The sequence below is a fragment of the Panthera leo genome, chromosome D2 (genome assembly GCF_018350215.1).
Source record: "Panthera leo isolate Ple1 chromosome D2, P.leo_Ple1_pat1.1, whole genome shotgun sequence".
Classification (NCBI taxonomy): Eukaryota; Metazoa; Chordata; class Mammalia; order Carnivora; family Felidae; genus Panthera; species Panthera leo.
Genome location: NC_056689.1, coordinates 39,704,135 through 39,776,223, shown reverse-complemented (window position 1 = coordinate 39,776,223; position 72,089 = coordinate 39,704,135). Strand labels below are relative to the sequence as shown.

At 38.2% G+C, this 72,089-nt stretch overlaps 1 long non-coding RNA gene across 1 annotated transcript; it reads right to left on the bottom strand.

The window, feature by feature from the left end:
- Positions 1 to 28,033: 28,033 nt before the first annotated feature.
- Positions 28,034 to 37,260, bottom strand: LOC122202682. Its single transcript, XR_006194792.1, has 3 exons — positions 37,061 to 37,260; positions 29,794 to 29,922; positions 28,034 to 28,335 (listed from the first exon to the last, which is right to left on the bottom strand). It is a non-coding gene; the product is annotated as an uncharacterized LOC122202682 (long non-coding RNA).
- Between the last annotated feature and the right edge of the window lie 34,829 nt (positions 37,261 to 72,089).

Here is a 72,089-nt window from a genome sequence, read left to right as displayed (position 1 = left end):
GTTTGAGTCAAATAGAACAAAAAGCTCTTACAAACATCTGATTAGTATCCCGAAGATCTCCTAGGTACTTAATGAAGGAGCTTAGAACTGACCCAAGGTATTTTCTTTACTTTATTTGATTTTTTGTTTTGTTTATTTTTAATTCTAGACTTACTATGCTTTCCTTTTCATAACACTGATGCTGATATAATATTTTATGCAGGTATAATATGTTTTGATTTGCTCCTTCAAAGCCTCAAAAATATTTTAATGTTTGTGTTAATTAGTCACGTAATCTAACATTTTAGATTACTGGTTGATATTTATGTCACTTCCCCTTAATTCTTCTTAATGCCCCTTAATATTATATTATATAACTACTTGCTTTGAATAAGGGATAAACACTTTTAATTTTTGTCTCCTACATCTTTAGAAAGAGCTGGAGAAATATGTCTGAGAATTCGGTTACAATCTCGCTATTTGGGCTTCCTCCATTTAAACATCTACATCTTTTTTTTCTGTCTTTTTATTTTGTTGCTGACATTTGGCAAACTTCAGCTCTTTCTTTCCTTCGTGAGACATGTAGTTAGAAATCTCTTTTCCCTTCCTGTGTTATATCCTCCACAATTCTGAGGATAAGATCACTCAAGATGTATTGTGAAATAAAATATAATTATGCCACGGTACGTAGCACTTGAAGTCAAGCTTATCTGCATTTGACCTCATAGAGCAGTTCTTTTGTTGTTCTTCTGACAATTGGATTGAGAAATAGATCCAAGACTTGAAGAGCTGCAGAAGTCTTGGGAAAAACAGAAAAATCCCTATCAAACAAAAACATCAACAAGCCCCATAATGTAAACATTATACCAAAAAAAAAAAAAAAAACAAAACAAAACAAAAAAAAACAATCGTGGAAAAAAAAGAAAAACAAAAAATGCACGCAATCATGTCCCAGAAACATTTTTGAGGTGTATCTTCCGTATCCTACAAGATGACTTCAGCTGCAAGCAAGGGGCTATAGTAACACAAATGGCTGAAACGGAAGGAAGAGTTAATATCCTATGTAATTAAGTTCCAGGAGAAGACAGCACTTCCCAAGCTGATTTATTCACTGATTCCAAGTGGATACTTTTTCTCTTCTACTGGCAATCTTCAACATGTTGGCTCAGCTCTCCTCAGAGTTGCAAGGTAGCTAGAACAATTTCTAATACAACATGCAAATGCAAAAGCACTGAATTGAAAAGAAGGGACTCTTTTGTTCTTTTAACAATAAGAAAACATTTTCCAAAACCCTCCAGCCCAGGTTCTTTCACCTCATTTGTCAGAATTATGTCACATATCAACCCCTGAAGAAATCACTAGAAAGGTGAGTGTGATTGCAGTGCTTAAGTTAGTGAAGCACATGGCTATGTGGTGGATGAATTTCCTGGGGAAAAAAGAAGGGCTCTGGCAAAAGAAGGAAGGAAGGATGGAATAGATATTGGGATTCCATCTGCTGTATTCTTCTAGGTGTCCTACATTCAAGCAAAATTTTGTTCCCTGTCCTTCTTTGAAGTCTTCGTTTTTGCTTCACTATAGCAAAAGCATATCTTCCATGTTTCTATAATGGCTGCATACAATTATATTATATGGAAGTTGCAACGTTTATTGAAGCGATGTCTTATTTGAGTTGATGTTCTATTGATGAGTATTTGAGATGACTTCCTATCATGACAGCTGTAAAACCCATAGACAAAAGAAGTAAAGAATGGCTCTGAATAGATAGATGATAGATAGATGACAGATTAGATAGATAGATAGACAGAATTAGAGTAATATTGGAACTTTCCTTCCAGAACAGCAGTGGACAAGAATTAAGTGTATAAAATAAGCATATTCTTATTTTCCCTCTGAGTTCAGGGCTAGCTGTATCCCGTACATTTTGCTATGTGTTGTTATCATTTTCTCTAATTAGTAAAGAGCCTATAATTGCAGTTTTGATTTCCTCTTTGACACATGATATTTAGAAGATTTTTTAATTGCTGTGTTATTGCTTTTCAGTGTTAGCGAAACATTTATTTTTTTCTATTTATTTTTAGTTTTATTACCAGAAGTTTAGAGGCAGAGAAAATGGCCCAGACAATTTATGCTTTGAAGATTTTATTGACATTTCCTTTGTGGCCTAACATATGTTAATCTTGAAATTATCAATTGACACAGGGAAAAATGTGCATTTTTCCTAGTGTGTAAACGTTTAATTAAATATATCAAGTTAAACTTCATTTGTATGGAATTTAAATCTTTTATATTTTTGAAACTTAATTTGTAAACTTAGAGAGGGAAAGTGTTCTGCATTATGTATTTTGATATAATTCTTTAGCAAGTAGAGATTCTCGATAGTTATAGCTTTATTGTCAATGGTACTCCTTAGTAAATAAAATAATCGACTTTATCCTGTTTAATGCTTCTAGCTCTGGATTCCATATGGTCTGTTTTTATGGAGGTTTAGAAAAGGTCTCAATGGGAAATGGAGTATACATCACTCCCTTTGCATCTTGATGGACTTACCACTGCTTCAATCAACAGAGTCTGAAAGAAATGAGATACTAAGTGACTTCTGAGCTACATCCTAAAAAGCCATGTAGTTTCTGTAAGGTTCTCAAAATGTTTCCTTTTGGTACTCTCCCTCTCATAACCCAACCATCGTATTGGGAGAAGCCTGAACCACATGGAGAGACCACACATTGGTCTATCAGTGACAGTCCCAGCTGAGTCTAGTCCTTCAGTTAGCCCAGCCTCTGCTCTGCAGGTTAAGTGAAGGAGCTTCCAGGTGATGCCTGCCCTAGGCATGTGAATGACCTTGAGCCATTCAGGTCTTCCCAGTGGAAGTCCCAGACATCATGGAGTGTAGACAGGCCATCCATCTTTGCTGTTTGTTGGGATTCCTCATCCCAGAATCTGCAGAAGTATCCAAAAACAGTTCTTGCTTTTATGCCACTGAGTTCGATAGTAAAGGCATAGACACTAATCTTGGAAACCTTACTTTATTATTGCTCACATGTACTTTTAAACTGTATTTCCCCAATTACAACTCATGTTTTATCATTTTAGGCATATCTTTAGAGAATTTCTTACAGCTGCTTGCCTTCTTAAAATTGTTATCAATTCTCTGTTTTAGGTTCAATAGGTCGGATTTTGTATTTGACAATGTATTTCAAAGCAGCTACATCATTTTTAACCGGCGTACATAATTTTGGGGGTCATGCTGTTTCTCATGTCTATTTAATTTTGCTTCTGTCCAAAACTCTTTGAAATATGTCCTGTTCACCTTTGTTTTATTCAGAATTTTGGCAGTAGTAACAAGACAATATGTGTCCACTTCACATTCAGTCGGTCCTCAACTATGATCTGTGTTTCCCAGACCCTGACAGTGGCTTCTATGTCTTTATTTTGACATGGTGATCTAGGTGGTCCCAAAGGCCCAGGTGGCCCTGCCAGAGCAGCCGGTCATGACTTTCTGCCACTTTCTAGTCCCAGAAAAGCTACAACTGGTGGGACTGAAAATACTTTCTTAAAATTTTTATTTAAATTCAAGTCAGTTAACATATAGTGTAGTATTGGTTTCAGGAGATGAAAATACTTTTAAATGCAGGAATTGTGAAACGTCATGGGAATTATTTGCTACCTGAAGGTTACAATAACTTTGTTTAAAACTACCTTGGGCCAAACAGGCACATGAAAAGATGTTCAACGTTGCTCCTTATCAGGGAAATACAAATCAAAACCACACTCAGATATCACCTCACGCCAGTCAGAGTGGCCAAAATGAACAAATCAGGAGACTATAGATGCTGGAGAGGATGTGGAGAAACGGGAACCCTCTTGCACTGTTGGTGGAAATGCAAATTGGTGCAGCCGCTCTGGAAAGCAGTGTGGAGGTTCCTCAGAAAATTAAAAATAGACCTACCCTATGACCCAGCAATAGCACTGCTAGGAATTTATCCAAGGGATACAGGAGTACTGATGCATAGGGGCACTTGTACCCCAATGTTTATAGCGGCACTCTCAACAATAGCCAAATTATGGAAAGAGCCTAAATGTCCATCAACTGATGAATGGATAAAGAAATTGTGGTTTATATACACAATGGAGTACTACGTGGCAATGAGAAAGAATGAAATATGGCCCTTTGTAGCAACGTGGATGGAACTGGAGAGTGTGATGCTAAGTGAAATAAGCCATACAGAGAAAGACAGATACCATATGGTTTCACTCTTATGTGGATCCTGAGAAACTTAACAGAAGAAACCCATGGGGGAGGGGAAGGAAAAAAAAAAAAGAGGTTAGAGTGGGAGAGAGCCAAAGCATAAGAGACTCTTAAAAACTGAGAACAAACTGAGGGTTGATGGGGGGTGGGAGGGAGGGGAGGGTGGGTGATGGGAATTGAGGAGGGCACCTTTTGGGATGAGCACTGGGTGTTGTATGGAAACCAATTTGACAATAAATTTCATATATTAAAAAAAAAAAACTACCTTGGGCCAAACTTTTATAAATATTTCTAATCCTTTTTTTTTTTTCAATTTATTTGATAGTTTGGTATCTATTAGCTTCCATTCTTTTTTTAGTCAGTGATAGCTATTTTTATGTCCTTTCAAGGCTGTTCATTTTACCAAGAAATTAAAACATAATTATCATAGAAGTTTATATAATATCCTCTTGTGAATTACAATAACTTTCTCATTCTCAATATTTTTTAATTAAATGTTTCTCTATTGTATTGATTTATTTAAAGAACTAATTCTTTTATGTATTCATCAATTCTATTCTCTGTGTTGTTTTTTAATTAGTTTGTTTCTCTTCTTATGTAATTCACACCTTTCGTTTCCTCAGTATTATTTTACTCTGCTTTATAATACCATGGTTTTTTTTTTCATTTGTTTACAAATTTCCTTTTTTTAACCCTTGTTTTGTACATGACTCTTCCCACTGTAACTCTTTTTTGTTCAAGATTAATTTTTAATGTTTCTGCTGAGACTTCATTTTTGTTTCCCATCAGTCTTGCTAGGTTTGTATAAATGGCTGGGAAAGAAATTCCTGAGCTTTAGCTTTGGTGCCACACCCGCTCTTTAGGTGGGCAAGTCCCAGCTGGATTCAGGACTTTGGGTCTTGCGTGCTGTGTGTGGGGTTCCTGGATGACTGGATGGAAATGTGTGTGTGTGGCCACGTACTATGAATGAAACACCTCCTGATATAGAGCTGTTTGTCCAAGTGTGACAGAACTTTGGAGAACAATGCTGCTTACTTGGAGCTATTTACCATTCACCTCTTATTGAGATGCTTTTGATGACCGCCTCCAATCTAGATGTCCATCTGGTGAGGCTTCCCTTGGAGGGGCAGAAGACTGGTAAAACTTGGTACAACTGTTTCCAGACCACCTACTGTTTCCACACCACCTTTCCTTCAAGAAACTCTTAAGCATTTTTTATGTATTTAATGCCCCTCTTTTCTGGAGATGCTAGCAGAGATCCAGATACTTTACTTAATCTAATATTAAACACAGAAGCACTCTCTTAGGAAGGGTTCATGCAGCCGTTTAATAGAACACATTGGCCTCAAACGATAGTTTAAGATGAGGCCAGAAGATAAGACTGCTTCTTTAGTTAAGATCCAGGGAGTGTTTGGAGAAGCACAAGTTCACAACACAGCCAACATCCCAGGACTAATACCCTAAATATCACAGACTTGATTTCTGAAGATTTGATCGTGGGGACAGCATTGTCCTAACAAAGAGGGCTGAAGACAACCTCGGGGAGTTGACAGAGAGGTAGCGAGGGTGGCAGTATCTAAAGCCAGTGACTAGATCAGGTCACATGGTTGGAGCCAGGGACAAGATCACATCCCAGCAGGGGCGGGGTGTACTGAGCAGGGGGAGGCAGAGTTCATTAAGCATCCTGGAATTCAGGAAGAAGCAAGTTAGAGACTGAATGAAGAAAGCATGTCATTATTTCAGATCAAACTGGGCTAAAGTTTAGGGTCTGGAAGTAAAATATATATTATAGGGCAAGGGCAAAGTTGCCTCAGATTCTCTATCCTTAGCAAAACTTTGCTTTCTCTGGAGCGACACTAACAGGCATCAGCCATTACGGCTATTTGCATTTTAAAGAAAATCGAAAATTTAGTTCCTCACTCTCACTAGACACATATTAAAGACTCAATCTGTGGACAGCCCAGAATGAAATTTCCAACATCACAGAAAGTTCTATGGGGTGGTGCTGCTATTCAACTATGGTTCACAAATAGAGATGTGAACTCATCCACTGGGAATTATATTGGAACTGCCATTGGTGTTTATTTTCACCTAATCTTTTTACTTTGATTTTTGTGTCCCATTCATGATGAGCATGATATATTCATACACAATACATGTAAATTCTAAAAACTCATGTCTTACATTTGACTTTATTGCTTTACTTTTCCTTCTTAGCATTTATCATAATTTAATATGTATTTTCCTCATTTATATTTTGTATTATTATTTACAATTTCCACAAAATCTAAGCTCCGTGAAGGATGCTTCAGACGTGAAGGATGGTCTCCTTTTATTTACTAAAATTATCACAGCACAAAGACACTCATTAAATTATTGCTGACTATTGGGAACCAGCCTTTCCGATAGTTTAGGTTGGTCACTGCACAAAAACAATGCATTTATATTATCGACAAGGGAGATTAGTATCTTTGCTTCAGTAAGCAGATAACAGAAAAGTGGATTGTCCTATCAAGACCATCACACTGTGACAAATTTCTGACACAGAAGTAAAGTCAAGAAAAGGCATCTCTTTCTAATTTGCACAAAAGATTAGTAAGGGCCAGCACTTACTGAGAGCACACACAGTAAATTTTTAAATAAGTACATGACACACAAATTTGGAAAACCTATTCCAGAGGATAGAAGTCTAATAAGGACAAAGGCCTTAAAAATTTTTACACTGAAGAGCAAGTGGGGCCTCTGGTCTATAAAGCAAGCCTTTGGAGTAGGACTTCATGTTGTGTTCTTGTAATCAAGGTCTTAAATTGGGAGCCGAGGATGGGGAGTTATCAGCACATCTCAGTGGATAAAAACAGGTTTGTTCTGATCCAGACATTATAAAAGCTGATGAGCTTGCCATTCAGCCAGCAGGTAGCAATAGTACCTGTTGGCTCAAAATCATCCCTCAGATGTACGTTTGATTGCCATGTTCTAAAACACACTGGAAGGTGACTCTAAGACTAATCACTCGCTGGTAGACAGCGGTGCATTCTATTGATTTTGGGTGCGATTTAAAGCGTATCAGGACAGGGGCGCCTGGGTGGCTCAGTCGGTTGGGCGTCCGACTTCAGCTCAGGTCACGATCTCGCGGTCCGTGACCTCGAGCCCCGCGTCGGGCTCTGGGCTGATGGCTCAGAGCCTGGAGCCTGCTTCCGATTCTGTGTCTCCCTCTCTCTCTGCCCCTCCCCTGTTCATGCTCTGTCTCTCTCTGTCTCAAAAATAAATAAAAGGTTAAAAAAAATTTAAAAAAATCATAAAGCGTATCGGGACAGCACAGGGAGTGGGACAATGAAATCTGGAATAAAAAAGAACAGGGTTATAATCTGGACTCTTCCTCTGTTGGAACATGAGGACATGGCTCTATGTTAACCTCTATCAGTTCCCATATTTGTGGACTGGTGTTGCTTATATGAAATTTTGCATCTCTCACAGGACCGTGGAGGACTGATTTGACCATGCATGTGAATCCTGTAGAACAGAATTCTCTGACCTAAGGAGGAGGCTCAGGGAAAGAGGATTCCTCTTCCCTTTCTCATCTCTTAAAGCTCCAGTTTGAACCCCAAGTCCTTCTTTTACATCTTCCACTCCCTTCAGAAAGATGATAATTATAAAAGTATAGCAGTTGATAAGCACTGAGATTTTACTATGTAAGAGGCCTGGCTTGAGCTTTACATATTCTTTAAACTAGAAGCACAATGGCATGTTCCGAGCATTTAGCTCCTCAGCCCTCCACTCCGCCCACACCTCATGGTGCCCCAAATCCCTCCCTCATGATGGGGTCAGCAACACCAAGAACAACAGTTCGCAGGAGGGAGTTTCAGTCTCCCCATGTGTATGAGAGAGCATCCATCACCTTATTCACATCTATTTCTTAATAGTACCCCCAAGCTTACTCTAATCTTTTTAGAGGATTTTTTTTTTTTTAAATTGAAGATTCCAGGGTCTAGCTAAGAGGAAGCGAGAAATGAGGAATGAGTGGCCAAGGACAATGAACTTCCCTCAGCCCAGCACCAAAGGTCAGTTCTGAAAGCCTACATGGAGAAGGTTACATTTCAAAAGACACACTTCACCAACTTGGTAATTCTGCTGTGAGCCAGAGCTGAACTTTCCATGCTTCTCTGACATGTTGACATGACCTAAATTCAGGAATGATAATTTCTCCCTATTTATAGAAAAAAAAAAATAACACTAAGAATTTTTCAAAACGTCACAAAGCATATTGGCAGAGCTCCTGGGATGCAGGTGCCTTGGAACTCCAAAAACAAAATCACCCCGTCCTTATTCTGTGGTGCAAATAGAATGCCAAATAGAGGAATAGCACATGCTTATAAAAGCTGTTCTTTCCAAGAATCAAATCTTCACTCTGACTCTGCTCTTATGTCTACTGCTCCGGGGCTGCTTTTGTGCCAAGAATACATTAAGAGAAAGAAAACCCTGAGAGATACAAGTCCAAAGCGTTCTAAAGCGGAAAGAAGTAATATTTTCCAATCCAGAAAATCACAGCTTGAATCCCATCTCCTGAGCACAGATCTCTCAGAGTTTAGACCTTATTTCCACATATTTACACCTAACACTTCCTCTCTTGTGATGCCAGACTATAGGAAAAGCAGGTGTATTTGCCATACACTTTATCTGACAGTCACAAAATAGTCTTATTACATGTATTACAAGTTTTTTTCCGGAAAGTACAGCACGTTCTACTGGAGCTTTGCATATTTAAGGAGGAGTAGCAGGCCTCCGTAGCAGCACTGTTGATTCTCAGCAGCTCTCCCAGGAGAACAGTGGGCCTGGCTGAGGGCAGGAGGGGCCATACCTGGCCGATGAAGTTGGACGAAGTGAAACAGTGTTTCTTGCCCAGAAAGATCACTTAGATATTTGGATCTTGGAATAGACTTTTTTTTTAAATAACCCTCAGTGTAAGCTTATAGGTCACGGGAGAAAATATTTTATGCATTTGTAACTACTCTTTTTTAAGCTTAAACAGCAATTTCTAACTTACCCATTATTTCCCTAATCTGATGTTGAATAATTGTCACAGAAGGTGAATATTGAATCTGTTGTGCAAAGGTAGAGATGTACCAATATTTGAGGGCATTAAAAAAACAACAACAAAAAAACAAAAAACCAAGATTGAGACTCTGAAGGCAGTCCCTAAAAAACAACAACAAGAACAAAAACAAACCACAAACAAATGGAACTCCCTGGAACCTGAAAATGGCTACCTTGTTAGTGACATTATGAGCTTTTATTAACTTATTTCTGTATCTATTATGACAAGTCTGAGATATTAGGCTTGTCTTTTGAAGTTTTAGCAATCAAGTGTGTATTATTAACCTATTTGAATTCTGGGCCAGGGATGGCATCCTAAGATGACTCCGAGCCAGAAACTGGGGCTCAAAGTGCCAGGGCTGAGTACTGGGTCAAAGTGTCCTTCCTGTGTGGCAGATGATTTAGAGGGCATGTCCCAGACAAATCAATTGATTAAAAAAAAAAAAAAACAGGGATAAATTTGGGACCTAGTGCCAAAGGTTGGAATTTAGGCAAATTATGAACAGAAAAGAAACTATGTGAATTGAAGCTAGTCCAGAGTTATACTTGATTTCTTTAAAATACCCATAGCTTGGCTTTTTATTTTATTTATTTTATTTTATTTTATTTTGAGCTTGGAAAATATACGACCAGGGCATGAATTATTTTTCCAAATGTCTACTGTGAAAAACGGAATAAAAGGTAATAAGATTCCTGGGATGTTTGGATGGCTCAGTCAGCTGAGCATCCGAGTCTTGATTTTGGCTTAGGTCATGATCTCACGGTTGGCAGTTCAAACCCTTTGTTGGGCTTTGTGCTGGGCATGGAGACTGCTTAAGATTCTCTCTCTCCCTCTCTCTGCTCCTCCCCAGCTTTCTCTCTCTGTCCCTCTCTCAAAATAAATAAGCAAACTTAAAATTTTTAAAAGGCAATAAGATTCAGATGTATGTATTTTAGAATGTTTATCAATATAAAATTCCACGTAAGAATTTCTCAAGCCCTCCTTGACACCATATGCACAAGCAACAAAAGCAAAAATAAACAGGTGGGACTGCATCCAACTAAAAAGCGTTTGCACTGCAGAATAAACAATCAGCAAAATAAAAGGGCAACCCAGAGAATGGGAGAAAATATTTCTGCTTCATAGATTTCATAAGGGTTTAGCCTCCAAAGTGTATAAGGAACTCATACAACTAATAGAAAAAAAAAAGAAAAGAAAAGAAAAATGAACAATCTGATTCAAAAAAGGGCAAAGGGCTTGAAATAGACATTTCGCCAAGGAAGACATACCAATAACCAGCAGGTACATGAAAGACGCTCAACATCACTAATAATCAATCAAATGCAAATCCATACCACAATGAGATATCACCTCATACCTGTTAAAATAGCTCTTATCACAAAGACAAGAAACGATGAGTGTGGACGAGGACCTGGAGTAACGGAACCCTTGTGCACTGTTGGTGAGGATGTAAATTGGTGCAGCCTATGGAAAACAGTATGGAAGTTCCTCAAAAAGTTAAAAATAGGACAACCATATGATCCAGCAATTCCAGTTCTGGGTATACATCCGAAGGAGATCTGGACCTTCATGTTCACTGCAGCATTATTTACAACAGCCAAGACATGGAAACAACCTAAATGTCCCTCAACGGAGTGATGAATAATGAGGATGTGCTATAAATAGATCCATCTATCAATCTATCTCACATGTTCTTTACACATAGTGATGTCTGCTAAATATATTATATACAATGTATTATACACACTCAAAAAATTGTCATTATGTGCGGGGATGGAAGTGTTAAAAAACCTTATTGTGGTAATCTTTTTGCAATCTATACCTGTATCTAATTTTCACAATGTATACCTTAAACTTGCATATGTTATCTACCAATAATCTCATATACGTGGACCCACAGCCATTTACCCAATATTTTCTTCTACCCCTCAAACACACAAACACAAACATATAACGTGTGTGCATGCAACACTCACTCACACACACACACACACACACACACAGACTTGCACAGGCTGCCTTGCTTCCCTCAAACCAAAATAAAAGTCATGTTACTACCAAATTTACTGAAACTAAATAAAAGCTGCTTTATTTTTTAGAAACAAATGCTTACAATATTTATCACTTTAAGCCATGCCATTTATATAAACATCTTCATAGAACAAGGATGTAATATTACATTTAGCTAATACTGTTGGGTCAGTTATATCTCTTTTGATCTTTCCTCACCTTCACTAGCCCTCACCTTATTCCCCATCTGGATTAATTTAGTAACTTTCTAACAAGTCTTTTGGCATTTAATATTGCACTCTCAAAATTGATTCTCAATATTACAGGCAGAATGACCTTAAAAATTATTTCAGTTGTTCTAATTTTTATCTTAATCTTCTTCCCAAGCACTTAAATTTCCATGCCCCACACAGCTTGTTCCATATATGTTTAGGGTCTGTTTAAGTGTCACCTCTATTTGGCTCAGGTCATGATCTCACAGTTCATGAGTTCAAGCCCCTCATTGGGCTCTGAGCCGATTGTGCAGAGCCTGCTTGGGATTCTCTCTCTCTCTCTCTCTCTCTCTCTCTCTCTCTCTCTGTCTTTCTCTCTCTTTCTCTGCCCTTCCCCTTCTGGTGCTCTCTCTCTCAAAATAAATAAATAAACTTTAAAAATTTTAAATGTCACTTCTATAAGAAAATTTCTCTAGCCACTCTGTCTAAACTATACACACACATTATTATTTTCACAGTATTATGTTTATTTGTTTTCTGGCTCTTACTAAAATCTATTAAAAATTACCAAATTCTGCGTCTAATTGTTTATAGTTGTTTATCCACTGGACTTTATGTTTCTTTTTTTTTTTTTTAAAAATTTTAACGTTTATTTATTTTTGGGACAGAGAGAGACAGAGCATGAACGGGGGAGGGGCAGAGAGAGAGGGAGACACAGAATCGGAAGCAGGCTCCAGGCTCTGAGCCGTCAGCCCAGAGCCTGACGCGGGGCTCGAACTCACGGACCGCGAGATCGTGACCTGAGCCGAAGTCGGACGCTCAACCGACTGAGCCACCCAGGCGCCCCTGGACTTTATGTTTCTTGAGTGAGGGGTATGTCACTCTTGTTGTTCAAGATATCATCAGTCAACACAAAGTCTCACAGTTGGAAGACATTCAGTGAGAATCTGTGGAATGAATGCGTGGATAAATATTTTAATTTTTTACTTTACAAAAATGCTTTCAAAAAAGGACCAGTTGATACCAAAACCAGTGGATAAGCAATTTTATAAGCCAGATATTCATAAAGTCTCAAAGGCATAGAGTATTTATTAGTTATAAAATGGAAAATGCACTCTTATAACAGAGAGTTCTACAGGTCACCAAGTCAGCAAAGTGATTCGACTTAGCATCACTGATTGTAGAACAATCCAATATTATCTCCTTACATGTGGCAAGAAGAAATATATAACATTTGCAAAACATGTTTTACTCATATCGAATCACAAATAAACATACAAATGCAAAATGTGCGGTATGCTACAACACTCTAGAAACTTCCAAAAATTAAATATCATGAAAAAATAGTAATATTTATTAATATATACATTATATATTATATAAAGTAAATGGGATTATACGTATTATATGTAATAATATAAGGTACGCAACAGTTGCTTTTTGCTGAACAATTTCAGCGTGATGTAGGCATATATACAAAGTATATGAATGCATATATATTTCTATTATATATAAAGTATTATGTTATACAGTATATAATTATAGTGTGCATATAAATATAAATCATATATGTATGTATATACGAGAAAGAGAGAGAATGTGGCATAATGTTGACGACTGAGAGATCTAGGTGGGGAGTCATCAAACTATCTTTCAGGTTTTCTATAGGACTTAGTCATCTATTAATTGTTGAGCTATGCAGCGATCCGAAGATATTTATCTCCCGAAACTATAGGGAAGACAACGCTAAGCAGAGTGGCTTTCATATGTATTTTGTGAGAAGCAATCTTGTTACCCCATAACTGCATTTATGAGTTATGCATATAAAAGCAAGGTGATTCATTCTGAAGTAATTAGGAAAAGTTGAACAGTATTAGCTATGTTTGGATTATTCTTTTGATAACCCATACAGTATGGCATCAGGCTGACTGTTGTCTTAAAAGGCTGTCTGTGACTTGTGTTCTAATAAAGACACAAAGTAGAAAGTTGGTTTTTCAAAAAGCATGCTAATTTTAATGGTTGCAATCAACGTAGCCAATTAGTGTTGTAAAATAAGACTTAGTGGCCACATTGGCCATGTGCCAGTGAATAAATCATCCTAGACTCTGGATCAGCCATCTCGTGGATACTTCAATAACTTTTCAGTATCAAAACTGATCGCATTTATCATAGCCATGCTTTGCTGCAAGATAGATAAGGCACCTAATATTTTCTCTGGAAATAGATTGTCCTGTCTCAACTCTTTATCCCAGGCAGTGGGGCTTTATAATCCCCATGGTATTTCTAGGATAAAAGCTAAAAATATCAATTATTAATAATATTAAAACTAATCATATGTATTTAATGCCTATAAAAGTATTTTATATAATTTATTCATTATTTTAATAAAAAATGTACACGTGTCCTTCTATACTGTGTGGGTATATACTAACTATGCTCACATTGAGAGGTCTATTTGCTGCCAGAAGACAAAAGGAAATATGAGTGCCATGCACATATATAAATCTACTTAGAGATAATAGGTACCTTATAAATAAGACAGCATTGTGCCAGGATATGACTTTTAAACCGTATCTTGGTTTGGTTTTTTTGTGTTTATCATTGTATTTGTGTGAACAAAAAAACATAAATTTAAGCTGATTAAATTTGTTTGGGGATATCAAAATGAAATGTATCCTCCTTTTTCCCCTTCACCGTTCAATTCCTATGACAGGCCCACAAGGAAGCCGTGGAATTTGGCCTTTGCACCGCCATTTTGAACAGCTTTGGAGTGCAAGACAGATTTACAGGTCTAGAATGAAGGCAGTGTGACTTTCGCAAACAAATTTCTCTCTCCAGGTAACTGCCTCAACATCTGTAAACTTAACATATGTATGAGCCATTATTAGTCCAAAAGATTAGATTATTCTATAACATTTCCTGAGCATCAAAAGGTTCCAGGCACTGTGGAAGGCAGGGGGGATGCAGTGGTGATAAGACGTGATCCTTGCTTACAGCCTAACGGACAACCAAAAAAAAAAAAAAAAAAAAAAAAGATACAGACATCAACTGTGGTGCCAGAAAGAAAATCTCATGTGTTTATAACTGCTTCTTTTTTTAAAATTTTTTATAATTGTTTCTAAAATGTTTGGAAATAATTTGAACTTTGTCATTTAATATGTGGATTAATAGTACTGTATATATACAACTGTTAAACAAATACATGATTTTTTGAGATACCTGCTTAGACTTTTACTGATAAATATGTGCAATCAAAACTGTTTGAAGTCCACTGGTCAACCATACTCAAGCCACGCATATCTTTATGCAAATACATAGCCAGATAAAATGGCAACCAGAAACAAAGTAACCAATAGCTATACCTATGGTTATAACTACATCTTTGTTTATAAATATATATGGTTTTATATCTGTACATGATGACTGGGTCCAGCAGACCTAAACGTTAATGATTAATATGATAAAGAAGGAAAATTAAAAAAGAAATAAAAACTAGGGATGCCTGGGTGGCTCAGTCAGTTAAGCGTCCGACTTCGGCTCAGGTGGTGATCTCATGGCTCATGAGTTCAAGCCCCACATCAGGCTCTGTGCTGACAGCTCAGAGCCTGGAGCCTACTTTGGATTCTGTGTGTGTGTCTCTCTCTGCCCCTCCCTGCTTATGATCTGTCTCTCTCCCTCAAAAATAAACACTAAAAAGATTTTTTTAACTATAAAAATAAGTAATATTATACCTGAAATCATAGTTGAAAACTCCTTCAAACTCTTAATTTGCTATAAAAAGCAACTCTTAATGTGTCATTGGGAATTATTAGAACAATAAGAAATAGTCTTACATAGTCAAGGACTCAAAAACCATAGCAGGTATTCCCACAGCCTAAAAGAAAGAAATTCTTGAATACATATTCTAATCATCAAAGAAAGATTGAAATAATGAGATAAGTCACAGAAAAGTCACAGAAATGATTTTGAAGTGAGCTCAAGCCACTTAAAAGTGAGGTAATTCTAAGTCTTACAAATGTGGTTAGAAAGCTGAAAAATTGGCCTAAACATTCTTCTTTAAAAATACATAGGTCAAAAGCAATTATGTATAATTGTATGGAAATAAACTTCAGATTCTCTTAAGAAACACTTGAAGTTAGGAAAAGGGAGAAAATGTGTCCTAGGTTTCAAACTTCAACTGGGTAACTTCAAAGATACTCTTGATGTAAATAATTAAAAATATAAGTACAATATACTTTGGAAACTTTTAAGAATATATGTCTTCTGAGGACTAGGGGGGAAAAGGAAGTTGTTCAATGGATATAGAGTTTGGGTTTTGCAAAATGAAAAGGTTCTTGAGATCTGTTATACAACAATGTGCCTATGGTTAACACTATTGTACTGCACACTCAGAAATGGTTGAATTGGGGGGCACCTGGGTGGCTTAGTCGGTTGAGAGTCCGACTTCGGCTCAGGTCATGATCTCACTGTTCGTGGGTTCGGGCCCCGCATCAGGCTCTGTTCTGACAGCTCAGAGCCTGGAGCCTGATTTGGATTCTGTGTCTCCCTTTCTCTCTGTCTCTCCCTGACTCACGTTCTGTGTCCCTCTGTCTCTCAAAATTAAATAAATATTTAAAAAAAATTTTTTTAAATGGTTGAATTGGGGGTCACCCAGGTATCTCAGTCAGTTAAGCATCTGACTTTGGCTCAGGTCATGATCTCATGGTTGGTGGGTTCCAGCCCCGCAATGGACTCACTACTATCAGCACAGAGCCTACTTCAGATCCTCTGCCCCCCTCTCTTTGCCCCTCCCCAATTCATGTGAACTCCTAAGCTCTCTCTCTCTCTCAAAAATAAATAAATGTTAAAAAATAGTTGAAAGGGTGGTATAGGTTTTTGACCAACATAAAGGAATATACATGTCTTCTAAAATTAAGGATAGACAAAACAAAAGAAAATGTTTTCCATACGGAAAAATACAGTAAATAAATATATATAACATAAGAAATAGAAATCAGAAATAAAAATGGATATAAGATGTTTTAAAGAAATTTTACAATAAATAGACAATGTTTAGGTGTATGACTCTGGAAAGTTTGTTTCACCTTCCTAACATTCAACTCTCTCCTCAAAGAAATGGATAAAAGAATAGCTTTATAGGGTTGTTGTGTGCTAACTACAAGAAATTAATGCATAAGTTATGTTAGATTCAGCTAACATTATTCTAAATGCTTACTATACATCAGAATCCACTGGTCAATAGCCTTCCCACCCTACAAAGCTTTACATTACTACCTCAGTCCTTACAGAGAAAAATATTTCAAGTGGGACAAAAACTTAAGCACAAAGTACACAACCATACAAATCTTTGAACAAAATGAGTGACTAAATTTACAAACTGCAAGTAAAGTCTTTCTAAGCAGGACACAAAACCCACAGATCATAAAGAAAATTACTGATGAAAGTTAAGTGCAGTAAATTAAGATATATAACTGAGAAAAGCAAATGGAAAGCTCTGTGTCTGTGTTTGTGAGAGAGATAATACTTTTAAAACCTAAAACAGGCAAATAAGAAAAAGATATCATGGAAACATTAACCACAAGAACACTGTTCTAACTACATAAACAGCAAGCAAAGAAGATTCTGGGGCACCTGGGTGGCTCAGTCGGTTAAGTGCCGACTTTGGTCAGGTCGTGATCTCATGGTTGATGAGTTTGAGCCCCGTGTCCGACTCTGCACTGACAGCTGAGAGCCTGGAGCCTGCTTCAGATTCTGTGTCTCCCTCTCTCTCTCTGTGCCTCCCCTGCTCTTTCTCTCTCTCTCTCTCAAAAATAAACAAAAACGTTAAAATAATTTGTAAAGGAGATTTTAAGGCAACAGTATTACTCGAGTAAAAAGGGACATGTCACTACAAGCCTCCATTCATTAGGAAGATAGGCAATTTTAAATTTGTATGCAACTAAAAACAGAGTATCAAAATATATTGAGCAAAGACTGACAGATCCCAAAGAAATAGAAAAATCCACAATCGTAATTGAAGACTTGAACTCATCCCTCCCGGTAACTTAGAAAGAGTCAAAGGGCTAATTTTTTAAATTTACAAAATGTTACACATTCTTCCTAATATTTCACCAACATTAAAAAGTAGGTGTCACATGGAACAAATGCAGTGTTGGGTGAGGCATATCTAGAAAGACAATGTTTTACAACTATCTGGTCCCATTATAAAGGGAAAAATAATGTAAGTGAAACTTACAACTTAAGGAAGAGCAGGGCACCGGGGTGGCTCCCTTCGTTAAGCATCCGACTGCTGCTCAGGTCATGATCTCAGGGTTTCTGAGTTGGAGCTCCGCATTGGGCTCTCAGCTGTCAGTGCAGAGCCTACTTTGGATCCTCTGTTCCCCTGTCTCTCTGCCCCTCCTCCACTCATGCTCGTTCGCTCACTCTCTCTAAAAAATAAGCAAACATTAAAAAAAAAATTAAAGAAAAACAATAAAAGATGTCCATACATCTGTGCTTCCCACCTGCGTTTTGTTAAAACCAAATCTCCTTCTTGTACTCTATGGAGTCTGCATTATATTAACCCATCCTAAGTCTCCAACTTTGTCTCTGCCAGTCTCCCGTCCTTCCCAGATGTTTCCATTTACTACAGTTTCTTTTTTCACCTTCTGACATCTTATATCTCAGAGTTTGAATGTCACCTCTTCAGAAAGGAACTTCCTTGAACACTTCATCTGATGCAACCCCTCCCCATTATTTTCATTCTCCAAACCTTGTTCATTTCCTTCATAACACTTACCAAAATTCAACGTTCTTTGCTCATTGTCTCCTCTTTTTAAAATCTGTGTCTACCATGAGATTGTCCACCCCATTAGAGAACAAACTACGACTGCCTTATCAGCCGTTGTATCCCTAACAGTTAGCACTGTGCCCAACACAAGAAAGATCATCCGTGATGTTTGTTGAATGAAAGACCTCACACTTTCAGACAAATATAGTCAAGCGACACCACAAGTATTAGGAAAGAGAAATGATATGTATACAGATGCAGAGATAATTTTAAATTATGAATCTATACAGTCCCCATTCATATGATAACACACTTCAAAATCTAGATAACATGAAAAACTGTGTATGAATATATGCTGTGTCGGCTTACTCAAACATTATGTACTCCCCACGTAAAATCTGGGCAGTAGGCTTTCTTACTCCTGTTTTGTAGATTAGATAACAGTCCTCAAAGCTAAGCATTGTTTATGACAATAAAAAATTGGAAATGCCTCTGGCATTGGAAGTGCCCAATATAAATGTTGGGAAGATTAAATCATGACCATTCCATTAAAGGAAATAAGCTAAAATCATGACAAATGATGATGTACACCCACACTTACTTTGAAACATGACTAATGTATAGTATCAAATGAGAATAATAACTTCCAAAACAGCATGTAAAATATTGTCCCATTCTCTATAATCATACATAAACACATATTTTTGTAAGGAAACATATTAGAAGGAAAAAAAAAGTCTGAAAGAACACACCAAATGGTTTTAGCTCTTGAGAGCAGTATTATGGATGACTTTCGCTGGCATCCTTATAAATTTATTTATTGTCTAGTATTTCTATACTGTTTATATCACTCATAATCGGCATAAAATTTCCTTTTTAAAAATCAATATACAAAAATGAATAATATATTTGTTCCATGTCTCTAAGAGCTTACAATCATATTCGAGTCAAATAAGATAACATAAAAAGGGAATATGTATTTGATCACTCTTCCTTTTGTAACCAATCCCAAGCATCTCTCTAGAAACAAATAATGTTTCAGTCCATTTTGAAGGAATGATCCCTTCTACTGTTTTGGATCAGATAAATTAGAAAATTGGGGAAAGCACAGATAAATATGGTTCCACTGATGGTGGGTAAACCGCCCCTCCTTAAGATTCTGCACCTCTGATTTCCTTTCTGCCTCCTTGTTTATATGAAATGTAGTGTAAGTGCCTGACATTTGTGCCAGGCATTTGTTTTAAAAGACATCCATCTTGAGTAAACATATTGCCAGCTGTATGACACAGCTACTTGCAAAACAACCAGATAAAGAACTAGGTCATGCACAGTCGTGAAATTCTCCTTCAGAAAACCGGGTGACCTAGATAACTGACCGCTTGAGCGACCCTGCCTCCAGTGCCCTGGTTTCCATTTTTAATGCTTCAAATTAGCCAATAATGTGTGGTGCTGTGAAACCCCAAGACACCCAGCCATCAGTCTCTAGCGAAGGCAAAGCCACAGGTTCTCCCCCCACAACTCCCCCTCCCCACCTCCCTGTGACCTTGCTGTGTAGTCCTGGGGCACGTTGTATATCCTCCAGGACTTTTTAGTAATAAAACTTGTTCCTCAATGTTCCCTGATGGTTTTTTGCTGAAGTGCATCCTGCAATCATACGAACCACAAGGGCCAGCCCACCCACGACAGTGGCCCCAGCTGGGGAAATGTCGGTGGAGCTTCTACAAGTAATATGCAAGAACAAGTGCCACAGGCATTTCTAGCAAGAGCATTACCATCAATAGGTTGGGACCAACACAACATGCACCAAGTAAAGATACCATTACATTTACTGAATGGTTTTAGGGAAATGTTACTTGTGTCATAAATGTGAAAGATTGTATAATAAATAGATAGGCAATCGCCCCAATAGGACAAAAGAATAGAACCAAAGATATTAGCAAAAAATAAAATCTAATTACATTTATACTACATTTTTAGTTTTTCGGTTTCCATTATTTCCCATATAAGAGGCAGTAATACCAAACCTAAAAAATTACAATTTGTTGACTTTAAAGGTAAAACAGCTAGTTATTTTACCAACAAAATGGATTTATTTGGGAATAGCAGGGGAATAGTAATTTGGGACACTAAAGCTACGGCAGACCAGAGGCAAGTCCCAGAGATGGAAGGAAAGAAACTTTACAAAGAAAAGAAGGAAGCTGGCCAGGGTTGCTTTGGATGAAATCCACTGGAAGAAAGCAAGTGTTCAGGTGGTGATGGTTTCTCATCCACTGAGCTGAGGTATTTTTTTATTGGCTGAGCCTGTTGGTGGGCAAGGAAGATCCTATCTCCTACTGAAGTAGTAGAGTAGGCTTTTTCCTGTTAGGATGCAATGTACCTCTCTTCCTGTTGGGGTCTGCAACTGAGGGCAAGTGGTCAGAGTGAAATAACCGTGAGAGGCCCCCGTGCTGACCTCCCAACTCCATTTTAAATGTTTCCTTTATTGCATTTCACACTTAAATAATATAATATGTATTTTGAAAAGACTAATTGCCTTTGGAAATTAATTGTGTCATTTTTTTTTTTTTAATTTATTTTTGGGACAGAGAGAGACAGAGCATGAACGGGGGAGGGGCAGAGAGAGAGGGAGACACAGAATCGGAAACAGGCTCCAGGCTCCGAGCCATCAGCCCAGAGCCTGACGCGGGGCTCGAACTCACGGACCGCGAGATCGTGACCCGGCTGAAGTCGGACGCTTAACCGACTGCGCCACCCAGGCGCCCCTAATTGTGTCATTTTTAATGAATGTGTCAACGTGTCCATGGAACTGGACCAGAAAGTCGTTATATATTCACAACACTCTGTAATCCTCAAAGCACTTTGGCATGTTTTATTTAATGCTCCCAACAACTCATAAATCAAAGCTTATAAATACTTCATTGAATTTGGGAAACAGGTTTAAGTAACCATGGCTTACCTTGCATGTAGGCTGAAATTCAAATTCAAGATGTCAGATTCCTATGGAAATGTTCTTTCCACTAGACTGGACCATCCAATCTCTGAAGTAATTGGAAAGTCTTGCTAAGTGCTGCTAAGCAATTAAAATAAATTGAAGACATAAACATAGTCCTTCTTCAGGAAATCTAGATAAAAAGCATTGCCATTTACATACATAAGACCTAAGATACAGGTTTCGAAGCAACTGGCAAATAGGTACATGGTGCCATGTATATGTTTGTTATGACTAATATTTAACATAAAGGAAGGGGAAGAGTAGGCAAATTTGAGTTAGTCAAGTTTCCAAAGAATTGAAGGCCTATAGTACGGAAAACATAAGGTCCAGTGTTCTTGTTAGTGCTGTTAGCAATTCCAGTCACAATATTCTAACTCGGTATATTTCCTGTGATGTACACTTGAAATTCTGTGTATGATTGTGATTCATTAGCTACAAGTATTTTTCTGAAGTCATATCCTATCATTTATTGTTCTCACTGTTATCTCAAAGCCTGTAGCTGATGAAGCTATTTAATTAGGGGGCTGCCCAGCCAGGCTGATGTTGAAATAGAAATCACACCCACCAGGGAGTAAAAAAGATGATGATGAGGTGAGTGTCTTTTTTTCTTTTTTCTGATTGCTTGAGCATTTATCTGATAAGGCTTTTGTGATTTCCTCATCTTCTTTTTTGCCAAAGTCACTTTAAATCTAGGGAAAAGTTACGGCGATGGGGCGAGGGGACAAGAAAACACATAGGATGAATGTTGGAGGAAATTACGATGCAGCAGAAGAGTTTGGCCTGTTCCAGCCCCAGAGCCCTGGGTCATTGCAGATGCCAATGAGTAAGGGAGCCCTGGTTCTTCATCACCAGCGAGACTCAGAATCACCTCTGATAATTTTTGTAGCTCTGGATGCTCAGGGCTCATCCCAGGCTTATGGAACATGGAGTTTTCAGCTATATTTTACGTCAAACAATTCATAGAGGAGTATGATGTACATCTCTGGTATTAAGTTCTGGGCTGGATGAATTAACACTCCTTGCAGCTCTCAAAACCTATGACTTTCATATGGACTTTCTTACCACTACATTTTACAGAGGAGCTTCTGAAGGATAGCAGAATTTGCCACTAGTATGTCACTTTGACATAATGATTATTTTGAGCTGAAGTCAGCTGAGAGAGAAGTAAAACTCTCTGTCCTCCCCCTATTTGCCTAAAAGGAGGATTTAAATTTATAAATCTCTACCGGAAAGAACAAAAGCTAATCGGCAGAGACAACTTTAGACTCTTACAAGCCTGGAGATGGCACCAGAGGAATCTGGGTAACAAACTTTACTCAGGAAACTTTCTCTACCAGTAGGTTCCTAAATATTTGCCTTTCCACAATTTGTCACCCCATAGACATTCAAGGTCCTTTTCCTGTGTCTTGTCATTTATCTAAAAGTTTACTGGGTTTTTGTTGCTGTTGTTGTTGTTGTTGTTGTTGTTAAGATGCTACAAAGCCTAAGCCCTAGCCACCCCTTTGAGCTACTCATCCCTGAGTTTCTCTCATGTGCATATGAGATGCACACCTTAATAAACCTCTATTTGTTTTTCTCTTGTTCATCCGTCTTTTGTTACAGAGCCCCAGCCAAGAACCTACAAGGGTAGAAAAGGAAAAAACTTCCTTTTTTTCTTTTTCTACACTTCCCTATAAAAGGAAAATTATAGGAAATTCTTTAGCGTAGCATATGCCAGTTTATAGTCATTATCTTTAAATAGACTGTTGATACTCAACTGTCCAAATAGATTACTGCTAACTGATACCAATTCACTTGGTGGCAAAAGTAAAGGGAAGCTACTGGTGTCCTGATAATAAGTTAACAAATGAAAATCCTTGACGCTAAAATGATTTTGAAAATGGAACTACAAAAATTGGAGGATAATTTAGGATATTGGGCTTTCTGCTATTACCTCAAACTATCCTTGCTTACCATAAAATCTTTGTAAGCAAGCTCTAATTGTTACTTTCCTTATGCCTAGAAGAGAGGTAACCCCTATAATCTAATCAGTCCTATAAAATTTCAAGATTTAACGCTTGATATCTCCCTAATTCTGACTGCACTACCAGTATCCTGGAGAGTGAGAGGCTAGATTAATATTCTTTAGTTATGAAATTTGCATGTGTATACACCCTGAAATTCTTATTGTCACATCAAAGATAGTTTGCTATTTTCTCAAGACTGGCAAAGTCATCTTTGATTTAGCTTAATTAATTATTTATGAACCCTGTGAGTTTTCTAGGGCTGCCCTAATAAAGTACCACAGACTGCATGGCTTAAACAATAGAAATTTATTTTCTCATAGTTATGGAGCTTACAAGTTCAAGAACAAGGTATCACCAGGATCGGTTTTTTCTAAGGCCATTGAAGAAAGGACATGTTCTAGGCCTCTCTCTCTGGCATGTAGATGACAACCTTCTCCCTGGGTCCTCACATCATCTTCCCTCTGTCTGTGGTTGTATCCATATTTCCTCTTCTTCTGAAGATACCAGTCATAATCGATTAGGATCTACCCTAATGACCTCATTTTAACATAATTATCTCTTAAAGATCCTATCTCCAAATATAGTCACATTCTGAGGATTAGCACTGAGAGTTAGGACTTCAACATATGAGGGTGGAGGCGGGTGATTGAATTGTGTCCCTCCAACCCACAACAAACTCTTTTTTCAAGAACATCTTACCCTGATCACTTTGGCTAGTGATCAGATTATCTGATGATCCTTGTCATCATGTGCAGATAAAGCATTTGTTGCAATGAGTTAAAGTAAGAGTTGCAATGAGCTTAAAGTAAGAATCTTTATGTCACTGATAATTTTGACTTTAACAAAACATAATTTCAACATTACTTTTAATTCTCTTCATCACTGTTCTTAGAGCAAATATGATGGACAGAACGTTCAGTAATGACAGTCAAAAATTCATAGATTTAGAGACAAGTAGCCTGGGGTATGTTCTGGTTCCAACTCTGGGGCAGCTTTTGGTAGAAACTCTTATTAGTAAAATATAGAAAATATCAATTTAATAGAAAATTATAAGAATTGAATGTGTTGATTATGTGAGAGCGTTTTACAAACCCTAGGGTTCAATAGAAAGTGCTTGTGATAATATGCCTTTTGGAGTTAGAAGTTCTGAGTCCAAGTCCTATGGCTACTTATTTGTTTATTCTTTGGGCAATTCACTTAGCTTCTCTGAGCCTCTGTTCTCCATCTCTTTTAAAAGGAGGATTGATGATGTCTATAATCTTTTAGACATATGTCTCCAAAAAGGATAAAGTAAGATATTGGCAATTGTAACATTAAGCAAATGTAATTCTTGCACAACAAAAATTGTTCCTTTTGTGAGATCTGAGGCTGTATGCATGCAGTAATAAAGTTCCCCCCCCCACCCACCAACCGTCATGCATAAGGTGAAGCTTTGCTCCTTTTGATTATAGACTGTATGTAGCTTCCAACTTTATGATACTTTCCTTTGATTAACCCAGACCTTTCTTAGTACTACTCAGTGAATTTAGGATAGCTGCTGTTATGACTTCCCATAAAGGCAGTTACTGCTGTGGGTGTGTGGGTGTGTGGGTGTGTGGGGGGGTGGGGGGGGTGTCTGTCTGTCTCTTACTGCTGTGGATCGGGAGTGGGGCAGTTACCAGAGGTGAGCTTTGTGCTATTGAGCCCATCAGTCTGTCTGAATGCCATGCCTGAAGGCACAAAACTTACTGAAGGTGAGAAAAAGGAAAATGACAATTAAAGAACTAGTTTGGAAAATCATTTCAACCGAAGAAAGACAAAGCAAGAGAAAATCAGAAAGTGAGATTGGGAACACAGGGCCAAAGATGAAATGTGGTTTATATGCATCAAAGGAAGTTTCAAGAATATGCTTCTTGAGTAAAGGCTGCCTAGCATAATGTCCCTACAGTAACCATTTCAGGACAGTTTGCTATGTTTCTTAATACTGGCATGGGGGAAATTATAAGGGTCATCTCTAAAAATTTGCTCCTGAGTTCTTGTCAGGTAGAAGTATAGGGATGGGAAAAAACAAAACAAAACACCCTAATCATATTATAGTTCTATAATTGGAATAATTTCAAAGTTCATAAACAGAACCCTTTCTAGTTCTAGAGAAAGACTGAAATTGGAGACACTCAATTAATTCTTGCTAATTCTTTTGGCAAAAATGTATTGACCAATACAGGTTGCTAGACATGGGGCAAGAAACCAGACAAAAATGGTAAGTGAGGTTTTCACCCCACCCTTGAGGATCTCACAGACTATAGGCAAGATGGCCACATACCCAGAACATTGCTGTCTGTGAATTAGCACTCTAACTGAGGTTGGTAAGGAGACTGTGGAGGCCAGAGTGAACTCTCTTAACTGTCTTTAGAAGTGGAGAGATGGGAGTTTCGATTATGTACCTCAGAAGCATACTTCTCTCAAGAAGCATACTACAGAGTTTGGACCCTCTTTGCAGTCTCTTTACATAATTACCTTTTACCTCTTTCTTACACAGTATCTTCTAAAAATGCCTCTCAGTCAAGAGAAGGAAGAGACTGCTTCTCCAAAATGATAAAATTTGCCCATTTATTTGATGCTATTCCTTCCAGATGTCCACGTGAAAGACCAAAGTGCTAAACAAACAGGAAGCATCTAAATTATAAAGAACTTTTTCCAAAATATCTACCCAAAATACGAAAATAAATAGGAAACCCATGAAATTATTTTTCAAAATTCTACAGAATGTACTGAACATGGGACCATATCAAGGAAAATGCAGTGAAGAGATTTCAGAAATATGAAGAAAAAAAATCTTAGAAGGAAACAGAAGGATAACTTATGAAAAATCTTTAAATAAATCGGGGATAAAAGTCAAAGCTGGGATGGAGAACAGACTGCTGGGCTCTTGGAGTAAGGAACTAGCAAATTGATTACTGGGGAAAATTTCCTATCAATTTTCCTGATTGAGAATGAGAAAGAGAGGATCAGACTTAACAAAAAGAGAATTGGCACCAAGACTTCTGAAAAGGTGAGCACTCTACACTCTATAAAAGACTTGGGTAAGAATTTTCTCTCCAAATTTAGCTTCATCAATGTATGACAACAACAGTGAGTTACCCCTCTCCCCAAACCTCACGGCAGCAAATTGGAAAAGGTGAGGAATGAAGTTTATAATCTGAAGAAGAGGACTGTAAAATAATCTCATAACAGACAGAGTGGGCCATTCAACTAGGGGAAATGGATCAGGCCCCAACCATCCATACGTTACAATAATCTGGTTGTTGGTATCTGAAGAAGGATACCCTAATAGGAAGGAAATTGGTCATATGTGGATCTTTGCAAGAATGCATGTTAACAGGGAACACATCCAAACTGTTTCTGAATTCTACCATTTCGTTTACATAGCCATCACCATTGTCAGGAAGCTCAAAGGTGGGTTTTGCATATTTTCTTTTCTTACTTCAACTATGTTTTCTCCCTTTCTCCTTACTGTTGCTATTTCATTGTTTCTATATAATGAGCAAATCTACATATATTATGTCTGTGGGAAATTTCACATCCTCTGCACGAGGCACCACGTAAATTAAAATTTTAATTGCAGAGCAAAACTTGACCATGAAGAAATAAGCTACTAATAGATTCCATGTATTAATACATCCTATAGTCCAGGCACTATCCTGAGATATTGCTATTATTTGACTTATGAAATGAGTGAACAACCCTATATGTTCTATAACTTCAAATTTTATGGATGAAGAAAATGAGAAATATAAAAGTTAAATACCTGGTCTTGATCCCACAGCTAAAAGGAATGAATCCCACATTCTAAGTCAGTCCTTTTCCTCCAGAGCACATGTTCTTTCTTCTAGTCCGCAGTGTTTCAGAAAAGACACTTTTAAGTACAAGAACTAATAAATACCTCTCTAGGCAAACTGTTTTGACTTTAGCTTCCAAAAGTCCGGTCATAGGTGAAATTCAAGAAATACATCAGTCTGTAAGCTTAAAATGATGTACCTTAAATGGTCTGGACCCTTTCCATTTGCAAAATATTGACTGCTTCTCTTTCTTCTATTTAGTGTATATTTTACACACAAAATTCCATTTTCATTTACTTCCCTGTTTATACACTAGAATTATTAATCACAATGTCAATAGTAATAGATCGCTTGGAAGGAAAGTGGGGTATGTTTACTAACTAATCCAACAGTAATTGAACCATGAGACTGAAAAACACAATATCTGCTTGAAGGAAAAGAATTTTTCAGATACCTTCTATCATTCATTATCCATTCAACTGTTTTATGAACTGCTGCTCCGTGCCAAATGGTCCACTCAGGACGGGAACAATTCAAAGATGATAATACTTGTATGCTTCTAAGGACCCATAGTATAGTGGAAAATACAACCTCTTTAAAAACAATACAGCGAGGATGATAACTTTTATCTAAGGGTTGTTCACTTGGCCCCAAAGAGTGGGTATTACTTACAATATCAACTGGCATTTGACTTTTTTTCTATTTCCATCTCACATAGTTAAATTTTAGCGGTATGTGGAAAGTCATAAGGCAAGATAAATGGCTTAGGAGTTCAAGTTACAGCAAGAAAACTATATATTAGAGAAATAAGATGAGACCATATCTCTTGTGAAAGATACAATTCATGTCCCAAAAATGTATATCATATTATGGTTAAAACTAAATGCAATGCTAAGGGAGACACAGGAGCAGAACGAAATAAGATGCTGAAACAGTTTGGTTATAAACAGAACCCAGGACATGGTCCTAAAATTCAAACAGGAGGCTAGGGATGTGGATTTAGAAACAGGAAAAAAAAAAAAAGATAGGAAGGCTTTACTTAATGGTAGAGGAGGGTCTCTTGATTTGTGGCTCCCAGATTCTTGATTGATTCACAGAGAGAGCTCCATAGGATCTTTCGAATCTTGTAATTATTTGCAAAACATCACGTATATGTCCATCTTTTCCAGCGTGGGGGATCCAAAGGTCTCATTAGATGACCTAAGTGTACCCTCAAAAAGTTAAGAATCACAGAACAAGAGGAAGAAAAAGTGAGCAAGCTAGAACACCTATTCAAATCAGAGTAATTCATACTTTTAAATATGAGTAGGCATTTTCTCATCATACGTAAACAGGGGGAAAATAAGCAGTTTTCAGATATATGCGTTGAGTGGGTAGCATTAAAAAGAAACAGAGGTGACTTTATCAAACAAGAAACCTTAGAATGATGACAGACAAGCAGTAGGAAATTACAGTGTTGAGCCCAAATAATAATGGTGTCTACTCTGCATGACTTGAGTTTCATATTCTTTCTATAAATTATCCGGGTATATACAACAAGATAAATGCCCTGGGGATTTAAGTTTACGCACAATGAATGGTTAAAATCAAGGAATCAGTCACGAGATGCAACTGAGACTCTGGTTTATTTGGAAGAGGAGTAAAAATTACTAGACGGGAGTTTCTTTCACTGTCCAGACTTTTCTGTCAGTCTCTCAATGTATGTTTCTACAATAAAGTAAAACATGACTCTTGTACCAACATATCAAAGATAATTTAACTTATTAATGAGTTAAACAACAGGCTTGTAAAGCTGTTATAAGAGCATTTAAGGAACAGAAATTTATATAGTCAGGCTCAACTGGGATAGCGAAATGATTTTGCTAAGTTACATGCACAACTAGTCAAAATTCTACAGGACCATAAAACTATGGATCTTTGGGATTATATTTTGCTATCTGAAAGAAAATCATTTCCACTTCTGGTGATCAAAAATCGTTTATAACTCCTCAATCCCTACAAGTTTATGTGTTAATTTCAGTGTCTGGACTCTAATCAATAATAAATGAAAAGCCAGGAAAGATAATTTCTCCTGATAGTTAAATAATTCCTCAGCAGCCCTAAGGGATAGTTTTCAAGTCCAATATTGAAATGCATGTAGTCTCAAGTTTTGAGTAAATTCTCTTAACAAGTGTCAAGTTTCCACCATTGATAAGAGGAAGGTCTGTCTCAGTGACATAACATTTGCAAACTCTTCCATCTCACTCTGTGCATTCTTGCTTACATTTCTATGGATAACATGAGGTTCAAATGGGGGATTTTGCTAAATTGGGTCCAAGGACAAAAAATAAGAACTTTCATGTCAAAGTTACATGAGGGAAAGATGAGAATAACCAAGGATATCCCACATATGCAGAGGCCTGCTGTTCTGTTTGGCCCTCTTCAGGTGTGCCTTGATTTTGCCTCTGTCCTGGCAGGGTTTAGAGGATCAGAATATGGAACTTGGTAGGGGGTGGGTCTGCTCCTCTGAGGGTCAAGGCAGGGGAGTGTTTCCTAATGAACAAGCCTTTCTCACTCTGTCCAGGGCCTCTCCCTGGACACCTGAGGATTAAGCTTCTCTTCCTCTTGCTGCCTTTATTCCAAACACAGTTCCAGTAACTGACTCATATCTAGCAGTTGCCATCTCTCACCTCACCATCTTCTAGATTATGGTTCCCAGACGTTTGGGAATCGTGGCCATCTTTCCAGACTTCCGGCAGAATTCATAGGCTTCCGAGAACTTCAGGATGTTGGCCCAGAAGAGGGAGCCTTTCCACTAACTGTAACCCAGAAGAAATTGTGATATTGACCATAAATGGTTGCTCTCAAGTCTGTATGCTAATTGCAGAGCACCCATATGCTGAGAACTTGCCCTAGGCCTATGTCTTCATACCCTCCCCTTCTCTACCAAGAAGAAACCCTGGTTCTATAGCCCAAATTAAGCTATCAGCTACTCTTTCTGCCATGTTCTAGGAACCATTGCACATTCTAGGAACCCTATACTTGGTCTTCAATTTCCAAGCTGTCTATACGAGTGGAACAGATTTCTTTCCCAGTGCCTAACCTGCACTGCCATGGTTTGGGGTTGGTAGTTACATTTGCTCGTAACTTTTACAAAGAAATAATGGTGGGAAGTATTCATCCACAGGAATTTAACTCAACAACTGTGTTTCTTTTCTTCTCGGTCAGTTCATCTAAAACAATGTATCTGGTATAGACAAAGATGCTGCAGGAGCAAGCACCCCAACCATACACCTTGCGTTCCAACCACTTTCAGAAGTGGCTTTCTCAAAATGAAAAACGACCCCTTCCACCAGATTTTACAACACATTCAGATGTGTTGGATACATGGTAAAGACTGAGGGTGGGGATGGGTGAGATTCAAGTGGAGATACTACATTTCTCACAAAGAGATACTCAGGGTGCTTACAATGCCCTCTACTCATCACACATTCCCTAATCTCTTCTATAAGTTCTCAGTTCAAAATTTTAGTTTGAAGACTTTGTGCTACTCTGTTCAACAAGAGGTTTAACTTCTACCCCTAGCATACTCATCAAATTATTGACTCAATAAAGTTAGTTCTATTCTAAGAAGAATGCCCCTAGTCAGTTGTTAAGAAAATAAAATATTATCCATCTTGCTATACATGCATAAAATTTAGAGACAATAAAGTGTTCTCGTACCGATTTTTATTCAATAGTGGTACCATAATAGCCAGGGGTAATTATCCTACTTTTTATCATAGAAAGAAGCCTGGTAGTCTACCTACAAAGGTTGAATAAGTTAGCCACAGCCATAGGTCTGAGGAGCTGGTGATCTGGGACTCAACCTCAAGCCTTCTCTCTCTTGTTCCACAAGTAACTCCTTCAAGCACAAAAGAACATTACAATTTACCTCCCATTAGCCTTCATCAATGGTTCTTTCATAAAGAAAAAGGTGTCAAAAGCTTAAGAATGTCATACCATGTCAGCCAGCACAGACGTTAAGTTAAACTTTAAAAATTATAGAAAAAGTGTTATAAGATTTAGAATATCTGTTGCATAGGTAGGGGAATGGAAGATAGGTTCATAAGAACCTGGAAATGAAAAGTATCATGTTGGCCTCTTGGAGATTATGATACATAATGCATACTGACTAAATCAGTAAAGAGATACAAGCCATACTGAAGAGACAAAATGATCCCCAGGGCAGGTGGGTTCATGAATTCTGACTGCCAAGACTCATCCAAATACGATCCAGAGGTGGAAGCACTTCCCAGACATATTTGTAATTGTAAATTACTCTTATGCTCTATTACCTGTCATCTGTGCCCACTTTTATCTGACTCTTTTTGTTTACTCTGTAACTTGGTATATTTGGAGCAAAGGTACACTGACTAGGCCCTTGCCAACATTTTATCCATCTTCTAGTTATTTTCTCCCTTGGCATTCTTATTTGGATGGAATGGAGAGAAGGAGCAATGTACATCCCTGGGGTACTGACATAGCTGAACTGATGGAAGTTAATCTACTAAAAGTCCATTTCCTTAGGGAATGGAGGAGCCTTCACACCCGAAGAGAGAAATACCAAGCAAACAAGCTTGGCCTCTGTTTCAGAAGAAGAACATTATTATTTGACGTAAAAATCTGTCTCCTGATCTAGGCCTTCAATATTCGCATGTGAGTCATAGAGAAAGGGTTGGTGGCTATAACTAAAAGCTTCCAGATCTGGCTTCCTAAATCTCTCTGAAATACTAGGACACATGTGCTCTTATTAATCTTTCTCAGAGAGTCATAAAAAGTAGATTCAACACAGAATGCCCTTTGTTTGGGGCACTGCAGTGAAAAAGTGTGCAGAAAGGTGGCAGGAGGGCAACGTCATATCTGCCAGAAGATGGTGATACCGTTGCAACACGATTGACAGGTAGAAGCAGTGGGGCCACTGGGCTGCTGTATTCAGTAATAAAGTTGGAGTCAATTGGGAGTTGGTATTATATAATGGAGGCTGAGGCAGAACATGATGGACAGGGCAGTGCTCATAAGAAGTAACAGCATTGGACATGCGTGTATATAGAAAAAGACACAGTGGTGACCATAGTTTACTTCTGTGCACAGCATGTAAGACTGTCAGAGGAGGGCCCAAACAAGAGGAAAAGAGGGATAAGAATAATAATGAGGAGGAGGAGGGAACGAAAGAAAAGAAATACTTCTGGAGAAACATATAACTTGACCACTCTTATTAATAATGGCTGCTAGGACTTTCAGAGCTTTTAGAAGAGACACACAGAAATTTTAAAGAGGAGAGGGAGAGAATATTGACTAATGATATATAAGTGCATTTGAAAACCTCTATAATATTTGCAAATGTGGAAACATAAAAAAATGATAAAACTGACTCGAGAAAAAAATGAAATCTGAAAAAACCACTGAAACAAACTGATGGAGTGATAGAAGTCCATCTTTTCAAAATATTCCCACACTGCTCTTGGGAGTGTGGACCAGGGCTCCATTCCAGAGACCCTGCCTGGCACTATGGAGTCAATACATGAGTTCCTGTGCCAGCTGGAGGCACAGGAACCATGTATCTGTTAATGTTTTTGTTCTGATTGGTTGACAGCTGCTTCTTCTCGATCTTCTCAATTGCCTCCTGCCACCACAAATAACCTGGATCTTTCTCAGGGAACCTTTAGATCATTCATGGTCCATTACCTCAAATAGTGATACCTGGCAGAGCTGAGGTCCCCCAGGAACTTGCTCCAGAACCATGGACAGTGTCCATTTTTATTGGCCATTTCCTGTGGTCATACTCAAAGAATATCACTCTTGAGAATGCATGCAATACATATAACCCAGCAACTTTTTTCTCTAGATCATATGCCACAAAGGAGTCTCACACAGATCCATAAGGGCACATGTATAAAAATGTTCATTACAGTGCCTGGTAGCAGAGAGTTAGACCTGGTGTAAGTGGCTATCATTTGGACAAGTTAAGCATGTTGAATATACACTGAACTTCTTCTCCATAATCATTGGAAGCAATAGATTATATGTACAAACATGGTTCCATAGTAATAACATGGAACTGTATAAAATAAATAAGAAAGAGAATGAGATATTTATGAAAATACCACTTCCATAAATGAGTGCAAAAGATGACATATCAGTCCAAACTTTGGGAATCTCCAGCTTCTCCCTCCAAAGAAGAAAAAAAACCCACATTAGTCAAATCAGAAAAATTTTCCATAAAGGTATAAATAGAAACAACTACGTGAAATGAAGACACAAAGTCAAAGTTTTGTTGAAAACAAAACCAAAACCAAAAAAGGTCTTGAGCAGACCAATGATCACAGTGTGTTATGACATGAGAAACGGGCTTACGTTATCCATTTCAAAACATAAGAAACAAAGGAAGTGGGAGGCGGGTAGGGAGGAGAGGTGGAAAGACAGCAAAATAACATCTATTTGTGAACTATTTTTAAGCATAAACCAGACTCCGGGAAGCCGAAACACAAAATTCTGGGGGCATTCAAAGCATGGGTTACCAGAAAGAATGATGGTGAGCCCACAGACAAGGTTGATGGATGAAAGAAAGTGAAGACCCCCGGTGGAAGCTTGGTTGGATGGCCGGTCACCCTTTCCTGGGCAGCCCCTCTCCTTCAGCCTCACCATGGCCCTTCTTCACAAAGCTCCACTAGCATGAATATTTGTTTAAATAGTCCATCTGATATTAAAAAATAATTAATAGTCAGAGATTGGATTGGTTTCTGCAAGGACATGTCAATTATTGCCGAAGCAGTAGGCATTGCATAAAAGTTGTTTGAGTGTAGAAGATGGGGGACAGCACTCTGGGAACCATTATCCCCCATAAAATTTTATAGTTACATTTTCAAGTGGCCCAAGGCCATATTTCATGCCGATCCTATAAGCACAAAAGCAGCACATAAAGCATATTTGTTTATGGTATCGGCTGATGGAGAAATGAGAATTTCCATCAGGGCAAGCAGCCAAACCAATGCAGAGCAGGATCCCACAGAACTTTACAAGCTCAATGGCACTGACCAAGCCAGCGGAGGAGGCCAGAAATCTTGTCTCTTAAAGTAAAGGTGACCCCAGGTGTGAGGAATCTCTCCAGGCTCAAAACTCCCGATAAACTTTAACTCCCTTTAGAGATGAACATTCTTTTACGTTATATTTAGTTCTGTCTACTCTCCCTAAAGAGACCAAAAATTTCTTGGTGTGTTGACTGATTAGTCAAAGTGACTAATCACTATCAGTCAAAGACAGTGACTATATATCTTTGAGGAAAAATACACAGTTTAATAGGGTTATTTTTTAACATGTTTCTGTGCACCAACAGGAGTTCATGGTAAAACTTACCAACCAGCAAATGATTTACTAATAAATGTCTTTACTTCTCAGAATCTATAAATTTAAAGCAGAAAACTTTAAGAGAAAGTGATGTATACCTCAATTTCCTGAACTCTGCTCCAAAAAAAACTGTAGCTCTCAATGTTCCAGAGAATCGTAATAAACATTTACATACTAAGGGATTAAGGAAATAGTACATTTTTTAAGAAGCTTAGGGGCACCTCAGTGGCTCAGTCAGTTAAGCGTCCAACTTTGGCTCAGGTCATGATCTCAGGGTCCATGAGTTTGAGCCCCACATTGGGCTCTGTGCTGACAGCTTAGAGCCTGGAGCCTGCTTCAGACTCTGTGTTTCCCTCTCTTTCTGCCCCTCCCCTAGTCATTCTCTCTCTCTCTCTCTCTCTCTCAAAATAAATAATGAATCTAAAAAAATACATGAAGACAAAGGAAAATGAAACCACAATGGTCCAAAATCTCTGTAGTAAGAGCAGTTCTAAGAAGCAAGTATAGCAATACTGGCTTACCTCAAGAAACAGGAAAAAACTCAAACAATCTAATCTTTCGCCTGAAGTAACTAGAAAAAGAAGAGCAAACAAAACCCAAGGTGAATAAAAGAAAATAATAAGTATTAGAGCAGAAATAACTGACACAAAGAGAAAAAGGATAGAGAGAGAGAAAAAAAAGAAGAAAAGAAAAAAATTAATAAAACCAAGAACTGGATCTTTGAAAAGATAAATAAGCTGACAAACCCTTAGCCAGAATTGTCACGAAAAAAAGAGAAAGTACTCACATACATAAAATAAGAAAAGAAAAAGGGGAAGTAACACCTGATACCACAGAAATGCACAGGATTATAAGAGAATACTATGGAAAATTAGAAGCCAACAACAGGACAACCTAGAAGAAATGGATAAATTCCTAGAAACATACAATCTTCCAAAACTGAAAAAGTAGGAGATAGAAAACGCCTATATCACACTTGTGCTCCTACCACAAAAGAAGCTAGGAAATAGGGTTATGGCTTCTAGCTTGGCAAGTCAGGACTCAGATGGAAATTCCCTAAACATGCCGTGTTGATCAGTTAGTCTAGATTATGCTGTGGTAACAAAACAAAGCAAAAATCTCAGTGGCTTAAACAAGTGAGGAGGGAGTACACAGAAAGTGCTCAGCACATCTGAGACCTTCTGGAATCTAGCTAATGGAGGCTCCAATCTCCACATATGATCCCCAAAGCAGAACAAAAAGGGCATAATAAATTGTGAAAGGGCTCTTTAAAACTTTGACCAAGAAGTCACACAAATCACCTCTGCTTGTAATTCATTTGCCAAAGCCAATAATATGACCAAGCTTAACATTACAAAAGGTAGGAACCTACATTCCTACCCTATTCCCAAAATGAGAGAAGTGATTTTTGTGTCTGTGTGTGCGTGTGCGTGTGTGTGTGTGTGTGTGTGTGTGTGTGTGTGTGTGTAAATGAACCCCATGATTGCAACATATAGAAACATTTGTTACAAAGAAACCAGAGGGAGCCTTTAAAATGTAATGTATGGTCACCAGCTTCCACTTGAAGTCCTCCCGGAGCTTAGCTTCATTGAAAATAAAACTCAAACCCCTTGTCATGGCCTTGACCCAGCCTCATCTCCTAACAAGCTCCTTGATGACCAGGCTCCAATCACTCTGGGTTCTCTTGGTTTGGAGCCTTGGAACTTGTTCCTTTGCCTGAAGTGTTCCTCCCATAAGTTTTACTTGCCTTCCTTTTTTCATCACTTGGTTCTCATATTACAATTTACCTCACATTCCATCATGTGAAACTGATGTTTTTCTTTAGAGTGCTTCTCACCAGGTTAGATGATCCTGTTTATTTACTCACTTAGCTGTGCCTAATCAAAAACCTGGCAGATTGTCGGTGTTTACCAATGTTTGTCGAATGTGTAAGTGAGTGATAAAATGAATGAATTTTAAAAATGCCTTATTTGCTCTACCATGCTACCTCTACGTGGACTGAGAACATAAAGTTGGAATGAGCACAAATCCTTTCAAATTCATGATTGCTGGAATTTTCACATAGAATGCAAACTCTGAGGTTATTTAATCACTCTCTAAAAACTTTCAGTCATGCCCCAGTTTCTTAGAAGAACATAGAAGATGACTTTATAAATCTGGAACTCTTTTAAGATTTTCAGACCCAATTCCAATGTGTGTGTCGGGTTGGGGGGGTCCCCACATCCCCTACAACACCAGGAGGAAGTCTAAGAATTCAACTCACCTCTGACACTGCCTACTCAGAGGTAACAGCAGACTGTACAGGTTAAGGACTGCTCCCCCCACTTCAGAGGCCGGTTTTGCAAGCCCCAGGCTGTTACCTGCATACTTCTGACCAATCTTCTATGCACTGGAAGTTTCAATGACCTTCTCCTTGATTCTCTTAATTTGCAAGAGCGGCTCACAGAACTCAGGGAAATGCTTAGTTTTGAGGACCAGTTTATTAAATAATGTGATAAAGGATACAAATCAACAGCCAGATGAAGACATACACAGGGTGAGGCACGGGGAGAGGGTACACAGCTTCCATACCTTCTCTAGGTGTGCCTCTCTCTCCCATCTCTACGTGTTCACCAACCTGGATGCTCTCCAAACCCTGTCTGTTAGGCTCTTTACGGAGGCTTCACTGCATAGTCAGGATTGATTAAGTCACCGTCTCTTGGCTGACTCAGCCTCCAGCCCCTCTCCCCTCCTTGGAGGTATCTGTGAGAGGAGAGTGACTAAAAGTTCTAACCCCCTAAGGGCACCTGAGTGCCTCAGTCAGTTAAGCATCTGACTCTTGACCTGGGCTCAGGTCATATCTCATAGTTGGTGGGTGATCTCACAGTTGGTGGGATCGAGCCCTGTGTTGGGCTCTGTGCTGACAGCACAGAGCCTGCTTGGGATTCTCTCTCCTTCCCTCTGCCTCTGCCCCCTATCAAAATGAATAAATACACTTTAAAAAATTAATCTTTCTTTCTTTTTGAGATAGAGAAACAGAGTGTGAGCAGGGGGAGGGGCTCTGAGTTGTCAACACAGAGCCTGACGCGGGGCTTGAACTCACAGACCTCGAGATCATGACCTGAGCCGAAGTTGGACGCTTAACCGACTGAGCCACCCAGGCGCCCCAATAAACTTTAAAAATTAAAAAGAAGAGTTCCTTTTTTATTCTAGCTGCAAGTTCTTTATCATATCAGACATAAGATTTGCAAATAATTTTATTCCATCTGGATGTTTCATAAGCTTGTCAACTTTTATTATAAAAGTCAGAAATTTAATAAACGATCCCAAAACTTGTTTTTTCTCTGGTGTTCCCTTTCTCAGCAAATCCACTATTTGGCCTAAACAGAATCATGGCAATTGTCTTTAGCATCTTTCTGTCTTTCATTTATCCTTCTTCTAACACATCTGTCAGTCACCCAGACACATCTGTTTGACCTTGTAGACAGCTCCACTCATCCCCCACTATTTCTCCTTGGTCTCCTCATTGGTTTTCCTGGCTATAGTTTCATGGCCTCCAATCCAGTCCCCTTCTGTGGCCAACGTGGCTTTGTTCATGTGCCACTGCTTTGATGATGTGCCTGTTTTACAGGGACCCTTTCAGGGACTTACTATTACTCTATGGGGAAAGGTTTCTTTAAACTTGATCCTGACCTGAAAGATCATCACCTCTCCCTTGACTTGTTCCCAGCTCTGTTCTTCTCCACACTCACTCTTCCACTTTATATTCCACGCACATTGAACCATGTCTAGACCCTCAAAAGTATTATCATTCTTCTGTCCCTCACGCCCTTGTCTGTCCTTCCCCTTCTACCTAGATCAAAAGGGGGCATTCATTTTTTATGGGACTATCTTCTACCTATCTTTTTTCCCTGCAGAATATAAGTTCCCTGAAGAATATAAGGGGCACCTGGGTGGTTCCGTCAGTTAAGCTTCCAACCTCGGCTCAGGTCATGATCTCATGGTTTGTGAGTTCAAGCCCTGCATCAGGCTCTGTGCCCGCTTCGGATCCTCTGTCTCCCTCTCTCTCTGCCCTTCCTGCCACACACTCTTTCCCTCAAAGATAAATTAACATTAAAAATAATAATAAGTTCCACAAGGACATGGATTTGTGTCCTGCTCATGCTTCGACTCCTAGCACCTAGAAGTGATTAGAGTGAAAAACTATTCATCCTTAAAGCCCAGAAAGCACTGTTTCTATAAAACTAAGTTCACAGGCAAAACTAATTTCAACCTCATCTGTTCTCCTGTATTACTGTGTGCATCCTACTACGTCAGCATTGCTTGCTTGCATTTTTACACTTACTTTCTACTGTTGAAGGGGGAGCTTTGTAAGGAGAAGTACTGATCAATGCAATACAATCTCTGCAAGTCCTTGGCACACTCCCTTCATGCATTTTATTTCCTTTTGTCTTTCCATAATTTTTCCTTCCTGTACTCATAATAGGCACAATGGATTATTCAGTTAATATCATCAGTCAATTAGAAAGTGATGGATACTATACCTCAAATAAACAATAACCGTTAAATCCACAGAAACATACAACTGTGCATGCTATGGACAGATATGGGGCTCTACGTATCTATGCAATACATTTGCAACAAAAGTACATTATTAGGTTTAAATTTCTTATGTGTATCACATGTGAACAGGGGCAGACACTTTTATGTAAATAGTTGGATACATATTATATTTTTAACCTATAAATATGATGTTCTTGGAGGGTATATATTATTTCTGCATATGGAGAACTATACGTAGACATATAATACTATATTTATATAGCAACTTGTAAAAGCTTTAAGATATCACAAGTCGCACCGTAAAAAATGAAAGATTTTAAAAATAGAAACCACACCCTTCCATCGAGAGAACAGGCTCACACACACAGTGACTTCACACACACACTGTGACAACCTAGGATTTTTCTTGCGTAGTCAAAGAACTCCCCAGCAGTTGATTTGCGTCACATTTCTCGAGCCATACCCCAAAGGTCAGCTCTATCAGAGTCCACCCATGTGTGTCAAGCGTTCTGTTTGCAGGACACCACCCCACACCCACCGCGGCAGACTATCTGGGGATTGCGCCCATGAATCAGGATGTTTAACAACCTGACATATGATTCCGTTGCACACTGCCTCCTGGGAATCCGGGATCTAAGGCACCCTGCCTTGGGCAAACAGGCTTGCGTTGAAGAATGAGAGTACGGTGGGGCAGCAGCTGCGAGTGGGAAGTAAGAAGTTCTGCGTGAAGCACAGAAGGCTGGCTGCATGGTGGGTGCTGGCATGCACGGGTAGTGGAGTCACCAGGCTGTGGGTGATTACAGAACAAGGATTGTTTTAACGAGGACCTTATGTTCCCCTTCAAGGTTAAGGAAGCAAGACTCACAGCTGTCTCCTTTTTCACTTCTCACTTCCTTTTCGCTCTCCTCCTGTTCTTTGACCTTTCCGTGAACATGTTTTCCACCAGAAATATGCTCTGAACCTTGGCAGGGCTCAGCGCTCCTCCCGCCTCCCTATCTTGTCTCCTCCTGACATCTTGCCATAGCAGATCCAGACTCTGGTTATGGACAAGGGCAGAGAGTGGCGGCCTTGCTTCTTGGAAGGCCTCTTGGAAGGCCTCTTGGCCTCTTCGCCAAGCCTCTTGGAAGAAGTCACTTCTGAAATCAGGTGCTCTGCATGCTCAGAGAAAATCAGGGATGAGAGGCATTTTTAAATCATCTATGCTAACACCGTCCTCATTTTAAGCTAAGGAAACAGCTTTAGAAAGCGGTGAAGAAACTCTAAGATCACAAACCAACTTAGCAGCCAACCTGGTCTCGTATCCAGGACTCGGCTCTCTCGCTTGTTCTTCTTCCAGGAATTCACTGTAATGCATTTTTAAATGGAACTATTGTCTATTACCTTCTGTAGGAACCACATAAATAATTCTAATGGATAAATAAAACACTGAATGGTGAATTGATTAATGACTGAATGACGAATGAACATATCGATGAAAAAAGAGAATTAAGAATGGGTTTCGGTACCAGGTAGACAGTCTCTGGTCGCCAGAAACCCAAGGGTGGTCAATAAACTGCTTTTCTAGAAAAACACTTCATCATCTGTAATTTGTTGTTTTATATTGCATAATGTGTAACCTAACTTATATTTGACACTCGACCTCACAAAACACTGCTCATAATGTAATTCCATCTGGTCCTTCAAAAAAGATTAGTGGATATTCATAAACTCGCCCAGAAGCTTCAGCAAAAACCCTGACATTGTGAGACGTGAAACAATTTGACACCTTACGCAGCTAGCCCCAAGCAGAATTGGAACACACACTCAGACCTGTTGACAATGAAGGAAACAGACTTCCCTTACAGAAGCCTTTCTGAGAAACATTTTTTGGGAAATTCAGATCGTCTCGCTATTGGATTATTTAAGCCAAGCAAGTAGAAATGTTTCCTATTTTGTATGTAAATAATGTAAATTAGCTACACGAAAAAAAAAAAGAGCTTCGGTAACTGGGTTTAAAATTCAAGAAGAAATAGGTCAAGGTAGAGAAGGAAAGCGGACTTGAATTCATGATGATTGTGCTGGGCTTTGCTATTAAGTGTCTGGATCCACCAGCCCTGGCTCGTGCGTATCTTCTACTATATTAAGTACAATGATGAGTTCTGGCCACACTAGGCTACTCAGAGTCCATCCGAAAAATCAGAGTAGATGCTGCTCTCTGTGCACGTAATTAATTTTTTATTTAATTATATTAAATACTATGCTTTTTTAAAAAATATATATATTTATTCTGAGAGACAGAGAGAGAGAGAGAGAATCCCAAACAGGTTCCTTGCTGTTAGTGCAGAGCCCGACTCAGAGCAAGAGTCAGATGCTCACCCAGGTGCCCTTTAAAGATTATTCTTTACCTAAAAGGTAATATATTTCTATAGAACACAAACAAAGGTGCTATATGTATTTATTTTTAAATATATAAAATATCATTGAAAATATAATTTTACTGCTATTCTGTTCATAAATGACACCTCAAGTTTCCATATAACAACTTTTGACCTGGTAAGATGCACATTGCTGAAAATCAGAAATAGACTTCTGGAATGAAAAGGGTTTGTCGCCTCGGTGAAATTCCGGCAGGCCCAGTGGTCTGGGTATGCTGCGCTATTCCTCCATAATGAAAGGAAAAGCTGCTCCTGCTTACACAACCTTCTACTGAGGAAGAAAAAGAGTGTCCCATGGTTTCTTTGAATTTCAGAAGCAGCATTCAACAAATTTCGTTACCTCCCCCGAAGAGTTAGGCAAATAACCTCAAAGACTTCCATCTTTGATCTTGTGTATTCATTACCTACTGCTACAGAACACATCAGCTCCCACTGTATCTGTTTAAAACAATAAAAATGTATTATCTTCCTGCTTCTGTGGGTCAGGAGTCTGGGAGCACCTTACCTGGGTCCTCTGGCTCAGGGTCTGTCACACGGGGTGGTGGGGGGCGGGGGGGAGTATCAAGGTGTTTTCCAGGGTTGCAAAGTTCAGCCTGGGGAGAATTAGCTTAAAAGCCTACTCCTGCGCCTGTTGGCAAACCTGCAAAGATTCGTTTCCAAGCTCACCGGCTCTTGACTGGAGACACCCTTTCCTGGCCTTATGTGTCTGTCTGTAGAGCTATTCACAGCACAGAAGCTTGCTTCCCCCAGGATGAGAGCTTCAAGAGAGAAATAGAATGAGAGAGGAAAGTTAATGGTCTTTCTGTACCCTAACCTTGGAAGTGATAGCCCCTCAATTTTGCTACTTTATTTATTTATTTATTTTAGTTTTTATTTATTTATTTATTTATTTATTTATTTATTTATTTATTTTTGCTAGACCTGAGTACCCAGTTCTAGTTCACATTCAAAGGGAAAGAATTACATACAGGAGTGAATGACTATTAGCAGTCAGGAATTATTGGAAGCCACTTTAGAGGCTATCAACTTTGAGCTCAGAGCAAAAGAAAGCTTTCTGTTAGAACAGCCTATAGAGCAAGGAGTTCTGTCTCTTAACCCTTAAGACCTAATCTGCCTAATGATACACAAAGTACCTGGGTCATCAAGGTGCTGCAAGAAGCTTGCAAAAACCTCAAAAATAACAATAGGGGACTCAGCCAAATCAGCCAAGATCCTGGAACAAATCCTAATGAACTATTCATTCTCCTCTTCGTAAATAACTTTCAGAATTTGATCAGGTCTTTGTAGAGACTGAACACATGATCTTGACAGACCAAGTGATCAAGCAATCCAAATTGCTCATCATGAGCTGGAAGCTGATTCAAATAGAAATAAAAGTTAGGAGTAACAAACAGCCTTCCTTCGTCAAGTGGAAATAAATAGTATATTGAGAACCGTGAACCAGAGAGTCCTGAAGAATCGAGACTCTTTTCATGGATTTCTATCCGTTGTTATAGAAATCTTTTCAAACTTCATATTCAGATCTTTAAAACACATGTTAATTTATTTACTTTTCAGGAAAGTTCTATTCTGTTTTGCCTGCTGTAGTAACTCTTGTTCCAGTGCCTCTGGCTCTTCCTCAAAGAGATAATTTTGTCTTCATAACTATCCTTTTCTTTCTCATATTTTTCACTCATTTCCTCCTTTTGCATTCCCTTCTGGGAGAACCTCCCAGTGTTTCTGTCAGTGTCAGTTTATTATTTCAAAATGTTGACTCTGATCCTAGCAGCTACTGATGGGATTTCAATAATTCTTTGACTATGTTTTACCTTTCTTGAAATAATTCTTTATCCCATGTAACATCCTTTTTTAATGCAAACTGTCTTCTTTTAATTTCATCATGCTTTTTCCTATGGCTTTCTAGTTCTGTTTCATAGAAATGATTTCTTTCTGCATATACCAGTTTTTAAACTTTATTTTTTAACTTTTTTCATGTTCTAAAGCATTTTGGTCTTGGGAATCCTTTACACTCTTACAAATTATGGAGGACCCCAAATAGATTTCATTTTGCAGATTATCTCTGTTGACATTTACTGCACTACAAATCAAAACTGAGAAAATTTTAGACACACTTAATAATTCATTAAAAGTAATCTGGGGTGCCTGGGTGGCTCAGTCGGTTAAGCGTCCGACTTTGGCTCAGGTCACAATTTCATGGGTTGTGAGTTCAAGCCCCGTGTCGGGCTCTGGGCTGATGCCTCAGAGCCTGGAGCCTGTTTCAGATTCTGTGTCTCCCTCTCTCTGCCCCTCCCCTGTTCACACTCTGTCTCTGTCTCTCTCAAAAATAAATAAACATTAAATTTAAAAAAAAGTAATCTAAACTCATTGCAAGCTAACATAAATAACACATTTCTAAAAACAATAACTATCCTTACCCCCCCCAAAAAACAAGACAGTGAGAAGAGTGACATTGTTGTACATTTTTGCAAACCTCTTTAATGTTTGACCTAAGAGATATAGTCTCATAATTGCTCCTATGTTCCATCTGATATGAAATCACACACCATGCACCTTGGAAAGTGCCACCTGATACTTGTGAGGGAATGAAGTACAAAGTGTAAACAACACCTCAATATTATTTTGAAAATAGCTTTTACCTAATGAGCTCTCTGAAAGGGTCTTGGGGACTGCATGTGTCCCTAGACCACACTTTGAAAATTGCTACTCTGATATATATTTTTCAGAAGTTAGCTCTTCTGAGTTCATGTTGCAATTTACCATTTCATTTCGTGACATCAGTTCCTTCACTGTTCTATCATGCTTGGATAGGAGATGCTTTTATTTGTTTATGTATTTTAATTTTTTTAAATCTTTATTGATTTTTGAGAGAGAGACAGACAGAGTGTGAGTGGGGGAGGCACAGAGAGAGGGAGACACAGAATCGGAAGCAGGCTCCAGGCTCCGAGCTGTCAGCACAGAGCCAGAGGCGGGGCTGGAACTCACAAACTGTGAGATCATGACCTGAGCTGAAGTCGGACACTTAACAGACTGAGCCATCCAGGCGTCCCCCAGAGATGCTTTTATAATACAAGATTCCCATAATACATTACAGAAATGTATTTCAAGTTCTCGTGGCCAGTGGAAGACGTGGTAAATTGCATTAATCCCCCACCACTGCTTCACATTTCTCTGCGTCGTTTGCCATATAATCTTTCAGTGCCCTCATATGAAGGAAGATGGTGAGGCTTCTGAATCAGGGCTCAGCCATGTGACTTGATTTGGCCAGCAGGATATAAAAAGAGCTTGAAATAGGCTGTGCCTCTGATGGCCCCATGAAAAGGACAGGCCAGGGCTCGTCCAGCTGCCAAGACAATTTAGACCAGTGAATTCCCGGGCAGCTCACAGAACCATGAGCTACATAAATAAATGACTATTGTTTAAGCCCCTAAATTTGTGTTAATGGTTAACTGAAACAAAAAAAGAAAAGCAAAAGGAACCAGTATTTACTGAGCACCTAGGAAATGTACAAGACACTATCTTATTTGTCCATCAGTCAATATAATCTGAGTAGTTAATTATGTTTTCCAGGGTTATCCAAGCTAGAAAATGGAATAAGTAATGGAACCTAGGACTGTATGAAGACAAAAGCCCTCCCTGTTTCTCTAGAAAAGTTAATGGGATTCTATAGGGACTGTTATCAGCAAAGGCAACAGAAATGATGTATGAATACTTAGACCTTTAAGGATAGTTACTTGATTTAGCAGTCAATATGTATGTGGGGTTCAGTTGGCTGTTTCCAACAAGATTTAGAACATGTTTCTTTGTTACCTGGTGGCTACCTTCCCTGGGCTGTCAGTCACTCTCATTCTGTGTGTCATTTCAACTGTAAGAAGATTCATTCCTGACATTTCCCCCTTTGAATCTTACGTGTTCCCATTAGGAACTATTTTATTCTTTGAACTATCGAAACAACAGAACTTATAAGAATATTATTGGTGAATTGGTTAGGATAGAGTTGTGATATTGTTGTTGATGTTGTCCAGTGGGGAACAGAACCAGTTTTCAGAACCAGTTTTTAGTAGCTGTGTCTCTGGAGAAAGTTCTGTCATTACTTAGCTAAGGCTGGTAATGTCATTTATGGAGAACACAATTATGGTCTTTGATTAACTGGAGAGAATTGTGTGGGATTACTATTAAACTTATCCCATATAGGTGCGGAGAGCTAAAATATTGCCAGTCAAGGAAAGGTAGAAAGAAGCAGGTTTTAGACTAAGAGAAAGGCAGTTTGCAGTTAGAGTACTTCAAAGAGTGAGATCCCCATTACTAGGGGCATTTAAGTTGAGCATGGATGATCTCTTACCAAGGATGTTGCAGTCAGGGGCTCTCATCTGTTTCCACAGATGCTTGGCAATTCCCTCGTGCTCAATATACGCTTTTTGAAGGTGACCACCTCCTACAGAATCATATGCAAAACTGCCTATACGGCCAAGTGTTCTTTCCTTGGAAAGTTTCTATAGACTACATTACTCTTAAAGGATCCCTGAGTGTTAGAAGATTAGCAATTAGAATACATCCATTCCCGTGGAATGGGATTGGACTAGAGGAGCTTTGTATCAAACTGTAATGTCTTATATGGTAAGCATTGGTTATATTTTTTAGCCAACAGAGCATCTATGAATGTGATATATACACACATCACATTTTCTTTATGCATTCATCCACTGACAGCCACATAGGTTGTTTCCATATCTACAGTTCCTTGTATAGATAACTGCGTTCTTAGTCCACCATCTTGCTGATTTCCTCTTGTTTATCTTTTGCTGAAAAAAACAGTCAACAAGCATGAAAGATTGTACCTCTCCGAGGATGCCTTAGTGCTATTTTGTTTTAAGTGATGGGGATTTGTTCCTCAGTTAGCTGTTAAGGAAATTGACCTTGCAACTCCTAAGTTTCCATCAAGAATTTTATTTATTCATTTGTTTGTTTGTTTAATAACTGAACATGTTATCCATTCATTTATTCATTTGTTTGTTTGTTTAATAACTGAACATGTTATCCATTCTTGGGTAAAGAGTACTTTCTTTTTTTTTTTTTTTTTTTTATTTATTTTTGGGACAGAGAGAGACAGAGCATGAACGGGGGAGGGGCAGAGAGAGAGGGAGACACAGAATCGGAAACAGGCTCCAGGCTCCGAGCCATCAGCCCAGAGCCTCACGGAGTGCGCGAGATCGTGACCTGGCTGAAGTCAGACGCTTAACCGACTGCGCCACCCAGGCGCCCCTGGTAAAGAGTACTTTCAAAAGCTTGGTAAACTGTGTATGCTTGACTAGCCCAGCTCAGAGATGCATAGTATAATGTTATGGCTTAAAATCAAGCTGTATTTTTAATGTAAACTGAAGTGTTTTCTTCAGCCTTAAATGCGTAAATGTACCTTGCAGCAATAATGCCTTCCCAAGGAAGAACTTTGAGATTGAAACTGAAGGTTTTTATACTAACATGTTTGTTTCTAAAAATGCTCATAAAAAGATCTAAATGACTGGTCATGTCCTTTGTGAATGTTCACAATTATTTTGTCTATACACCTGATGATCATGAACAAAAAGTAGACATTAAGCACTTGTATGCTTAATTTCATACTGCATTATATGAAGTTCTTACCTTTTCAACTTAAGCAGAGGAGGAGGATATAGACTAATGATCAAACAGAGGAATAAAAAGCCTGTTCTCACCCTGAAGGCTCCAGTACAAAAAGAATGTAACAGGGAAGCATGTGACATCTTACATTTGATCCCTCAAAATGTGCGGGAATAAATTAAGAACTATGTGCCTATGTTACAGCATGTGAGAAAGAGCTTAAGGGTTCTAGGAAATTTTAATTTTGATAAGAAGCAGCAGGATGCTAGGTGAAATGAAACTGTACAATGAAGACATAACTGTCATGAATCTTGAGGCTGTGAATATTATTATGTCAAAATAGATTTTTTTAAATTATAAACACAAGAAGCAAACTGACAGAAAAAGATTAGAATTGAGACACCTAATAAACCTCCCTTAGCTATTGCCATGTTAAGTAGGCAAAAAATAAATAACAAACATGTGTATTGGAAACTTTATAAAAATATACAAATAAAACTGTTGACAAGACGAATCATGATAGACCTGAAACAGTCTTAATAAACACTAGCAAATATATCCTAAAGGAAACTAAGAGATACACTACGGACAATTAGGGTAAATTCTAGGTATGCGAAGATGGTCCGTCCAACATTAGAATATGTATTAGTGTTGTTTCTCAAAACAAGAGAATAAAGAAGATACATATGAGACTGATACCAACATATGTAAAACGATACCAAATACCAAATACCGACGCTCAACCGACTGAGCCACCCAGGCGCCCCTAAATCACAACCACTTTCTAACCTCTCACTTTACCTACCACTTCAATTATTGTTCTCTTACTTTATGCTCTTTTGTGCTCAAATAGTCTTATAGAGAGAACTCAACGGGAAATTTGAGTCTACTCAATATGTAGTTTTGTGAGACATGATTTTTTAGAATTTAAGTATTTTATTAATCAGAATTTTTCTCAACTATGATATATCCCTTATATGCTATCGTGTGGTAAGACCTATCTAGTCAGAAGAAGAGCTGAGGTTGGAGAAGGACGTGTGCGTGTCCACTATTCTGCCGACTCAGAGAAAAGGGGATAATAAGTTGGAGAGCTTAGCACAGCTTCGAGTTTTGAAAAACCAGGAGGATGCAAGGCTGCGGAGGATTGAAGCCTGGAGCACTTGTGACAAAGCTTGATTGGGAGACTAAGAGGCAGAATCCCTGGGAAAGTGAGGAGAACAAAGAGGAGGATGTTGGGGTGACTGACAGTGAACCGGGCAACCGGGTATCCACGCGGTCTGACCCTTAAGACAAAGGGAAAAAAAGCATAGCAACAACCCAGACAGTGCCGCAGCCCCTGGTTCAGCTCATAAAGAGGGAACATGCACCCTTTGGGGTTATTGATATCACTGCCAAGTTCCAACAAAAGGCCAGGAAAAGCATCCCAGTGTGGTTGGTGCGGCCGTGGGGTATGAGGGGCAATGGCCTTTCTCTGACCAGGCAGACTGTGTAAAGACCCTGGGAAAATAGAAGGGCAACACAATCTTAGGGAGTTGGGAATGAGATACCCTATCTATTCCCAGCTTGTGGAGGGCACTGATCAGGCCACATTCACTGCAGGAATGAAAGCTAAGATACTCCAGTCTGCCCCCAGCACCTGGCATAGGACGCTGATATCCATGCTAAGCCCAGCCACGGGACAACACATGTATGGTTGGGGCAGACCATTGCTGACCTGGGGAAAAGTGACAAATCCCAGGAATAGGTATGAGCTGCTGGAAAGACTCAAGACAGAGAAGGAGGTTGAGACGCCAAAAAGCTATCCGATAGGCTACGAAGGGTCTAGTAAAAGTCACCTGGAAGCAAATGTGGTTTGACCTCATTGCTGCTGGGACCCCACCTGAGAAGTCAGACTGACATCTCAACACTATATTATTTGGCCTATAGAAAGCCTTCCAACCTGGGGTGCCTGGGTGGCTCAGTCTGTTAAGCGTCCAACTTCAGCTCAGGTCATGATCTCGGGGCTCACGAGTTTGAGCCCCACTTAGGACTCTGTGCTGACAGCTCAGCGCCTGGAGCCCGCTTCAGATTCTGTGTCTCCCTCTCTCTCTGCCCCTCCCCCGCTCATGCTCTGTCTCTCTCTCTCTCTCTCTCTCTCTCAAAAATAAGTAAAAAACCTTTTAAAATAAAAAAAAAAAAATCTTTCTTTAAAAGACAAGAAAGTCTTACACCCTGAACAACAGTTCAGCTCTCCCTTACCTTCCCTAGTGCCCTGTCTGCTCTAGCAGATGCCTCAGGCATACAGTGTTTTTCTGGGTGGGTGCCTCCCACACCCTGGGTGCAGGCCAAGTTCACCCCCAGGCGAAGGTTACTGGGGGCAAATAGAGAACCCATGTTGAGCTCACTATTCTCTGGCCCCCCCAGAAATAAACAAAAAAGCAACAGGTCTGGTTGCTGCTGGAGCCCAATGTGGAACTCCAATACATGGTAACCTGCAGACATTCCCTGGTCCCCTCAGTGCCACCAATGGTTACAGAGGGTATTCTGGATCGAAGCCATTTATCAGACATGTGGTTTGCAGATGTTTTGTCCCAGGCTGTGGTTCATCTTCTCAGTTTCTCAAGAGTGTCTTTTGAAGTACAAACATTTTTAATTGTGATGAAGTCCAACTTACCGATTTGTTATTTTATAGGTCATGTTTTTATGTCATGGTAAGCACTCTTCACCCAACCCAAGATCATCAAGGTTTTCTCCTCTTTTTGTTCTTTTTAGTGTTGTATCTCTTATATCTCAATCTATGATTCATTTTAAGTTAATTTTGTATGTGATGTGAGGTAAGAATCTAGACATATTCTTTCTGCACGTGAATACCAGGTTGTCCCAGAATTATTCGTTAAAATGGCCATCTTCTCCCTGTTAACTGTCTTGCCACCTTTGTAAACAATCAAAAGACCATTCATACATGGATTTACTTCTGGACTTTCATTTTTATTTCATTGTTTTCTACGCCCATCCTTATGCCAATACTGCCTCATTTTGATTAGTCTGGCTTTAGAATATGTTTTCAGATCGAGTACCGTAAGTTCTCCAGTTTTCACATTGCTTTGGCTATTCTAGGTTCTTTGAACTTCAAAATAAATTACATGAGCAGCGTGTCAAATGCTACAAAATACATGGTTTCTGGTATATTAGTCATGAGACAGACTTCCAATTCCAGTCAACATGCATCTGGACTTACCCTCCCTTGTAAGTAGTCATGGCAAGTACGTGTAGCCATGATACACAATAGGTTGGACATCAAGCAATGTAGAACAGTAATCCCTGAGAGTTGGGAAGCAAATGAGGTGAGACTTTTGATTACCCCACATTACTGCCCGGGGACAGTCTCCAGGTCAGAGCATGGGAGGACATACCCAGGAAGAGCCCAATGCACTACCCGAGTTGAGATATAGTTGGGTACATGGGGTGTCCGGGAAACAAGACTCTGGAGGGCCGAGTACTAGAAAGAAATAACCTCACAGAGAGAGCACCCAGAGATCTTTAGAAGATCCTCCTTTCTAATTCAGTCGATTGGTACTAAACAGCTTTTGAAAATGGGGAGGTTAAACGTATCTCAGATTGATATCAAAATTCATAAGCCTCATTTGTTACTGCTATTAAGTACAAAAGCAATGACTAGTGGCAATACTTAAAGGAAAATATAATTAAGGGTCAAAAATGCATGAGAATAAAGTACAACTTTATTGTTATGACTTTATGAAATTTAGAAGATGGGAGTATATAAATTTAGTATATAAATTTATATATAAATTATATATATATAAGTATATATAAATTTAGTATATAAATTATATAAAAGTATATAAATTTAGGAAACATTCCCCAAATCTTCTAGATAATTAAAAACACAAACAAATCAGTGACAAGAAAAGTATTTGTTGTCACACTTCCGTGACTTCCCATTATGTAATTTAAGCAAATGCAATCACAATGAGGAAGAAAACGGACTTGGGCTCCTACCATGTTTTGTGCAACAAAATAATATCTAAGTTGATCAGATTTTGAGACCTAAAATTCAAAATAAGAAAAGTGTAGAACTAGATATAGTTGAATTTACTTATGTTCTTTGGAGTGGCTAAGGATTTCTAAAAATCCTATTCAAACAATAATGGACAAGTTGTACTTTTTTGAGAAATTTAAGTATATGAAAATAATAAAAATAGAAAAGATAACATCAATAAAATAAAAGGTAAATAGCAAATTAGGAGATATATCTATAACACCCATGAGGGTCAATGAGTAAAAGAATTTACTAAATAGCTCCACTAAATCAGTTACAAACTTAAACCCCATTAACTTAGCATAAAAAATATCTGGGTTGAGGAAAGAGTTTACGGAAAGAGGGAACAAAATTGCCTAAAATCAAAAGCTTTAAATGCTCAACCTCTTTTTTTGTTGAAATACATAATGGGGGCGCCTGGGTGGCTCAGTCGGTTAGGCGACTGACTTCGGCTCAGGTCATGATCTCACGGTCCGTGAGTTCGAGCCCCGTGTCGGGCTCTATGCTGACAGCTCAGAGCCTGGAGCCCGTTTCAGATTCTGTGTCTCCCTCTCTCTGAACCTCCCCCATTCATGCTCTGTCTCTCTCTGTCTCAAAAATAAATAAACGTTAAACAAAAAAAAAGAAATACATAATGTAAAACTATTAAGATCTCAAATGTCAACTTTGACAAGATTGAATGCTGGCAAGGGTCTGGAGAAGCAAGCACGCAGCAACTGTTTTTGAGCGTTTTAATAGTTGACATAGACGTGAATGTGATTAAAATACTCTTTCGTTCATCATTACTTCTTGCATTTTACTCTTTCTTTGTTTAATGTCTTCTTGAAGTGCATCCCCAGCTGTCCTTCCAGCAGGAAACTCAACCTTTGTTTAAAGCATTTTCATTTCACCCTCAAACTCAAATGGTCATTTGATTAAAATTTTAGATACATATTAGGAGTTGGAAACTAATTTTCCGTAGGAGTATAAGGGCTAAAGTCTCTGGTCTCATCCTTATTTCTTACAATTTTATGATAAAAATTTACCAACACACAGCAAATTTGAAAGAATTGCATGATAAATGTCCTTACATCCACGCTTAGAGTCAGCAAATCACACACCCGTCCAGCCCTCTGTCTATTCATGGGTCCATCGTATTTCTGATGCATTCTAAGTGTATTACGCATGTCAGTACACTTCTCCCTATTTAAATATGCATATTATTATCCAGAATTCAATATTTATGTTTAGGTTATTTTTTCCTTTTGATACAAATTCTGTTACAAGGATAGGCACAAATCTCAAATGCAGAAATCAAGGAGTTTTAACAAATGTGCACACCTGTGCAACCCGAATCATTCTTTGGCTTCTGTGCTTCATGTGAAGCCTCCATTATTGGAGTTTTATCTCTCGTTGCTCTTCTAATGCCCTCTTCGATTTGGGTGTTACGTGCTTTGCGGTAATATGCCAAAGAATAGATTTATTAAGAATTCCTAAGCCTCAGGTTTTGCGTCTTTTACAGGTTTTGAAAAATTCTTAGCCATTTTCTCTTTACATACTGCTCTCTATTGTTCTCCTTCAGAAGTCATGCTAGGTATATTTTTTATATCTTTTAAGTTTCTTAACTGCAATGGTTCTTGGGACCGTTAGATATCTAATCCCAACTTTTCCCCACACTACATTTGAATATCCAAGTGACAGCTTAAATTTTCCACAGAAATGCTTAATTAGCATCTCAACTTTAAAGTATACAACACGAGGAGCCCCTGGGTGGCTCAGTCGGTTAGGCATCCAACTTCAGCTCAGGTCATGATCTCACCGTTCGTGTGTTCAAGCCCCGCGTCAGGGCTTGACAGCTCAGAGCCTGGAGCCTGCTTCAGATTCTGTGTCTCCCCCTCTTTCTTCCCCCTCCCATGCTCATGCTCTCTCTGTCTCTCAATAATAAATAAACGTTAAAATTTTTTTAAATAAAGAAAAATAAAGAAAAGCTACACCAACTCACATTCCTGCTCAGAACTCATTATTTTATTCCCACCTCACTATGCAGAGTAAAAGCCAGTCTATCAGTTGGGTCACAGCAGCCGCGTGTTATCGTCTCCCGCCCCTTTACCTCTCAAGTGACTTCATCTCCTACCACCCTTCCCATTGGACACTCTGTTTCAGCTACACTGACCACCTTACTGATCCTTGCACAGGACATGCATGCATGTAATCCTTTGAAATTTCCAGTTTATCACAGATGGTCTCAGATCTGTCTCCCTGATTTTTAAGAGCCAAACTTGATCTTCTCATCCTACTGGGCATTGTACTTGGATCCCTACCTCACCACGATCACACTATTACCATGCCCCTGCAAAACTACCACCAAAACAGTCAAATTTTGAACACTGGCTTTTGTCCTTATGGCTTTAAGTTTCCTCTTAGTTCCCTGAATTCATGTATATTCCTTTGTGTCCTCTGAGAGATACCAAATAATGTAACTTTCCTAGGATCTGTAGTGTTTAAAGCAAAAGTATTTTCAAGTTATGTTATTCTACCATCTTGCTGAACCCAGATTCAGATCTTTATTCCAACTTTCTCCCCACCCCAAATCCGATCGCTGTATTTTAGCTGTAAAGTAGTCTGTCATGCGATTTTGTTGCAATTTTAGTCTAATCTTAGGATCTCTATCTTTTTATTACTGAGTACAATACACTGATATTTATGTTGATTACTTTAACGCAGGATTTATTTCCACTATTTTATTTTATACTTTCGATTTACCGTGTATTTTCTTTGCTTCCTCCTTTTTTATTTTTTCTTCCTTTGCTGATTTGGAAATTAGATGTCAATTTTTCCAGCTTGTGGCTCTGTATTCCAGAACATTAGCTTCTCTTGGGCTTTAGGGTAATTATCAGTCTAAGTTCGATTTTGGTTCCTAGTTGGGAATTTCTATAGCATCGGGTAGGGTTGCATAAATTGAGCAGAGGCTCGGGGCTTTGATTTCTCATGGAATTTTTTTTTTTCTTACTTTCCAATGCAGAAAGGATTTTGCTTCTCAAAGGACTATTCTGCCAAGATTTCCTTTCTCCTTTTTCTGGGATATCCTCCAGGTGCTTTGCCTTTACATGGGAATCTTAGTCCCAACTCCCTGTAACCTCATGGTCCATGGGCTAGCTACTCTTCCTGTGTTGAAATTAAAGTCCAATTCTTGAGGACTTAGGGCCTAATTTGGGGTTGGATAATCATTCACAAGGCTAATATAGCCTCAGTTCACTGGCTTAATGCTCTGTTTTTCCATTCCTTCTTTGTTTCTAGCAAATGGAACTCCCCCTCCCCCATTTTTTATGAGGTGAGCTATACATTATATTTAAATCTGCCATTTGTCTAGTTTATAAATGGAAGGGATCCAGGTTTATTTTCCAAAATGTTTCCAGAACAAGAGCACCATTGCACAAAAACTAAAAACTTCATCAAGGAATATAGATTTATTTACAAAAATAATATAAAGTGCCAATCACAGTAACATGTACCAATGCTTTATGTTAAACGCGAAATATATTAACGCTTCTATAAGAAAGTAACAGCCAACAAATACAAGAATTTAGGCACAAAAATAAATATGGCTAAAAAAATGTTTTCACATATAGCTGACAAAGATTGCAAATGCAAATTAAAACAGACTTTTGCTTTTCAGCTCACGCTGACAAAAGTTAGTATAATTAACAATTACCAATATCGGTGGGTATTTTCAGAGATAGGCATTCATGCACTGCCAGCATGTTTCGAATTAAAACTGTGTCCCTTTGATCTAATGATTTAATTTATAATATTCTCTCCTAACGATTCAACCAGATGTTGATACTTATATTCACTTTATAGCCAACACTTGGAAATGAAATGAACATTCAAGCACAGGAAATACACACCTCTACCCCCTTTGCTCTTTCAATGAAGGATCCTAGGGGACACATTCTATCTTGACTCCAAATAATCTGCTTTCATAAATAAGAGGTGAAGTTTTATTTATGTAGTGGTTAACTTGATAGGTACATTCAACATTATACCTATAAGCGATTCTTTTATTTGTAATATGAATCCTTTTTACTTTATTTTTCATATGTGAATATTCAATAGCCAGAGTTTGGACTGGGCTATGAAAGAAAAAGGGAAGAAAAAAAAAAGAAAAGAAAAAGGAAAAATTTCATTTAGTTAGTGGAGGCGATTTCCTTACTATTTTTTTCCCTCCTTTCTCTCTTTTAGTATTGTATTGGGAATTTTAAAAAGCAGGGTGGGAGCTTGACTGTTTTGCAATCAAGACTTGATCTCATTTTGAGTAACATTATTTGAGCATAAAAATAATGATTTTATTTTAAACATAGGCTTTTCAAAGATTTTTTCTCCACTTTAGTGTGATTTTATTACATCCGAAGGGCTATGTTTCCCCTCTGCCCCAAGAGAAACAAATTTTCCATTTTATGAAGTCAGCAGGGAGCCAGACTCAATTTATAAAAATTAACTTTACAGGGAACTTTTCCTAAGACTAAACTCTTGCCACATGAGGAAGTTACACTCTGGTAATCGAAGGCTCACTTGCAGAAACAAATTAACTCCCTAACATTAAGAAACTAGTAAAAAAAAAGAGAGAGGGAGAGAGAGAGAGAGAGAGAGAGAGAGAGAAAATAATGAGTTTTATTTTCCCTGACAAAAAAAAGGACCCTCCTCAGGTTGAGTATATTTTGATAGGAAGGAGGTGCTCACAATCGGTGTATAATATTACCTATTGGGGATCCAATAAAACTAAATTATTTTAAATTATCATTATAAGTTATAAAATATAAACAATATAAAATTATAAAAGCGTACATTTAAATAAGTGCAAAAGTTCTTTCAGTAAGTATAAAATAAAAATTCTAAGTGATGTGAAAGTACTGTATCTTTTAATTGGTTGCATATTTTCTTCCCTATTAGAACATAAAATAATGATTGTACAATCACCAGTGTCTTAGATTTGATGAAACGATACACCCACTATAACACATACGCTCTAGGTGATCAAAGAAAAACAGACCTGGCATTTGGTTTTAATTTTTTGGCTTTCTCCTGCTCTTTTCAGTTTCAGTTAATATATGTTAATGTAAACCTCCACAGGATGCTCCCTAGGTCTCTTATTTTGAGTATTGGGAAGTAAAATTATCAGAATAGAGTAAGCCATAAGACTCCCCAGGAAGAGGCAGAGATACAGAATATTAAAACCAGAGAATACACACACTTACATAATGCAAATGACATCAAAGAGAGGCCACAAAAATCTTTTGAAACTGACAACAAACCACAATCATAAATGATAACCTAAGGTGTAAAAGAAAAGGCATTTTACAAAATATTTGGAAATTAATATCACAGAAGTGAATATCTGCAGGTAGATAACTATAGTTGCAGATCTTATGGGCATAAGAATTGAATACCTTACAGCTGATGTAAATAACAACCTGGAAATTCTGGCATGCAAGCTTCCAAAATGATTTAGAGAAATCAGTTCCAATAATTTTCAGCTCCCCACTTTGATATGCTCAAGGCCCAACATCTTACATAGTTTAAGGGCATTGGGGATGTCCCTAGAGTCATTAGCCAACTGTCCACATTGGGCAGGGCCAATATATCCATCACCTCTGCACTCAACAGGGTCTCTTCAGGTCCAGTGACGTTGGTGCTCCTTTGATACATTTGGGGACCGTACTCGAGCTGGGCTGTGAACACTTGGGCTCTGAGCCTTGTAAGCTCGATCTTCTTCAAGCCAATCACCAGACACTTTTCACCTCCCTGGGGCACAGCCAAGAAGCTGGGTGCAGTTCTCTGCTCCTCCTGTTCCTTCCAAGGTAGGGAAGAAGACTTTATTTTCTTCCTCATTTCTCTCAAGTCACTTTCTTTTAACCCCCACCCTTCTGGGACACCTACAACTTTTTCCAGATAGTTTGGCTTTTGCAAAAGCCTAGGAAATCCTTAGATTTACAGAGATCCTGAACTATAAAAGGGCCGTGGCAGCTACTTAAAAGGAAGGGAGTGCTAGGAGGATCTCAGGATGACACACACCAATTACAAATTATCGTGCCACATCCACCCCACAATTTCTTGCCTTCCGCCAGGAAATTCCTGGGTAATTTTCAATTAATTGCAACAATAGCCAAAAGAAGTACAAGCCAGTGGTAGTTACCATGCATGGAATGTACTTTCTCACAGACTATAGGTCTGCCCAAACCACAGAATAAATGACAGGACGATTACATTTGTTATCATAGAGACTGCTCAATCGTTAAAATATTTTTAGGGAGCATTTCAGATCAGGAGGTACTTTTTCATGTATTGTCTAAACGTGAATCCTGTCTTTTTAAGTCCTAGAAGTTAAAGTCTGTGCTTTGCATCCTTTTACCACGAAGATGCAGGAGTGAAACAACCAAGGGAAAATGCTGCAGTGTTGAGAAGGTTGTAGAGTGCCAGTTTATGAGTTTGTTTATTCTGCAGAAATTTTACTGCTGCTCAAACTGACTGCTTCTTTAGTGCCTTAAATCACACAGCATAATCTGTGGACTCAAGATCAGAACAATAAACTTCACTGAATTTACAGGCTCAGGAGAACAGCATTCAATAGGGCCTTTTATTATGACCCTATCCCGACAATGTTTTTCTGACTTTCATTGCCTCAGGAATTCATAGGAGAGATGCCAAAGCAGTATGTTGTTTTCAGTGTGGGCCCTACCCCCACTGTCAATCACACCAAATGCTGAAGAAAACAGTTCACATAGGAAAAGACAATATAGAGGGACTCTAAGGTGGGTGCGGAAAATTGCGCCACTACACGTTGACGGACACATTTTGAAACAATAAATGTAGAACCATTTAATCAAAACTTTAGTTTTCTCACTTACATAGACTTGCCCCTCAGAATTATTATTCATCACTGGGGTGTTGATGGATCATATACACAGCCGAGTTCTATAAAAATACAGAATTTAATATGGAGAAGGCAAGAGAGTATAATTTAGAGTGGCTTCCCAGATTTTATAGATCTATGAAAGAAAACTTTAAAAAGCTCCTTTCCCATACCTAATTATTAACTAATCATATATATATATGTATATATATGTATATATACATACATACAGTAATAGTATATATATATATACTATTGTATTAATGTCGTATAAATTACACAATATGCAATGGAAATGAAAAGGAAAAATATATTAGATAAAAATAAACGCTAATATATTTCTAGTAATTTTCACTGGTCACTGGCTTTGAATTCAAAGAAACTTGAGTTTGAGTTCTACTGGTACTATTTATAAATCTGTGTGAATCTGGGCAATTTCTGTAAACTCTCTTAACCTCGTGGAGTTAATGATTAGCACAAGTTATGAGCCCACAATGAATAGTGATGATGGTGAGGATGATGATGATGATGATGACGATGGTAAGGATGATGATAACTATGATGATGATGATATTTTAGGTTATGGACTCTCAGAGATCAGAGAAACCTTGGCAGGACCAGTCTAAACACAGCCATAACCACCTCACCAAGTGGTTTCCTGTCTCAGTTTGAATAACTCTATTGAGAAGGAACTCATTATGTCCCAATTCTTTTGCTTCTGGCAATATGTACAGGTTGGGTTACAGAGTAATCACTTTGTCCTCTTCTTCATAAGCATTTGTACCCATTAGATGCTAAAATTTAGGTTCATAAGAGTAAGGCAGGAAGTTGTCAGGATCTTTAATCCCTCTGAAATGATACAAGAGGAGAATGCTTTAGTAAAACTATATATCAACTTGCAAAGAACTGACATCTTCATTATGTCAAGTGTTCCAATCCATGAACACAGGATGTCTCTCTATTTATTTAGATTTTTTTTTCATTTCTTTAATAAGCATTTTGTAGTTTATGGCATAAATGTCCTACACATATTTTGTTAGATTTTCACCTAAGTCATGCTCAGAATTTTTATTTCTTGGGGGGTTGTTTTGTGATTAAATGGTATTGTATTTTAATTTTGGTTTCAACATGCTCATTGCTAGAATATATAGATAGAGTAATAGAACTAGTCTATTAGCCCTAAAAGAGTTTTGTTGATGCAATTTCCTATATTCATGACATCTGCAAATAGGGACAGTTTTATTTTTTTCCTTCCAATTTGCATGGCATTTGTTTTCTTTTCTGGCTTTATTGTGCTGGCTAAAACTTCCAATATGATGCAGGATAGCAGTGGTAAGAGGAGTTTTGGGGTTTTTTCTCTGATAATAGAGGGAAAACGTTCAATCTTTCACTATAAACTATGATGCTAGCTATAAGTTTTTTGTGGCTGTTATCAAGTTCAAGAAGTTGACCTCTATTCCTAATTTTCTAAGAGTTTTTATCACGAGTGAGTGTTGAATTTTGTCAAATGTTCTTTCTGTGTCAATTGATAGGTCATGTTATGTTTCTTCTTTGGACTGTTAATATAGTGAATTTCATGATTTTGGAATATTTGAATAACCTTGCATCCCTAGAATAAAATACACTTTGTGATGGTGTATAATTCTTATAAATTGTTAAATTACATTCCTGATGTTTTGTTAAGGAATTTTGCCTCATTTTTTCATAAAAGATATTGAGCTGCAGTTTCTTTTTTGTATGTGGTTTTACCTGTTTGGGTATATTATTTCGGTCTCATAAAATGAATTAGAGAGTGTTCATTTTATTTCTGAACAATATTGTATAGAACTGATGTTACTCTTTCTTGAACATTTGGTAAATTACTGTAACGAAACTGAGCATGGAGATTTTGGTGGTCGTGGTGGTAGTGATCTTTTTCTAATTATGAATTTGATTTCCACAATAATTACAGAGCTATTTAAATTATCTATTTCATATAGAATCAGTTATAGTAATTTCTGCTTTTTAAGGAATTGGTCTATTTTATCAAAGTTGTTACATTGATTCATATAGAGGTATTTATAGTGTTTCCTTACTATCCTTTCCATGGCTTCAGAGTCCATAATGATAGTCCCTGTTTTATTCTTTTTTTAAAGTTTATTTATTTTGAGAGGGACAGAGACAGTGTGAGTGGAGGAGGGGCAGAGAGAGACAGAGAGAATCCCAAGCAGGCTCCATGCTGTAAGCACAGAGGCTGATGCAGGACTTGAACCCAAGAACCCCACCATCATGACCTGAACAGAAACCAAGAGTCAGACTCTCAACCTAGTAAGCCACCTAGGCACCTCTCAGTTCTATCACTTTTTATGTAAAAATAGTTTGTAGCCTTGATATTAGGTGAATACACATGAAGGATTGCTATGTCTTCTTGATAGATTGACCCTTTTATCATTAAATAACATCCCTCATTGTCTCAGACCATTTTATTTGCTTTGAAATATACTTTATCTGATATTATTGTTGTCACTCCTGCTTTCTTTCAAGTAATATTTTTTTTGGTAGATCTATTTCCATCCACTTACTTCAACCTACCTATATTGTGATATGTGAAGTGAATTTCCTTTACAAAACACAGTGTTGGGTCATGTTTTTTATGATCTCATTGATCTTTGTCTTATAATTGGTGGATTTAGACCATTTACATTTAATGTAATAATTGCTATATTATGGTAAAAGTCTGATATTTTATTTTTAATATATCTCTTTATTTTAGAAGAACTTTATGTTTACAGAACAATAATGAAGATATTGTGCATACTCCACATCCAATTTTCACTATTATTAATATCTTACATTAGTGTGATATATTTGTTATAATTAATAAATTGATACTGATACACTATGATTAAGTAAAGTGCATATTTTATTTAGATTTCCTTAATTTTACCTAATGTCCTTTTGTGTTTCAGGATGCTACCCAAGATACCACATTACATGTAATTTTTAAATCTCCTTAGGCTCCTCTTGACTGTGAAGTATTTTTTGTGCCAGCTCTAGAAAACTAATATGATAATGGTTTCCAATCTTACCAACTTACTTTGGGTGCAGTTTAGTCTCCAACATGTGATACTATATCTCCCTATGTTTAAGCAGTAGATTTGAAATAAATAACGATAGCACAGTGATTGTAAAGATAAAACAGAATTTTAGTTACTTAATTAGGTCAATTTATGTGACCACTTGGAGATTTTGTGTTTAAATATGAAACAGTGTAACAGAAAGCAAAATGTAAAGTGTAACACTAACTGAATTATAGTCTTTGTTAATTTAGAAAATATGGACTATTATGTGATTATTACTAAAAATAATTTTGTCACTTAGAAAAGAATCATTAAAAAATACTGTCCATCCTATGAGTCAAATATGCTAGGTATGTAACTATTCAATGTGCTATTACAAAGCAAACACTTGTGCAATCACCACCAAAGTTCAAAGAAATAGAATACTGACAGTACCCCCCCGGTATTTTCCCTGTGTCCCCTCCAAACACTACCTCTACTTCATTCTAAATATAGCAGAGTCCTAATTCCTCTCCCAATCGTTTATTTTTTCCCATTTGGAATTGATATAAGTGAAATAATTCAGTAAATTCTTTTGCATCTGACTTCTTTCACACATTATGTATGTGAGATTAATACATACTATTGTATATAATAGGAGTTTGTTCCTTTAGATCACTGCATGGTATTCCATTGTATGAATATACACATTATATACTGTTGATGGATATTTGAGTAATTATTAGTTTGGAACTATTAGAATATTGCTGCTGTGAACATTCTTCTGCATGTATCTTTTTGCACATATATACACATTTCTATTGGAAATGGAAGTGTCGAATTACAGAGTCTAAAGCGGTAAATTGTGAACACATTTTCAAAGTGGTTTCAAAAATTTACGCTCCCACCCGAAATGTATGAGTGTGCTCATAGCTATATATCCTTACCAACACTTGATGTCATCATTCTTTTTAGTTTTAGCCAGTTTTAGCTAAATTAAAATCACTATGATTTTAATTTATATTTCCCTGATTAACAAGTGATGATGAACACATTTTCCATATGATTAATGGACACTTGAATGCCCTATATTGTGAAATGGCTAATCAAATTCTTTGCCCATTTTTCTTTTGAATGGTCTCTCTGTTATCAAAAGGAAGGAGATCAGTTAGCTCATTCCCAGATTTTGGAGAATATGGGCCTTTTGAGGGGTAGACCATTGGCCATATGGGACTAGAGCTCAGCTACAAGATCTGAGATGCAGAAATGCAATGATATGGAATTCTTCCTACAAGATTCAGGAGTTTTTTACAAACCACGGAGAACATGGTGCTTTGTCAATCTAGCTACATATCATGTGGCAGTGTTAGCAGCAGCTCTCTGGCCTACATCTCAGTGTTATACTGGAGACTCATTTAAACATAATGACATAGTTATCGCCATAAACCTGGGACAATTATCAATGTAATTTGCAGGCTGTTAATAAGCCAAAGTTCCATCAAAATTTATTACTCCATCAGGACCCCCTCGACCTGAAGGAGGACAACCAAGTAATGGCTTGTAAAATGGCATGTTTTTTTAAACTAGAAAACCACATTAAATGTGATTTACAATGAAATTGCTGACATCAGAAACTGGACTTTGTGATGTGATTCCGTGTGGCTTAAATTTTAAGAAAGATGTTAATGGGCTGCAAATATACCCTTTTATTTAGCTTTCAGTCACAGGATGCATCCCAAATCATTAACAGACAGGCTTTTACTACATACCAGAAAGGTCTTCCTAGATGTCAAAAATGAAATTAAGTCTTTCCCTGGGCCTTAAGAAAGCAATTCAAATAAAGTAATTCAAATTCCTCCATATTCCCAATTAAAGAAAATAAGGACACTCTAATCATACTAAACTCACATTACTTTAAGCAATTTGCTTCTTAAGAATTAGAAATAACAAAAGACTGCTGTTATTATGGGATATCTTCTCCCCCAGCTACTCCTTCCCTCCATCCCTCCCACACACACACACACACACACACTCCACAAAATGAATGTAGAATACATAAATTCTCAATATTAACCTAATTATACTGACACCTTTTCTGCTTAACTACCAAATAGTTTGAAAAATCTAAAGAGAGGTTAAGTATATTCTGAATTAAAAGATATATTTTCACAAACATGCTGACAATCTTATTTAAATACTGCCTTTATAAACTTAATGCTTCTAGTCTATTTGGGGAAATACTATGGTATAAGAACAGGCGTTGTGATATATGGGAGATAGACTTTTGTTGGCGTTAAAGGGCCTGAGTTTAAATCTAGCTCCGTGGTCTTCAAATTGAAGGGCCTTAAATAACTCATGCAAAGTCAGACTCTTCATTTCCAAATCATATAATAAAGACAAAATTTTCTGTTGTGAAGGGAAGATTAAATAAACTATTGTATATGCAAAATGCTTTGTCCAGTGGAATATTATACAAATGCAGTTATTTTTGTCTTCCTTATCAATATAGGCTATCCTTTTGCTAGTATTTTTCTTAACACCTCTTCACACCTAAAAGAACTTTCAAGACTCAGCTCATATGGAACCACCTCTGTGTAGGTCTTCCCCAGCATATAAAAGGACAGTTAAGTTCCCACCTTCTTCCTGTCTCCAGAGCATATTAAAATATCTATATTTTACTATCACTCTTGGTTCAATAGTAGAATTAGCATCAATAATATTACTAGTAGTAATGGTAGTAGTAGGGTAACAGTAGTAATAATCACTATTTATTAAGTGCATCTAAGACAATTTATCAAGCACACACTCAAGTCTCACAATAATTTGATGCGGATAATGTATTTCTTGTTTGTTTGGTTTTTTAAATTTTATTGTAGGGAGAGAGAGCTTAAGTGGGAGAGAGGGGCAGTGGAAGAGAGAGAGAGAATCCCAAGCAGGCTCCACACTCAGCACAGAGCCGGGTGTGGGACTCAATCCCACAACCCTGGGATCACGACCTGAGCTGAAATCAAGGGTTGGACGCTCAACTGACTGAGCTCCTAGAATAGTGTATTTCTATATAAGGAGATACGTTTTTAGAAGATCAATAAACATATCCAGGGCCCACAGCTCTTAACTTCGCGTATTAGTCAGCTACTGCTGCATAACAACCTGCCACAACATTTAGAAGTTGAAACAACCGTTCTTTTAGCTGACAATTTTGTAGGTTGCAAATTGAATCTAGACTGATCTGGAAGGTTCTGGTTTCAGGTGGTTTCATACATCTGTGGTAAACTTTAACTTGTCTGGGCAGGACTGATCTTCTTCTGAGAGTTGACGGTCTGTGGGTCACTTTGACTTTTCTCCACGGGTTGCATCCTCCAGGTGTCCAAGCATAGTCACTTGGTGTGGACAAAGGACTAGAATGAGCAAGAAAAGAAGAATTCAAGCAGAAGGATGCAAGATTCTTGAGACATAGACTTAGAAGCGGCACCATACCACTTCTACTGTGTTCTATTAGCTGAAGAAAGCCACAAGGCCAGGCCAGAGTCAGAATGGAAGAATTCAATAGTTATAAAACAAAAAGCATAGATACAGTTACAATATTAATTAGGACCATCCAATGCAATTAATCCACCACAGTCTACATCATGCTGTTTCACTAATTCTTGATTTTCATGTCTTATTTGTCTATTAGTTTGAAAACACTTCAGAAGCAAGGACGAAGTTACAGGATCCTAGCACTTAAAGCCTTGCCTGGGCATTTATGTAATGTTTCAACTTTTGGTTTACAGAGGGGAGACTACAACATCTGATCCAACTTACAAGGCTAGTTGAAGGATATATTTATAGATCTATTAATTTGACTAACTTTTACCAAGCTACTGCTCTGTTCTAGGCAGCTCTTTTTAAAGATGATTCTTCTAAATACATGCAGAATTACCATGGTATTTATTAAAAGGCTCAAAAACACATTTCTTTTTTTTTTTTTTTAATTTTTTTTTTCAACGTTTTTTATTTATTTTTGGGACAGAGAGAGACAGAGCATGAACGGGGGAGGGGCAGAGAGAGAGGGAGACACAGAATCGGAAACAGGCTCCAGGCTCCGAGCCATCAGCCCAGAGCCTGACGCGGGGCTCGAACTCACGGACCGCGAGATCGTGACCTGGCTGAAGTCGGACGCTTAACCGACTGCGCCACCCAGGCGCCCCGTCAAAAACACATTTCTAAGCTTAGTGCTTGTATACCCATTTAAAGGTGAGACAAAAAAATTATCTTGGGTATTGTTAAAATCCTCATAGCACAGCCATTTAAATTCTAATACATTCAAAGAAGTTTTGTCTACGTGAGGCATGAGTCACAAACATTTATGGAAAGATATTAGTGAAAAGATTTACTTTTTATGATACTTGCCTCGCCCTCTCCTATCCCAAACCAACTAATCTATATAGAAAAACTCCAAATTAACATGGTCAAATATCAGTCTATAAATACAGTACGCAAAAAAACCCTTCATAATCACCAGAGATAATTTTGGAGTTCAAAGATTCAGTACTCAGGAAGAGAAGTCTTATTGTGACAAATACTAAAATAATATTTTCATAATTAAAATGAACACTGAACAGTTTACGAGCAAGTTAGTGACAGAATGCCATGTACACAACACCGTTGGCTGTGTGTTGTAGAGGAAGGAGAGCCTTTTTTCCCACCTGAGAGATTCTGTATTCTGTTGAGAGTAATAGAATGCACATAACCATAAAACTTCACTAAAGAATCAGGAACCACCACCGACTGTGCAGGATATTTTCTATAAGGAATCATTTACTTAATAAACATTTCTTCCATAACATTTGCACCTCAGCTTCTTTGCTTGTAAAACATAAAGAAGGCCACAGTCATGGACAAGAAGAGTGTAAATGATAAATTCCCCAAATTCATGAAAATAAATTATATCCCTCAAAGTATTCAAAGAGCATGCAGCACACATTCACTCAATCACAGCTGAAACGATTTTCCAGAGATTCTATGGTTTAAAATGACTAAAATACCGGGCTGAGAAATCTCGAGCATAATTTTTGCCTTCTGTTGTATTCACTCTTAAGTTACACTATTACCAGGAAGCCCTTGCTTAGTCTCTCTCTAGCTTATATCATTTTGCTTCTACCTTCACAGTCTTACCTTTCCTCTGAAGACTCTCCCTACCCTCATTAAATGGAAAATAAGATTATTATTAACTTCAGAGCTTGTAATAGACTTTGGCCTCTTTCGTTTCATCATCATTCATTAGCAGCACCTCCCCCTCCCCCATGTTCTTACTGTTCCATGTTTCTTGTTGCCTTTGGTGCACTCTCTCCCCTGTTTCCTTGGTTTTTAACAGCCGAAGTGGCATTTAGTGACCTACCCTGGTGTTGACATTCAGTTACCGCCTCCATTAAAGACGGACTAATTAGTGTGGGCCATGTGTTGGCCCAGAATTAATGAAAGGGAGTGCAAGACTCAAAGCAGGGCATCGATTGTCTGAAGCTCTCAAATATGAGTTCAGCCTCACATTTTGGAAGTCTGGGTTATGCTTATTGACCTAGTTATGCATTAGTAGTACTTTTGTATCCGTAGTCAGTGACTAGATCCATTTTAATCAGGACTGGGGGAGGGGGGTGTGTGCCCACACACATGCATGCATGTCTGTGTTGGAGTTTGTTTGATTTCTTCTTTGAAAAGAATTTTATGTGAGTGAACATGACAAGACTTCATTAGTGGAAAGCACCAGCAATAACTAAGATCAAGGGAACATCGGATTGCGTACTATCAGACTCCTTATTTTGATTCAATTCACCTGATTTTTTAAAACACTGAAGGCTCTTGAATTTACAAGTCTTTCTAGAATAGAGATGCTTGACAAGGATCCTTCCTGCCAACTTCCCGACGTAATCACCACTTACCCTATCTCTACCTGGAATTTATCTTTTGCCTCAATTCATAGAACCTGCCTAATCCATGCCTGGATCATCTCAGATATTGAGGAGAGCTCCACCTGTTCAGACAATAATTTATTCAAGAGATTAGCGGGCATCGCCACACTCCTTAGATCTCTTGTATTGTGTGCACACAGTCTGCTGACTCTGTCCATCCTGCTGCCCATCGACATGCTGCAGGCCACCTAAGGAAATGACTTATACAAAAGAGGCAATCAATTAACACTGGAACAATGAGGATGTGGAAATTAAATCAGTCTAAAGATTATACTTTTTTTTTTTTTTTTTAAGGAAGAGAAAGGTAAAGCTGTGTTAGGGCAGGGCTTCCAAACATTTCATTTCCATAAGAATCACCTAAGGAACTTGTTAAAATGCATACTCTGATTCAATAGGTCTGGAGTGAAGCCAGGGTTTTACATTTTTAGCAAGGGCCTAGGTGATGCCGCTGCTGCTGATCTGCAAAACGTAATTTGAGCAGCAAAAGATTCTAGAAGCTTTGGTGACTTAGTCAAACAAATCAACACAGTAAGGTCTATTTCTTCCCTCCTATTCTTCGTGGTTTTATTGCAAAGAAGCATTATACTCCCAAATGAAGTACAAGAATATCATAATCACTTCCCAACCCTTAGGGAGAGGTTCCTAAAATTTCAAATTTCCATATATAAAAGGGGAGATTAAAAATTTCAATTAAGGTAGGGTGCAGAAAGGAACATGGAAATTCACCACAGGAAAATATTTACCCTGATAATTTTTATTACATGGATAAAAAAGAAAAAAGGACTAGCAGAGTAAATAGAAAGAAAATAAATTGCATCCACATATCTTAATTAGTTATAATGACCTCTATACACGAAGTTCCACTTATCGTTATCTCAAGATGACTTCATGTGATGGTGATGGCATAACTAAAGAAGGAAGACAGGGAGATGCAATTTTTTAGGGAAAAAAGTGCTGGGAACTCTCTTTCCCCTCTAATTCATGGATGTACAAGCTCTTTGGGACCCCAAGCCTTCCTCATCCCTCTGAGTGGAAAGCAAAGTCCCTCTTTTTGAGGCCCCTTTGCACCTCTTTGTTAATCGTATCAAATGCCTCCAGGTTGGGTTAAGACTCCCTAAGGCTTGGCTTATGCACTTTCATAAAGTATAGTCTTTGAGTAGCAGGCCATAAGGAATTGATTTTCACAGAAAACTTTGCTTCCTTGTGATATGTTTTTTTTATTTTTTTATGTCTATTTATTTTTGAGAGAGAGAGAGAGAGAAAGAGAGAGAGAACGGGGGGAAGGGCAGAGAGAGAGAGGGAGACACAGAGTCTGAAGCAGTCTCCAGGCTCTGAGCTGTCAGCACAAAGCCCAATGCGGGGCTCGAACCCAGGAACTGCAAGATCATGACCTGAGCCAAAGCTGGCCGCTTAACCGACGGAGCCACCCAGGCACTCCCCTTGTGATATGTTCTACACCAGATAGTCTGCTAAACACGAAGAAGTTCTGTGAGATAATGCAGCTACATGTGTTCTGTGCCCATACTGTCTGTGGTATGAGCTTTGCCTCTTCCCCTGTCCAGTTCTGGATGTTGAAAATCCCCATCACTGAGGAGAATTACCTTCTGCTTTCAGTTGGTCATTATTTCTTCAAATATTATTTTCTGCCCTGTTCTGTCCTTCTCTCCTTCCCAAACCAAACGTGCATGCATGTTAGGATATCTGATACTGGCCCCAAAGTACCTGAGTCTTTGCGATTTTTGTTCCATCTTTTTGGTTCTCTGTTCTTCAGACTGAATTATTTTTAATGATCTATCTTCATATGCATAGATTCGTTCTTTTGTCACCTCTCTTCTGCTGTGAAGCCATCTAGTGAATCTCTAATTCAGATACCGCATTTCTCAGTTCTAGAAATTATATTTGGTTCTTCTTATACAGTTTATATTTCTTTGATTCAATGTGAATATGTTTTCCTTTACATCACTGAGCATAGCTTAACAGCTATTTTAGAGTCTTTTACTGTGGATTCCATCTGGGTCATCTCACAGTTGGATTCTGTTGAATGTTTTCTTCTCTCTTGAGACTGGTTTACATTTTCTTGTTTCTTTGGAGTTGTGGGCCATATCCTAGACATCGGGAATGTTATGTGTGGAAACTGGATTCTGGCAAATTCTGTAAAAAATGTGTTTTGGTCTATTTGTTCATTTTAGCAGACAATTAATTTGCATGGACTCAAACTGCAGACATTTCTTCAGGAGCAGCTCAGATCTCATTTCAGTTCTTTCTCCTTAATTGGGCTCCTTGCAATCTGCCCCAGCGACCAAGGCCATGCGTCCGCTGGAGACCTTGGCAGAATGAGCAGAGTTTGGTCCCCTTCTCTCTCTACATGTCTATCTCCATCTATCTCTATCTCTATCTATCTCTATCATCTCTATCTCCATCTCTATCTCCTTTTCCCTCTCCTCAACTTCCAGCTGCTGCATTGCTCTAATTCCTATCCTTCGGAAAGACTACTAGAGTTTTAGCTACGCGATGCTATACCAGCTATGGATAGCTTTCATGCTAAAAGCTACAAAAATGGAGAAATCACCCTGAGTAGTTTCCTCCTCCCAAGTGTCCACTTCCCTCCAGAAATTTGTTCATCCTCAAGTGCCCTCAGGTGGTTTAGTTTTTTTATTTCTTCTTTGCTTTTCTTTTCTTTTTTTTTTTTTTTTTGTATTTTGTCCAGACCAATAGTAGGGTTGGTCTTTAGGAGATTACTCACCATATCAGTAAAAGAACTTCAACTTGTTATATATTTAGATGTATGTGTTATATAGATTTCTCAATAATGCAGGAGTTTAGAGCCACCTGGGTGGCTCAGTCAGTTGAGCATCCGACTTCAGCTCAGGCCATGGTCTCGCAGTTCGTGAGTTTGAGCCCCGCATCGGGCTCTGTGCTAACAAACAGCTCAGAGCCTGGAGCCTGCTTCAGATTCTGTGTCTCCCTCTCTCTCTCCCCCTCCCCTGCGCATGCTCTACCTCTCTCTTTCTCTCAAAAACAAATAAATGTTATTTTTGTTTTTTTTTAATACAGGAATTTAGACCAGAAGTTGGTACTTCCAAAATAATACATAAAATGTTTAGCTTCGGCTTCGTGGTTGGGTATGGATATTGCAAGGTGAAAATCTGGCAACTCTTGGTATGCTATTGCATAGATAGGCAGACAAACAGCATAAGCATGCCAAGCCTGTTGATCTAAATTGTAAAGGAAGTCATTGCTGATAGTGAGACTGTCAGAGTGTATTGAGGTTCCTCAGCACTGTAGGAAAACTCTGACAAGAAAGTGATAAACTCAGACAAAACCTGTTTCAAAGTGAATCAGTTATGAGAAGCAACTTAAAAATGGAGTGACTGTATAATCTGTCTTCCAAACCAAGTTATATTTGTGAGTGAAAGGAAAAACTATTAATAATTACCTGGGACATTGGGTATACACAGGAAATATCTACCTCTGAGGAGACAATCCTAGAGGGAGATAAAATCTCAGCATCAATCCTTTTCCTAACATTCTCATTGATATCCTTCTGTCAGAAATGGGAGGCGGTCCAGTAATAAGGATCAGATTAAGAGGATGGCCTTCTGACCTGACCTATTTCATGCATCTTCTTCATTAAATTGAGAAAAGAGGAATAGGAAATCCATAGAGGATGGACAATAACTTTATTTTAAATGAGTCTTCAGGCTTAAGAATCATGGCTGAATCCAATCTCCAGCTCTGATAATCTACATGCGGAATTGACTAGAAACAAATAGACCAAAATTGGGCTAAATTTTGAAAGATTATTCTGTCAGAGTCATGAGCACGGCCAACAAAAAACTATGGTTCTTCTACCTCTAATGAAACACTTGAGTCCCCAGACCAACACAGGGTTATGATTTCAGGTAATTTGTGAATTAGTTTCATTTATTTGTTTGACAGTTTTATATTCAGAGTTTTGATCGAACATAATTATAATTCTGGGCTAACTCCAATTAGTTAGAATAGGGGTTTTATTTGATGGCCAAAGATAAACCTTTAGGACAATTTAAATGTGTTTGGTCACATGTATTAGCCCTTCTATTCCTTAAAGTTCCATTTCTTTTCTCAACTGTTTGTACTTTTGAGGGTCATAAGGATCATGCTATAATTAATTGACATTAAAATTTACTGGCTTATTTTACTGCCTGACCTATGAGATAGTTTTTCTTGTAATGTATGCAATTTCCAATAAGGAATTAAATCACTTAACATTTTCTTTGTCAATATATAATCAACACTTCCCGAAAGCCAGAAAACAAGCATACAATCACCCTACCATCTTCATCTCCACATACCTAGGAATATTGAATGAAATCCTGATACACGTAGAAGAAGAGAGACTGGTCACATTGTAATAGCTGCCCTAACAGGATTCCCTACATTGTGAGTTTCACAAATAAGGCACAAAGGCATGTTAGTGGATAGTCCTGATACATTTACATAAAATTTAAAGCAAACCAGTGTATTCCATTCCACATGATGATTTTTGCTTCATTCATCTGTGAGAACAGATGAATGATAATAAGAAGGGCTACAATTCTACCAATGAGTCCTCATCAAAGATTGCCTAGATATGAAAATATCCCACAATTTTTGTTCTCCTTTTGAATATTGATTTTGTACACTTGCTATATCAAGAAGGCAGAGCATAGGTAAACGTCCTCTTTTTTATTTTAAAAACAAGCTGAGCAACAAAGGAAAAAACAAAAAGTTAAAAACTACCATCTGAGCTGCAGAATCAGCCAAGGTGCTTTCTTCTGAGAAGTTGGCATTAATTTTTCCTTACGCTTAGTCCCTATTTCATTTAGTTCAGTTGTTATTATACAGGAACAGATGATACTTCCTGATGCAGTTCTGGAGTGGTGGTGGGGTCTGGAGCCAATGGCCAAGAATGAATTCTTGAGATGTCTTTGGTGCAAAAAAGGGATTTTATTAAAGCCTGGGGACAGGACCCTTGGGCAGAAAGAGCTGCACTGGGGTTGTGAAGAGTGACGGATTATATACTATGGAGTTGGGAGAGGTAAAGGCAAAAGGCAGGTTTCCAAAAGGACTTTCATATGCTAAAGAGGACTCCTAAG